General features: G+C 42.8%; 1 protein-coding gene and 1 pseudogene across 1 annotated transcript in view; both read left to right on the forward strand.

Moving 5' to 3' along the window:
• Nucleotides 1–16,752: 16,752 nt before the first annotated feature.
• Nucleotides 16,753–42,827, forward strand: LOC107978373 (annotated as a pseudogene).
• Nucleotides 42,828–68,548: 25,721 nt separating this feature from the next.
• Rapgef2 (Rap guanine nucleotide exchange factor 2) overlaps nt 68,549–72,089 on the forward strand; it is a 277,830-nt gene continuing 274,289 nt past the window's right edge. The window contains exon 1 of the mRNA XM_035450739.1: nt 68,549–68,833. Coding sequence (XP_035306630.1) covers nt 68,765–68,833 — 69 coding nt within the window. The 5' untranslated portion in view covers nt 68,549–68,764. The remainder of the gene's footprint in view (nt 68,834–72,089) is intronic.

Consider the following 72,089-nt stretch of genomic DNA (forward strand, 5'->3'; position numbering starts at 1 on the left):
CACTCGGGAAAGATGGCCTCACCCCTCACCACAGGCATGGACCTCACTGGTTCAGCACACCAGAGTTGACCCTATGTTCAGAGATGCAGGTGACCATACCCTGAGGGCATAAGAGCAGGAGAGCTGACCCTACTACCCCTTGTATTCCCCCTACAGCAATTACCAGAGAGAGAGAGGGCCCTGCACCTTGCCTGGGAAAAATAGTATAGTTGACCCTGGTGATGTGAGAGTTTGGGAGCCAGATCTGAGGACCTGAGAGCCGGAGAACTGACTCTGTTCCTTGCTGCTGGCTGCATCAGGTGAGCTAACTGAGGCAGTGTTCGAGAGCTTGCCTGAGTAGTGACAATGAGGGAAAGCTAGCGAGATGACAACTCAGCTACCACACAGGCCCAAAACCAGGGCTATGAGTTAGCCTATCACAGCACCCACCCCATATACATAAAATACATGAATAAATAAATCTTTTTAAAAATGAAAAATATTATAAGGATAAAAGGTCAAATTATTTTAATAAAAATAATTTATATATAAATATTAAGATGGATATGAGTTACACAACCTAAAAGTAGAAAGCTTTCACAAGTTATAAAGTTTAAGTCAGTTATTTAAGATATATAGAGGGTGAGACTTAAAGATAATATACATGATATTACAGTTTCTAAGGTCTATGATCAGCAATTACAAAAAAACTAGCTAAAATGTATGTCAAAGTTTATTTTAAAATATTTAGCTATTAAGCATATTACATAAGTTAAAAGTATCAGCCTAGTGTAATTGGTCTTCTATGTACCCTGTGCTATCTTTAACTGGGATAGCATTCACCATTCCTATTTGTTGTCAGAGTAGGGCCAGGACAGATATGTCCCTCTAGTCTGAATGACACATGAGGCCTATGACTTCGGGATCTCAGAGTGGTCCGATGTACAGTTTTTCAGCCATCAACAATTCATTTGAGTTTTCCAGTCTCTAATCTTCACATGTTATCCCTTGGATGGACATTTCCCAGTATGTAATGAAATTCCAGCCCCTGTTTTTCAGAATGGAGCACATCCCCCCACCTTGAGTAGTGAAGTTCACAGTTAAAGAACACTGTGTCTCTTTAGGGACAACCTGAGGTGCATGTCAGCTTGTCCTGGAGGCAGCCACCTGGATAAAGAAAATTTCCAAGGATTCCCTCATTGGTCATGTGTTATTACATTGTCTACAGGAGGAAAGGCTCAACCAGATCTTTGGCTGTTAGCCACAGCCCTAGAGAATGTGGTCATCTATGGGACTTTGTCATCCTTCTAGGTTTGGGCTCAGTACCTGTGTTGACCCTCCATATATGCTATTAACTAGAAGTCCCTCAACTCAAGAGAGTGGGGACACTTCTATTACCTGTATCAATTATATCCACTCTAATTGTGTAATAAGAGCGTCTGCTCATCAGACGCTTCTCTTGCTTTGGCAGCCTTCCTTTGTTATGATTCCTGTGCACCTCCAAGGTACATGGCAATGTCATTTTGAACAACTATTTTCCTTAAAACTATATGAGGCTCTTACTAGAAAGCAGAAATTATTCAGGTCTTATTTTAATTACCATTTTTGCAGGACCATCCCCACTTCTTCCATAGTGGTCCTTTCCCAACCAGAGCAAACTGCCCATCGTATTAATCAGTTTAGCAGCAAATAGTCTTAACCACAGAACTCTGACAATACTCCTGGATCTGGTTACAAATTAACAATACATATGTTAAAAGACATGTTCAATGGGATCTGGAGAGAGTTCTTATTTTTATTGGTCTAATATAAAGGACTTTTATCCAAGATACACAGAAAATTCTTAAGACTCAGCCATAAAAAGCCAAAACTACCCCCACTCACTATAAAGTGGATAAACTCAAATCTGTGACACCAACAAAGACAGAGACAGCATATAAGTGTGTGGAAACATGCCCAACATTGCTGACTGGTAGGGGGTTAGTAATTCACTCAGCAACTGCACATCTATTAGGACAGTTAAAAGGGGGGGGGAGTAAAAAAACAGAGAGTCCCATAACAAAAAGGGGCAATTTAATGTATGACAATAAAAAAAAAATTACCTAGGCAGTTTGAGGAGGAAGATCCAGGTAATATTTGGATGACGACAAAAATAAAACATCAAAGCCCTGTATGATGAATGTAGGGGAACACTTCGGAAAAGAGAGTAAAAGGTGCCGACTTTAGTAGCCAGAAATGAGGAGAGTTTTTAAGAACAGAGCCTCAAGGGGCTGCAAGAACAGAACGAGCCACACTCGGTTGGTGAAGCTTTGCCCACAGGACTTTAGGTTAATAACTGATTCTGGATCCTGGGCTTGAATCAAATGGCAGTGGAGACAGAAACCTTACTCATACAGGAGTTGAGACTCAGAGATAAGCAAAAGGAAGAGGCCAGAATGACCCTGGAGAAAGGATTACAGTTTGACACAAGATTAAAACTCATTTTGAGGACTAGAAACAGCTCCCATGTGACTCAAGAAAGGAGAGTGAGGATACAAAAATAGAGACTTCCTTTAGTTTAGGGCTGAGCGCTCCACAATCTAACACTCTTCCATTGAGCAAGTTAATTACCCAGCATAAAGGAAGGACAGTGGGCCTGAAAGCCCTCCACTGACTGAGGCCTGTTGACGTGTGATAGCTGCTGGGAGAGAGTTTTTGTTTTTAAGTGATATGACCCCTGGTAGGTCAACCACATGCCAGGACAGAACCCACTCTCAAAACTAGCTCGGGAACACAAACGACTTGTTGGGGAAAGGAAAACAAAAAGGAAGAAATGTCAAAGTTTGGGTGGGAAGGAATTAGAGGGTGGAGAGAGGAATTGCAGGGGGTGACTGTGTTCAAAATACATTGTATAAAAGTCTCAACGAGTTAATAGGAATAGTGTCAAGAAAAGAAAATACAGCTTTATTAAGAAGAGAGAAAGAAAGGAAGAGCTTCAAAACTTCACAAGGTAATGACAGGGCCATGGGAGGGACAAAGAAGGGAGTTGCAATGGAAGTAAGCCAGCCCACCTCAGCACCTGCCTCTGCTCTGTAGGGGAGGCAGGCAGAAGCCTGAGGAGAAAGGTAAACCTGGTGACCTGATGGAAAGAGACTGAAAGTTCTTCCCACAAGCCCTCACAGGCCTCAAATCCTGTTGCAGGTTTTTGCTAAGACAGTGACTCCTCTCTGTTGTGTCTTCAGTCAGGAGGAGTTCCATTTTGTCCCTTTATAGAACTCAGGGGGCACTGGCTGGGTGCCATGTTGGAAAGGAACATTTAAAATTGAGCCAACATGGTAACCTAAGAACAGAAAACAGTCACAAATCCAAGAGCACAAATGTAGCCAGTCGTGAACCCAGGGTAGGAGACAACCATGGGAAGCAGTTATAGACTACAAGAAGGCAAAACAAGTAAGGATTGTGAATTCAAGGCCAGCCTTGGCTGTATAGTGAGAGCCTGTCTCAAACACACTGACCCACCTTGAGTTTAATATAGACACAGATTGTTAGCTACACAGGACTATCTATAGATGCATGCTTATGCAAGTTAGCATATAGACACATATTTCCTTGTTCTGTTGAAACTGTCTGAAAGAAACTGCCTTCCAACAGCAATGACCAGGCCTGGCACCTAATAAAAGAAACTAAGGTTGCCGGGAGGTGGTGGCGCACGCCTCTAATCCCAGCACTCGGGAAGCAGAGGCAGGTAGATCTCTGTGAGTTCGAGGCCAGCCTGGTCTCCAGAGCGAGTGCCAGGATAGGCTCCAAAGCTACACACAGAAACCCAGTCTTGAAACAACAACAACAACAAAACAAACAAACAAACTCACAAGGGCTAAAAACAAGATGATATTCATAAATTGTCACAATCCGTTGGCTCCTAGGCGGTGAGGCAGCTAAAAGTAATGTGGTAGGCTTCAGGAACAGAAAAGGAGATTAGGTAACACTAGGAAATCTAGTGTCCGTTGTAATACTTTTAGCTAGAGATAATGCATTGTTATTGAACTGTAACGAGTCACCCTGCTAACAGGAAATTCTTAACTGAGGAGAGCTGAGGTGAAAAGCTGATGCTTAGCATTCACAAGGCCCTGGATTCAACCCTCAGCAACATAGAGTAGAATAATTGAGGAAGCTGTGGTGGGGACATGAAAATGTTCGGTGCTTCACAAATTTCCTATAAAACAGACACCACTACTACACACCCCACCCCACCCCCACCCTGCTTTTAAAGACTAAAAAGACTCTAGGGGAGGTTTCAGAAGCAGGAGGGAACACCTAGAACCACTCACTGCTCAACGTGCTTTTCCCCCCAGGGCTTCTGACTTGGGCTCTATAGCCCCCAGTCTCTGTGTGGATTCTTGGCTACTTGAGAGTCAGGTCCACAGCAGCCAAGAGTTTATTTGCACAGGTTGTGCCTTCCAGCTCTATTTGCTGCTCCTGGGCTATTACTGTGTGAGTCTTGAGCTCATCCTGAGCTAGCCAGCTGTTCTAGGGGGTGAAGCACTTGGCAAAGCACTCCTAGCTGAGTCTGGTGGCTGAGCTCCACCCACTGTGAAGCCAGCCAGAAGCGAAAGACAAGTTCTTTTACACAAACTCTGAAACCAGGAAAGGTGGTTCTGTGGGCTCCAAAGACTTACAAGTCAGGTGGATGAGGCAGATGATGGAAAGGCTCACGAGTGCTCACAGTAAACCGGCAGTGAACTGTTTTCTGCGAGGTTGTTAGATACGCTTGCATTTTTAAAAGAATGAAATAAGGTGGAAATTTACTTTATGTTCTAAGGACTTGACCCAATTTGGCATGTTTTTTTTTAAAAAAATAATTTATTTATCATTATTTTATGTACATTGGTGTTTGGCCTGCATACATGTCTGTGTGAAGGTGTTGGATCTTGAAGTTACAGATGCTAGCTGTCATGTGGGTGCTGGGAATTGAACCCAGGCCCTCTTAATCACTGAGCCATCTCTCCAGCCCCATGTTTTATTTTTTAGATTGTAACTGTATACAGACACATACACTGCCCAAGTCACTGAAAGTGTAAGCTGAAAGAATAAAACACAATCCAACTATTTCATGAGGTTTAAACCATATCTTTAAGAAAAAAAAATTGACTTAGTGGGGTGCTGTATGCTTTTACTCCCAGCACACAGGAAGCAGACGAAGGTGTCTATGAGTTCAAGGCCAACCTGGTTTACATATGGAGTTCCAGACTAGCAAGGACTACACAGTGAGACTCAGAAAATAAAACAACAGAACAAGTGGAATAATGCTTAGAATTTTAAGGCATTTGTTTAAAAGGCAGTTGAATTTTGCTCAAATTCTTCCATGAAATAGGTTCAGTTTTAAAAGATGCAAGAAGTCTAGGTCACTATTAATGAAAAGTGTGACCAAGATATTTTTTATTAACAAAGCTGTTTTCCTTAATCTAATCATGAATATTAAGCTAATGAAAACCTTCCTTTGCTAAGTTAGCCTTGGTAGACTGACAGCAGCTATAAAGATCCTGTTGATAGCTAGGCAGTGTCCATGTCGGGCTCAGTGTGTAAGACAACTGTCCTATGATTATTTCACCATCAAACCCTTTATGTGAGGATGAATATGGCTTAGACCCCTGAGAAAGCAAACGAGCCCACACTCTGCTCACCTGTGATGACCATGCGCTTTCCCACCGTCTCAGAGAGTGGCTCCCGGTATGACACAGACATGCTGAGGTTTTTTCAAACCTCTTTGCTGCAATTACTGCCTGAATAGTCCTCAGATCAGTGAGTGCACCAGTAGGTGCCAAGGCCGGGCCTCTGCTCTCCCTGTCTGTGACCTAAGCTGGCTGGTTGCTAAGGCTGCTTTATGACAGGAGGAGCAGATGTTCCTTGTGCCAGAGCTCTGAATTCCAGTGTCCAAGAGCAGAAGACACAGCTGCAGTGTGCTCAAGAGTTGCACTCTACCACTGTCCCTTGTCTGCCCACATCCCACCAGAAGAATCTGAAGGGACCAGCTTCCCTTTTGGCAGCCATAATGGTCGAACATGTGCTCTATGACCTTGTCTTAGTCACTAGAAAGTCAGATGCCTGCCTCGTGACAAGGAACCAATCAGAAGTTAGCTGGTGGCGCTATGCTTTACGACCTTGGGTGTACTTTACGGACAAGCACACAGCAATGACACAAAGCATAGCAACCACCCTGGGAGGGCTTATGGGCCATAACAACCAGTTGACCAATCAACACAGGGCAAGCCCTCCAAGCCTGGAGGCACACCAATCGTGAGCCTCTGCATACCCGTAGACACTCCCCTTACGCTGTCCTATAAGATCTCTCGGGAGGCCCTAGGAGCTGTCTTTTTCAAGCCATCGGCCATGGTGGGTGGGTGAAAGACCCGAGCTAACATGGGGTTAGCTCGTTAAATTACAATAAAGCCTCATGCAGTTGCAGCAAGCTCTCGAGTCCGCCTGGTGATTGGGGTGACTGAAGTCGTGGCCTGGGACCCCGAATACCTGAGTTTTCCAGGGGTCTAACCAATCGTGTCCAGGAAGTCCTAGAATAGCCGAGCAGGCTGTCTCCGGTATCTTTAGGCATTTCTGAAGAATGTTCTACAGGGACAAATTGGGGGTGTTCAGGGGAGAAAGAGAAATGCTAAGTATGGTTAAACACATTTGAAAGACACCAGAAAAGATAGAGGGGTGTCTGCCCTGAGACAGCTAGACTATACAGACATGCATCAGAACTCTTGCATGGGAGAGCTTCCCATTTCACCACCCAGTGCTTCCAAACAGAACTGATTCCATTTCCCAGTGAGGACAACTGGAGTTAAACCATTCTTGTTTTCCTTCCAGTAAACCATCTTGGGGAAGGAAGCTTCCTCACTACCTCAAAGACTTTTGAAAATTTTCTAAGATTTAGGGTTAGCAACTCTCACACCAAAACACTGAAGGGAAGGAAACAAAGGGGAGGATGCACGAATTCTTCTCTTTGGGATTGTACACTAGGACAAATTTAGGTTCGTGTGTTGCTTATTTTAGTTTTTAAGGATTTTTCTAAAAACTTTAGAGTTAAAGGGAAATATTTACGTGGGTCATAAGTAAAACTCTTAAAATAAGGAATATTTTTGAAAATCCTCTACACTGTCCTTGTTAATTCCATAATCTCTTTTTTTTGGAGCATTTCTAAATTACATCCACAAATACATACATATATGGATACAGAGACATACTTAAAATCGTATCCCTCCCCATCTGAAGAAACAGTGATATGCTGAACATACTTTCTTGTCTTACTTCATATTCATAGTGTACCTGTGGCTCATTCTACTTTATACAGCATTAGGTAAAGTTTGTTCTCATTTTGCCAGTACAACCAGGATATATTCAATGAAATGCATTTGCCATAGTTCATTCCACCAGTGCATTATTAATGATCATGCAAAGTATTCCTTTTTTGTTTTGTTTTTCTTTCACACACAGTGCTGTAATGCGGGCATAGTTTTCTGTCCCACCAGCCTGCTCCCAAATAACCACATGGAAATTTCTTATTAATTATAAATGTTCTGTCCGTAGCTTAGGCTTGTTATTAACTAGCTCTTACAACTTAAATTAACCCATAATTCTTATCTACACTCTTCCATGTGGTGGTATCTTTTTTCACTATGACATGTTCATCTCCTGCTTCCTCTGCATCTGGCTGGTGACTCCATTTCACCCTTCTTCTTCCCAGCATCCTCTCTGTACCAAAATCCTGCCTAGCTATTGGCCATTCAGCTTTGTATTAAATCAATCAGAGTGACAAATCTTCACTGCATACAAAAGGACTACTTCACAGTACTATAAAATACAATTCCTGCATACATCTGCAGCTGTTTTGCCAACATCTTTGGGCTAGACTCCTGAAGTGATATTGCTAGTCTAAGAGAAACATAGATAGACTTTACTGCCCCACCCCATGATGGCTGTATCATTTTGAACTCCTACCCACGGCTACTAAGAATATCTGTTTGGCTATTGATATCATCTAGTCACAGAATATGTTGTTCACTTTTGGTTTTGTTCATGTGACAGATAAGACACGGTGACTATAACTCATGTTTCTCTTATTGCTAGTGTAATTGGACATCCTTTCAAATGCAGGCTGAAAATAGAACACAGGGCCTTTCGCAGAGTAGTTAAGTACTCTGCTACAGAACTGTTCCTGTGTCCCATTACTATCTATGAGTCATTTAGTCAGACCTCTTGTTATATTTTCATTCAGGTCAGCATTTTTATAGACTACTTTTTAAAAGAATGAAATAGTATTCTAAAGAGACACACAAGTTTGGGGGAGACAGTGGGGAAGGGAAACAAATGAGAACAAAATATAAGGGCATATATGAAGATGTCATGGCAAAATCCAGTGCTTTGAATGCTAACCTAAAGTCTTAATTTAAAGACTAAATCACTGACAAAAATCAATAATAAAATATTAATGTAATGAAATATTCATGCAAGAATGAGTATAAAATATAATAATGAAGAAGGTGATTACAGTAATACATTTAGTAAACTCCTAATTTTGCTCCCTGAGTCATGGGGACAGGGGTGTATCCTTCCCCAGAGTAGGATGGTACATGAGGCCTAAATATAGAGAGATAGGATTGTTGGAATAGGTGATATCAGAAGTGCGTTGAAGAAAGACTACAAGCCAGGGGAAGGTGTGGTTGGGAGGTCATTTGGGGGACAACCTGAACCAAAGGCTAGAGAAGACAAATGGCCAACAGTACAGTGCACAGCAAAAGTACAAGTTCAGTGTTGCTAGAGTCTTTCTGTCTATACCTGAGGGGATTAACTTATGAGGAGTGTTTTAGAGATTTGGTCCATAGTTTGTAAATTTGGTGGCTTTGGGGATTACAATGAGCTAGCACATCATTACAAGGAGCATGTACACAATGGCACAAAGCTGCTCATCTCATGGCAGCCAGGAAACAAAGCAAGAAGAGGGGTCAGGGCCCGAGGTTCTCTCCAAAGACATGTCTCCAGTGACCTCTCTCCCAATAGGTTCCACTTTCCAAAGATCCCAGTAGCTCCCAGTTTTGTCAAATGAGACTTGAGCACATAGGAAACCATCCTAACTATAGCAGAGAGTGAGCTGGGTGGCGAGGTAGGAGAGACAAACTGGGTGGTGAGTCAGAAGAGACTTTGTAAGCTCCACAACCTGCTGTTCTTAGGAGTACCTAGACACACAGGAGGGCCTAGGCCCTGCCCCAAATGATGTGACAGACTTTGATGATTCTCCCCCCCCCATGGAAGGCCTCACTCTCCCTGGGGAGCAGAAGGGGGATGGGATGGGGAGTCTGTAGGGGACATGGGAGGATGGAAGGGAGAGGAACTGGGATTGATATGTAAAATAAGATTGTTTCTAATTTAAATAAAAAATTTAGAGAAAGAGAGAAAAAAAAGATGGCACCTTTAATCCCAGTATTGGGGAGGCAGAGACAGGTGGGTATCTGTGAGTTCTAGGCCAGCCTGGTCTACAGGACAAGTTCCAGGACAGATTTCAAAGCTACAGAGAAACCCTGTTTCAGGGATGTGTGTCGGGGCGGGGGGTGGGGGGGGGAATAACGGGTCAGGTCTATCTTGGGTTGAAGTTAGAATCACTTGACTTGAGAACAGGCTTGGAGTCCCAGCACCCAGAGGTAGCTGTTGACTTTGAGGAGTACAGGCAGGGCCCCTGAACACAGTTTTGACTCATCCTTGGATAGGAGCTGCAAATATTCTTGGTCTTGTGAACAGCTCTGTCCTTGCCAGAAGCCAGGAATGCCTGACGGGAGTTTATTACTTCTCTTCCCCTAAATGATCACCCTGCCTGGAAACTGTATGTGAGGGACAGGATCAAAACACCTGAACAAACCAGTGCATACTCCACAATTCCTCCAACAAGGTCATACCTGCTTCAACAGGCCATGCCTTTTAATAGTGTCACTCCCTTTGGGGTTATGGGGACCAATTACATTCAAACTACCACAAGGACCAAGAAAACTTTGAACAACAGTCTCCTGACTGCCTGTCTCCTGACATAGGCTGTCATATGATGTGTAATTTTCTGATACCATGTAGAAATCAGAAACTCCCTTTGTTCAGGGATTTGAAGGATCTTTCCTTCAGGCCCTCACCATGGTGTCTTTCCTAATGGAGCTGTTCTTTGGGATCATCAAGGAAGGCTCTTTCTCCATTTGCAGCCCCATTGCACTGTCTGTGATAGGGTGTTGTTTCTTTTAATGCTCTCACTTCAAGATCTGATCACAGATAGCCCCATGTTCATGAATCATACTCTCTTAATAAATCTCATTCTAAAGGTAATTCATGTCAGCTACTTTTTAAAAAAAAAATCTTTTATTTGTTCAAATTAGGAACAAGCTTGCTTCACATAATAATCCCTTCTCCCTCCCCTCTCCCAACCCCCCATCTGCCCCCACCCCATCTGCCCTCCACTCCCCAGGCAGGATAGGGCCCTCAATGGGGCTCCCCAAAGTCCACCACATCATCCTGGGCCGGGCCTAGGCCCTCCCCCATGTGTCCAGGCCGAGAGAGTATCCCTTCACGTGGGATGGGCTCTCAAAGTCCCTTCTTACACCAGGGAAAAATACTAATCCACTACCAGGGGCCCCCTAGAGTGTGGAGGCCTCCTCATTGCATGTCAGCTACTTTTTACCTGCACATAATTTCTAATACATAGTAGAAATGAAACCCAGGGCCTTGAACATATTCTGTAAGTGCTTTAGCACTTAGCCATACATCTGTTGCTTTCCATATAGTCGTTGGGTATTTTGAGACAATGTCGCCTTGTAACCTAGTCTATACTCAGACTCCCTATATAGTAGAGCCTGGCTTTGAAGACCAAATTTTCCTGCCTCTACCTCCCAAGTGCTGGGAGTACAGGCATATACCACTATGCTGGGAATTTCTTTATACTTTTTATTATCAAACATTGTTATGCCTCTTACAAGCATTCCTAATTTAGAAATAATCCAAAAAACAAACTGAATAGTTACAGGCCTGGCTTGAAATTACAAGTCTTTTGTATAGTACTGACAAGGACAATTTTTTTGTATACTGTAGTCTGTAGAATAAATAAGATGTGTGTAAATGGTTATCAATATTCTGGACACACAGTATATACTTAATATATGTGACCATTATTTATATTTCTTCATTTTTTGGTCTGCAAGATTGACACATAAGAGAGTCTGTAGCCATCCCTTTCCTCCCTCATTTGGTTCTAATTTGGGTAAAATGGCACCATTGTGTTGGCTTGCTAATCCCTCTCAGTCTCTGCAGCCCAACTTCCACCTTAAAATACACTTAAATTAAAATCATAAAGCATTTTCACTGTTAACACCCAATTGCTACACTACATGTTAAAAACAATAGTTAAAACAAGTATTATGAAACAAATGAGTCACATGCTACATACCTTACAATGGCATGTTTTCATTGTTAAACTATGACCGAGGTCATGATGGAGACTGAGTACTCATTTTCCCCTTGAGCTGCTGGATCCCAGGAGGCTAATTAAAGCCCTAACAGAAGGCTTCCTGGGAGATGGGAACCAAGCTGGAACCAAGAGCTCAGTGCTGCTCTTCTTAGGCCAGGTTACTTTCCTCTCTGTTCCTCCTTTCAAAGCAATCTGGAAGGTCTTTCGCATTCATGGTGCTGTGATATCAAGGACCTTGGCGTTTGCTATGGGGTTTAATATGTCTTTCTACTGATACCAGTTACATTTTCTGGTGAGGCCTTTTCACTGATCCATAAAGAAATATGACTGCCACTGCTATGTGCCAGACATGGTAGCTGGTAGCTATCCCAGTTGCTTTACTAGAAGTCTCTCAGTATCTGTACACAACAGTGTGATGTAGCCTTATTACTCTGGCTTACTGATGAGGGGAGCCCCAAGGTTTAGTGTCAGCATTTTGTCTTTTATATATTCTTGACAGAGAAGATTGATCCCCAAACTGGACTGTTTCTGGCTTTGGGTGATTGAAATATAATTTTAATCTTCAACAAATGCTGCTTTTCTCCAAAAACAAAACAAAAAAACCAACCAAACAAAAATGCTGCTTTTTATGATGGAAATTGTTCTAGGGAATTTCCTCTACCAAGAGAGGATCATTGGATACTGTTCCTCCTGATACTATTGCAACTCCCCAGCTTGTGAGCTTCAGTGGGGTACCAGTAGCATTCCATCTTAACCCCTTCTGGGTTAACATCCCTCTTACAACTGGACAATCAACTCCCTACCATACTGTTTCTCTGTCTCCATCTATCAACATGAATCTCTGAGGGTCTCAAGTGTCATACTTCTTTCCCCACACTATTGTAAGCCATTGTCCCCTACATTCTTTTGTTTTCTTGTGTAAATTCAAGGCCTTACCCAGGATAGGTTCACACTCTGCCACTGAGATATACCCAACCTCTGTGTTTCAATTTTAGCTTGGCTGCGCTGATGGTGTTCTTCCGTAAATATGTTTCCCTTATTGGTTGATGAATAAAACACTGGCTGGCCAGTAGGCAGGCAGGTAGAATAGGCAGGGCTACCAGACAAGGAGAATTCTGGGGAGAGGACGCAGAAAGAAGAGACACCATGTAGCCACTGGGAAGATAGGAATCACCAGGTGTTCTTTGGTAAGATAAGGCCATGTAGAAATACATAGATTAATAATTATGGGTTAATAATTGAGAGAACTAGCCAATAAGAAGCTTGAGCAATTGACCAAACAGTTTATAATTAATGTAAGTCTTTGTGTGTTTATTTGGTGTTGAAGGGCAGCGGGAACAGGCAAGCAGGAAACTCCATCTACAGGCTGATGTTTAAACTAGCCTTGCTTATGCCAGTCGGGCATCTCTGCACATTGACCACTGGGTAGAGGAAAATTCTGCTAATTCCTGGACGCCAGCTCTCTCAGCTGCTGCCAGGACCCTGGCTACTCTGCTACCTTGCAGACTCCCATTTCAATTCAGACTTTGTCACAGGAAGAAGGGACACATGTCTTTTCCTCTATGAGACATTTTCTTACAGGGCTTCCAGAAGGTATTGCAAGCCAAAATTGTAATAATGGCTCCAGGTCGGAGAGGAGACATTCTAGAAAGAGACATTTGTAACCTTACCCTTCAGCTATCAGATTACTGAAATCAGACTGCCAAGAACTAATATCTCCCAGGAATTCTGTTCTGGGGAAGGAAAAGGGTTAAACCCTGGCACCAATTAGAGAAGGAACTTAGCTCCCTGGGGGAACTTGTGAGATTCTAAGAGCTTATCTCACAGTTAACATATGCACATTTCTTGGCTTTTGTTTCCTTTTGTTCTATAATATTATCACACTTAGGTATTAAAGGACAGGGGGAAACAAGGGAGACTTACTCTCCACAGCTTTCGTAGTTTAAATAGGTCCATTTTCCTGTATCAGTTTTTGTTTCCTAAGTTCTGCCAGAATGTGATGCTAACTAAAGGGGACCCACAGGTGACACTCTTTAAGACATTGAACAGGCTCCTTGCTGACTGGGCAGGGTCAGGAGAGGAACTGGGTGGGTGGGGGGAGTGAAGTACTCCTTCTGATCCACAGCTCTTCCGCTGAATCCGGAAAGCACCACTCCTGTGTCGCTGTAATCTTTGCAGCAATGGAGATACTCTCTAAAGACACCGTGCCTCCCCCTTTGCTATCAGTCTATTGAAACAATGGTTCCCAAGGAACTGGAATTTCCCAGAAATCTTATGGTGGGAGGAAAAGGCTGAAGCCTGGTGCCAATCAGAGGAGGAACTGGAATTTCCCCGAAGTCTTATGGTGGGAGGAGAAAAAGGCTAAAGCCTGGTGCCAATCAGAGGAGGAACTTGTCTCCCGGAAAGAGATTTCACATAGTTTTGACTACTTGTCCGACTATCTGGAAGGAGAGATTGGAGTCAGTGATAGATGGGACCACACCTTGACTGCTTACTATGCATACCTCTTGCCCTCTGTTAAAACCTAAATCTCATGTTAAGACATCAAATATGGACTTGGGGACAGTCACTGGACCTCTACGTTCCTCTTCTCACACGTTTACTGTTGTGGAATAATCTTGTACACTGTAAATATGTGTCTTTGTCAAGGCACCTTCTGATTGGTTGAATAAAGAGCTGAATAAATAGCTAGGCAGGAAGAGGTTAGGCAGGATTTTTGGATAAAGAAAGAGAAGAGTCTAGAGGACACGAAGAGAAAACAGAGTAAAAGATGGAAGAGAGGAAAAAGGCACGAGGCAAAATGCAGATTAATATAATGGGGTTGATTTAAGTTATAAGAGCTAGTGGGACAATCCTAAGCGATAGGGCAAACTTTCATAATTAATAATGAGTTTCCGTGGGGTTATTTGGGAGCTGGAGGTACAGAGAAAGACTTGCTACATTTTACTGTTTTGCATTGCTACTTAGTTATTTCATTAATTAGAGGGTTAGTGCCCTAGCCTAACTTGTTAGAGCAGCTGCCAGGGCCCAGACACTGATTTCAACAACTCAATTCTGGCAAATCAGCCAAGAGAAAAACCAAAAACACATTTTGGGTGTCAGACAGACATTGTTCGAGTTGGTCCTGGATGCAGAGGAAAGACTGAACAGTCCCGTGTAGCTGATGGAATCTTTTTATTCCAGGCACATTTTCCCCTTCCGCCTCCATCAGCTGCTTATCGTCACTGTTTGGTGAAGCAGAGACATGAGTAGCTGGACTTTGTTTTAGACTTGATGACAGTCTTTGATTCCTGTACATTTTCCCCAATCATTGGACCTTGGGCTTCTCAGTCAAGTTGGTCTAGAGGCTCCTTTCAACTGTTGGAACTATTGGGGGGGGGGGGCTGCCATCTGGTGATTGACTGTCTTTCAGAGTTTTTCTAAATTGTTTTGGTTTGTTGAACTATTTGAGCTGTTGAACCATTTGTCTGACAAGCCTTATCATTTGGAAGCTCTTATGAACAAATTTAGAGTTCTGTTGGAATATTTGGGCATCTGCTGGGTGGCAGGGAGGATTGAAATGTGTTGCTCTTTGGGGGCTCTGTTGAACTGATTGAGTCAGAGAAACAATGATATTAAGACCTGTATGGTAATTTATATGATCATGGAAAATATTAAGCATGTACCATCTTGGTCCCCCTAGGGAGACCCAATCTGGCTAGTCATCTGTAAACTTAACATAGTCTCTAAGGCAGCATGGGGGCATGACTTATCTTCCCCCAGAGTTAGGCTAGGCAGTGGCACACACCTTTAATCCCAGCACTCGGGAGGCAGAGGCAGGTGGATCTCTGTGAGTTTGAAACCAGTCTGGTCTACAAGAGCTAGTTCCAGGACAGCCTCCAAAGCCACCGAGAAACCCTGTCTTGAAAAACAAAAACAAAAACAAAAACAAAAAAATGGGGTCTAACCCCAGAGTTCCTGAAAACAATTCATGGCAAACCTCTGGGTGCTTCCTTCTTGAGCTTATTGCAAAGTAAAATTATGCTTCTTGACATGGCTGCTTTGAGGTTTATGTGTGTTCATTGATGGATAGATATAGATATTGGGGCATAATTTCTGTACTAATTTAGTATATGTTGCCTGGTTTTTTTTTTTTTTTTCTTTCTCGCTCTCTTGAAAAAAATCTAGCTAAAATGTGACAATTTATTTTTATACTATAGAATTTGAGACTGAAAGAAAAAAAAAAACACCTCAGCCACTTAAAATCTTAACTAGTTAATTGAAAGTTAATTGTGAACTCCTTTCCTGGTGGAATGATTTGTGTCTGGGACAACCATGACTTTATTTGGGGGGAGGAGTCTCAGGGGGGAAGTCTGGATCTCATTACATAGCTGTAGGGAGCCGGTTCCTGCATTATCCATTACAATAATGGTGCCTGAAGACACCAAGATGTAAATTACTTCACAGGCGCTGGGTAATCTCCATTCCTTTGATCTCTGCCTATCCCATGGCTCATTTGGCCTGAGGAGCTGAAGCCATTCATAGGGTAACACGTCCCAGGCGGCTTGTCAGCCTTTTTAAGGGATGGGTTTCTTAGTTCAGTGTCTCCGCTCTAGTCTCCGCTCTGGTAAGATGCATTAAAGCTTGTCTGCAGAAGGATCCGAGTGTCCTGCGTGTATTTCTTGCCGGCCGAGAAAATACAGCGCGCGGGACATATGGTGCCGAAACCCGGGAACATATGAACATCTCTGGCACCGCGGAGACCCCTCTAACGGGGCGGATTCAGAACTGCAGGGTGGTAAATTCGGAGAGGTATGTTTTTTCTGGACTTTGGCTTGGGAATGTTGCTATTTTGGGAGGTTAATATAGAGGCTTCTATGCTTTTACTAGGAGCTATTTTGACTTTTCTCACTGTTGTAGCAATCTTAAAGAAGTCCAGAATTACATATCAGAAACCGAATGTAGTGAGAGATGGGGCGCGCCTAACAATAAAATATAAGAAAAAAGGACCTCCCGGGATGTCTAGTGACAAGGGAGTGAATAATTTGTTAAGAGAAACAACAATAAATAAGAAAAAAGGACCTCCTGGAATGTCTACTGACAAGGGAGTGAATAATTTGTTAGATGATTCTGTAAGTAAGTTTAAAGCTTTAAATCTTGATAGCTCTAATGACTCTAAAAGCTCAAGAGATAAAGTTTTAGAGGAAACAGCTCAGCTAGGTAAAAAGGAAACAAAAAAGGAGGGAGAAATAATAGGAGATAACCGGTCACACCCCGGTAAATTTAAGAGAAATAAAGACTCAAAACCTAGCCTCTGCCCTACAATGAAACTAGAGGCCTTGGAGCTGAGCAGCTCAGACTCTGAGATTTCAGACTCTAGCAAGGAAGCAGAGCTAGAGGAGGAGACAGCACGATACCACCCCGATAGATATCGGCTGCCAAAAACGAAAGCAAATATGAGGCCATCGCCTATTAATCCAGCGGGTGTGCTTCCATCAGCACCCCCATTATTTGGTACCGACTCCTTTTTACCATCAGAGGAGCGGAAAAAATTACAGATGGCTTTCCCAGTCTTTGATAGGGGAAAAGGCCATGCCTGCTATTCAACACTTCTTAAAGGCCTGGAATGCCTGGGGCTTTAAAGCCTCATAAACATTGACGCTCGGGCCAAGCGTCTCACCTCAAAACCTAAAAGGCCAAAAGGAAATGGTAAAATGGAAAGATATCTTAACTGATCTTTGGAGAGGCCCGGATCCTATTCTCATAAGATCCAGGGGAGCGATATTGTGTTTTCTCACAGGATGAAGAAAATCCCCTGTGGATCCCAGAAAGACTCAACCCGAAGAGCCCCTTCAGACCTTCAAAAGTCGAAACTCCACCCTCCCCCCGGGAGTTGAGAGCCGCTATTGTTATCCAGATTAACTCCTGTCCTTGGCGGAGAGATTGTATCGCTAAAGGGGTGGGGGTGGGATTGTTTGATGCAGCCGTTTGCGGATTGGTGTTACTCCTCTGGCTGGTCTGTAAGCTCCAGGGCTCAAACCAAGAGATCGCCCAAGCGCTTCCACTGATATTTGGCTAACAATGCTTAAGCAATAGGCCGCCGGCCAGACAGCTCTTGCACACCCGGAGCCTAGGCTCATTGCACAGGGTAGAGTGTCTGGTTTGAGCAGCCCCAATGAGGGATGCTGAGCAAAGGCATCGCACAGAGTTGCCTAATATACAGGCTTCTCTGAGAGGTACGTTGACCTGCATAAGGGTTACCTGCCCCGAGACTCCCTTTCCCAGAAAAACGGCAGAGGACAGGTCGAGAGTACTTCGGGTCAAGCTAACAGCCTGATGGCGACTCTCGTACACAGTCTTAATGTTTGATTTGGGAAGGTTCAACCTCTGCCTCTATCCCTCAACATATGGGTGACCTATTTGCTTGTAAAAATATAAAGCCTTTTCATTAATTAATAAAAAAGGGGGATATGTAGGGAGCCGGTTCCTGCATTATCCATTACAATAATGGTGCCTGAAGACACCAAGATGTAAATTACTTCACAGGCGCTGGGTAATCTCCATTCCTTTGATCTCTGCCTATCCCGTGGCTCATTTGGCCTGAGGAGCTGAAGCCATTCATAGGGTAACATGTCCCAGGCGGCTTGTCAGCCTTTTTAAGGGATGGGTTTCTTAGTTCAGTGTCTCCGCTCTAGTCTCCGCTCTGGTAAGATGCATTAAAGCTTGTCTGCAGAAGGATCCGAGTGTCCTGCGTGTATTTCTTGCTGGCGAGAAAATATAGCGGGCTCGGGACATACAAGAGACGGGGTCTCGCTATGTTGCCCAGGCTGGAGTGCAGTGGCTATTCACAGTCGCGATCCCACTACTGATCAGCACGGGAGTTTTGACCTGCTCCGTTTCCGACCTGGGCCGTAATGGATAATGCAGGAACCGGCTCCCTACACATAGCTCTGCCTGGCCAAGAACTTCCTATATAGACCAGGCTGGCCCTAAACTCACAGAGCTCCACCTTCCTCTGCCACTGATCAAGATTTTATATTTCAGGAAGACAATTGCTTGTTTTCTGCTGATTTGGTTGAGATTTTGAGTAGTTAAAAAACTATCTTGCCAAAGTCAAGGTTAAATTAAATATATATTTAAGTCTTTAAAATTTCCATGTTATAAGCAACTAGTTAAAAAGATCTGATTCCCTGTACATCTGTGATTGGACACACATGGAACTGTGTGTCCAAATTCTGTGTTTTATGCACAAGATTACAGAGTTAAGCATGTATAAGTTCTACACACGAAACATGGCCAATAAGTGCTGTTTCATGCAATACACACTGTATATGGACTGTCAACATAGAAGAGGAACAGTAAAGTTTCTTTGACATTTCTGCTTTTTTGAATCAATACCATTGAGTAAAAGCCTGCCAATAGGAGTCATGGTCTATGTCTATTTGCCTGACCAGGTAAACATTTGTTATTATACATAAGGGGGTGTACTTACCCATCAGAAAATGAGTCTGTTTGTGGTGTTTTTACTTTTGTCTCTGCTGTAGATGCATTATCCTACTGAGGCATAAATTCTAAATTTTGTCTCAGAAATAGAAGCTGAGTTAATACATAAAAAAAAACCTCTGTTCGATTGTTCCGTGTAATGATGCTAACTGTCACTGGCTCCTTTACATGTGGATGTATGCTTGTCCCTGCTGTCCCATAGTGAATCACTAGACCCTTGTCTGAGAAGCTTCTTTTTGCAGTAGATGATGATTAACAAGGGACTCACAACTGGTTAAGGTGCCCAGAGGCTCAGCCTCAAATGAGGCACCTACCTCACACCCCTTTCTCCCAAGGCTCAGGTATCATAGTAGAATTGGAGGTGTAAAGACTGTATGTAGGAGCCAGAGGTTGTGTGGATGACTAAACTCCAGGAAAATAACGCTTCCAGACACAGGAGGGGAGTTGCACATATGAACTCACAGCCTGCATAAGACCTGTGCAAGCTCAAGCCAACCCAAATTCCAGCATTGAAAGGAGATATGGGTTTCAAGTTCCACTGCTAGCTGAAGAACTATTGGCAACTGATGGCTGCTGGGGCAGGAAAGTCCCTTTTCTTTCAGTGTATGACCCTGCTAGGTTGACCATGCTCTAGTGGATGGCCTCATACCCAAGAGTACTTGGGCAGCACAAATTGGACACAACTAGTTTTCAAAGAGGGAAAAAAGTGGTGGGTGACCATGAAGTTGGTTGGGTAAGTAAATGGGGAGGGATCTGGGAGGAGTTGGGGGAAGGGAGGTTAATATAATCCAAATACTTTTAATAAAATTTGCCAAGAATTAATAAAACTTATTTTTTAGAGAAGAAGGAAAAAATTTACTTGATCCTAATAAGAGAAAATTACTTCTGTACACACATAGATTTGCTTATGTCTACATCCATCCACCATTTCAAAAATCCATTTTTTAAAAACAGCCCTAGGGATGGAACCCAGGACCTCACATGGCTAGGCAAATGCTCTGCCCATCACCTCCATCTCCAGGGAACTAAACAACACTCCATTTCGAGGTTTTAAATTTCATCAGACTCTTCTCTGATTTTTTTCTTAAGGGCGAATTTACACTAGACTTTGAATTAGAAGTACTCCTCCAGTTCTTGCCGGGTCCCGATTGGTTATATTTTTATCTACTAATGCTTATTAACCATATCAGGAAAACAGTCTGGGGGAGCAATCTGTCCTGATCTCCTTACTCACTGTGTCGCCATCACATTGCAGTAGGTTCTCGATAATCTGAAAAATGCCAAGATGCTCTTAGATAAATGAAACCCCAGAGAGGAAGAATTCCCAGCATGCTTTTGAAAATGGTCTGAAGAAAAACAAGCAGGCGACAGTGGGTTCTCTGTGGCTAGGGGGCCATTCCTGAGCTCTGGCCCAGGGCTCCACTGCCCAGTGTGGGGAGACTTGCTGTTCTGAAGCTCACGAAGCAATACACGACACAGAACAAGCTTGTCCTCCAGAAAAAGCACATAGAAGAAGACGCACAGCTCCAGCCACTGGCATTTAGAGAAAGCAACTCTGTCTGCGACAGGACGGTCACTCTTTTTGAGAGATGGGGGCTCATTACGGTGATGCCTAATGTCTTCAGAGTCGCTGCTTCTCCTTTCTCTGGATGGCCTGTGTTTATGGCAATAGAAGATATTCTTACGACTGCTCCAAAACACCTCATCAGAAAGCAGCCAAAAAAAGACTGACATTTTATCTCTACAGAGAGGTCTCAGAAACGCGTTCCTGAGTAGGCTTCCTTCTTTACTGTCTGGCACCCCCACCGGAATGCTGGGACTTTACAGTGAAAGCTCATCATCTCGGCCTGGGCCAGAGCTTGCATTCCCACTAGACTGTTCAAAATGCTCAGTTACCTGGAAGTGTTCTCCGAAGGTTCTCCGTCTGCAGCTTTGTCTTTTCATCTTGCACAATGCAGCCAGCATGTTCGCAAGGGCTTTCCTTTCTTTAGGAATCTCTGTTGGTCCCGAGCCATGTGGATGGGAGCCCAGGGTAGTAAAGCCAGGCCACTGACACTGCTTGGCTTATAAAGATACTGCCAAAGAAACATGCTTACAATAATAACGAACATCATTTTTTACTTGAGATAATTTACCAAATAATGGGGTTTTAAAAGTTGTTTTAAATCAGAATAGGAGATATATCTCAGTAGTAGTTTTTGTCTAGCTTGTCCCAGGTCCTGGGTTCAAAAACCACATTGAAAAAAAATACTATAAACAATATAGGCTTTTAGTTGGCAAAATATGTTTAACAAGTACAGACGTTGTGCTGGGGCGCATAGCTTAGTGATAGAATCCTTTTCCAGCATACACCGGGTAAGGTGGATAGCATGGATTAATAAAATGAATGAATGCATGTGGAATGCTATCTTGGATAAAAAAATTAAATCATCCTCATTGATATAAGGGAGGGAAAAATCCACTATTATAACCAATGGGCTGAAAGCTCGATGCATAGGAATAGCTGCAGCTCACACAACTGTTTGCATTCAGTAGACATAAATAGGAGCAGAGGTTTGTGCATAAACAAGCTAGTAATTACACGCTTAGGCTCTCAACCAGAGTCTTTTCCCTGAAGACCTGCGTGCGATTGCGTCATAGCTCAGGTTCAAGTTCTTTCATCAAGAGTCATGGGACGGAAGACACTTTCAAGCATCCGGTGCTGCTGGGTTTCCATCAGAATCCTGTCCTGCAATGCCGCCATTTAAGTTCACTTTGTGTGCCAGTGAACAGATTCTACGCCCCAAGCCACACCTTCCAAACTCCTCCCGGGGTCACTCATGGAGCTGTTTGATTCGTTTCAGTCTCTGATTTAGATATGTTTTTGTTTTTTCTTTTTTTATTATTAAAAAAAACTATTAGATGCTGCCACCAAAATAATTTTCTACTGTACATTTATTACAAGCTAATACAAACTTCTGAAAAGTTACTTGAGAAGAGATTCAAGGAAGACGGAGGCACTGTCACATTTCAATGGGCTGCATACATGCAACACTGATTAGTCCCTTTTTTAAAAAATGTAAGTAATCAAGTAAAGTTAGCTGGGCCAATTGAGCTCTTTCCATTTTTCTATTCTTTCACGACACTCAAAACTCTAAGACATTTTTATTGACTACTTAATATTACTACAATAGCTTCAGATTATTTCCTTTTTTACTATTATTTATATGCAACTTGTAAGAGTCAGTTCTCTCCTTCTGTCATGTGAGTGCCAGGAACTTAACTCAAGTTGTCAGGCTTGGTAGCAAATGCCTTTCCCTGCTGGGCAGCGCTGTCCCTCTTGTGTAGCTTTAGAAATGTTTGGAAGGATGTGGATAAAAAGTTTAAAGCATGGATATCAAGGTTTAACAGTGTTGAACAGGATGGGAACCACATGGTTTTAAAACCCAATTTCATTTTATTAATTATATAATTTCATTTTATTATTTTTCAGTCTGGGGGACAAAACCCAGAGCCTCGCTCATACTAAAAAGCACTCCATTCAGGAACTTGGCCCCTGTCCTTACCCAAATGATTTTAAGCACAGCCAGTTACTTGGTCTGGGCATGGGCTTTTCAGTTAACTTTCCCTGAAGGCATTTCTTCTTTAAAATGCCCTGAATTTTTATCATTCTTTGGGAAATGTTGGTCACCTGTTCTCAATTTTGTATACTAGGTCAGGATCTACTTAAAAATAAATTAAAAACCACATGAATGTTATTTCTGTCTGGAAAATGGGATCCAACTTCCATAGATGTCACAGGGTCCAAGTACACTGCTCCACAGCACTGAGGTTGTAGCTGCTGCAGGAGACACAGTGATGAATCACACTGTCCATTATTGGTAGGAAATGAGCACCTAAGGATTGAAGGCAATCTCTAGGTAACGTGCCAAATAAAAGTGACTTGACTAAAGAAATACTTTTTATAATAAGTACCTTCATTGTTAACTAATGTCCTCGGGGTCTACACTGTTCTCTGGTCCTAAGGGGCTTCTCTTGACCCTGCTGGAGAAGCATCAAAATAAAATGAATGATGACTCTAGTCAAACCTGTTTTATTTTGGCAGCGTCTGGAATTCATTCTTCTTACTGGGTGACAGGCCCACCAGGCTGCTCCATTTTATTTCATTGCCTGTGTGTGTTTAGTGATAATTATTATCAACCTTTAGAATAGAAAGCTAGGTGTGATTTCCCAGCTTTAGTGCTAGGTAGGGAGAAAGTGGGGAGAGAACAGTGACAGAGTTTTTTTTGTTTTTTGTTTTTTTTTTTCTTCTTCACAAATGGACATGAAATTCCTTATGGTGTAAGGAGAAAACACAATATGGAGGCTGGGAAAGGAATGAGGCTAAACAGAAAATCACTGTATATAGTAATTGAAACCTCCAGCTTGACTCGATTGGCTCAAGATTAAATATTAACACCACTTACTGTTTAAGGTTTTAAAGGAGCTCCTAAGAACGTGCAATTTTGCTCTTTTCTTTAGAGAAACGAAAACCAAGTGGCTGCAGTGAAGTAAATGTGTTTTGAATTATGGCCCCATGAATGTGAAGGGATGTTTCTGGGCACGGTGTCTGGCGTGCAGTGTTCTCATTGCTTGGAGCTGTTTAAGATTTGACATGGGCTGTATGGGGACCTTCGTCCCCCTTGAAAATCTACCACTGAGCTGCTCAGAAGAGATTCCAGCCACTGTTTGCCTTTCCTTTCCCAACAGTGCCTGGCACCTTGTGCTCAGCAGGAACTAAGAAATGGTGTGTCCAGGGTCAGTGAGGTGGCTCAGTGGGTAAAGGCACCTGCTGTCAAACCTAATGACTTTAATTTGTTCCTCAGGATCAACATTGTGGAAGGAACAGAGTTGTCTTCTGCTCACTGTGAGTGCCCCCCCCCCCGACAAATATTTTTAATTTAATTTTTTTAATTTAATAGTGTGTCTGAATTACTTAAGCATCACATTCAAAGCACTTTCATCTCCAAATGTAGAGAAAGGTCCATTTGTACTATGCTTATTTTCAAAATTACTGTCAATAAATGAGATCCTGTTTACCAAGAGTTAAAATATCTATTTAGAAAAATAAAAATAAATTTCCTTTCTTTTCTCTGTCATCCTATTCCTGTGACTTATTTGTTTCTTTAAGAGCAAACACAGTTGTCTTTTATGTTACTCTTGGTTTGGGTTGTTTTGTTTTTTGTTTTTCTCTGAGCACAGTATAGCTGTCTGCAGTGTCAGAGGAACACAGTAAGTTCAAGAGCCTGTGTGGGGACTGAAAGGCAGTCAAGGCCTGGCATTGACTTGGTAGATTATTTCTCTCCAATCACTACAGTGGGCTCAGTCCTTTTACTTCCTCATCTTCCTATGAAGTTCCTGGGCGTGAAGCCTTTCAACCCAGTTGGCTCCAGAATATAGCTCAGCCTAGTACTGAATGAAAAACAACAAACAACAACCACAAAAAAGAAACTAAGTTTCAGGGTTGAAGAGATGTCTCAGTGGTTAAGAGCATTGGCTGCTCTTCCAGTGGTCCAAAGTTCAATTCCCAGCAACCATATGGTGGCTCATAGCCATCTACCATGAGATCCAATGCATAAGGTACATGTGGATAGAGCACTCATACATTAAATAAATCTTTTTTAAAAAAAAAGAAAGAAAGAAAAGTAAAGGAAAAGATAGAAAACTAAGTTTCCCCGCCACAACATCATTTCCAAATCCCCCACCACCCCCAAGAAGTAAAACTGAATCACTGGAAAGAAACTGACAAAGAGTTAAGAAACTGAGTGGCTGCACTTGAGATCAAGTAGGATCCTGGGGCAGAGGAATGGGGAGTCTAGAGTGTAGACATCAGGGACATCAGTTCTGTGCTCTTTCTGGAGGGAGCCAAATACACAGGGGCAAAGCAGAAGTCTCCCCCTCGAGGCTGGTCATGTGTGCTCAAATCACATGAGGTTTGTTTATTTCCATTTTCAAATGCATCAACATTAAAACATCAGACTTGCCATATAAATGTCCAACTTCCCTGGAAAAATCAGAAGATCTGGGTCCGTATTTGCACATGAATTACCATCAACAGGGCTGAATAGAGGGTTCCACAGCATGTAGTCTGAGAGCCCTGCTGCACACAACTCGACCTGTCCACCTCTCTGCCACAGGCTTCCACTAGCCTGTTGTATAGGGTAAAGAGGTCTGAGGAAGGTTGCAAGTTTGTGACTTGAAACTTGCCTCTTCCTTTTAGAAACACACTTTCCCATCTAGATGTGAGCCAGTGCCTTCCCTTCTGCAGATGGTTTAGGATCGCTTACTGACACTGCCGTCTTCATGGGATGATCATGATGGATGCAAATATTTTTTAATGATTGGAGCAAAAGCACACTAAATGGAATAGCTGTTCACTTTCCCTGGTCATTTGGGTTAAGTATTATCGACTGGATGTGCTTTCTTTTAAAATACGACCAGGTACAGGTAGTTAATATATTGAGCAATATGTGGTGTGGAGTGCTGTCCTCTGGACCCGGCTTGACTACTACAGTTTTGAAATCAGAGAACCTGTGATTATCTTCATGAGGCCCACATGATACCAGATCTATTAACGTCCCTCATAGAACAAGGGAATGAGGAAGGTCATTAGACCCACACCCGGGATTCCAGTCTCTCCTCCTCCATCTGTCACTGTGCAGGGGTTGGACTTTTCCACATAAAACTGTTATGGGATCACACATACTCTCTTTGTAACCCTTTGCCTAGGCTCTTCTAAGTGAGCCAAATAAACTTCACCAAGTTATTCTTTGAAGGAATGCTTACTTTGGTCTGTCACTGGTGTCCTATTTGGGACAAGGAGATGTTTTCTCACATGTCCCAGGAAAAGTGACCTAAAAGTAATGTCTTTGAGAATCAAAAGATGGTTGCTGATCAGTTAGGGGCACCATAGCCAGAGAACTTAGCATTTCACAGTCTGGAGATCCCTCTGAGCCACTCATTCATGTTCTAGTCACTCCAAGTGTGTTCTATTTCTGACTTCTACTGTACTCACCCACCCCATCATTTAATGCTACTTCTCATGTACATGGAGTCTCTGCTCTCTCCCCAGGATCTGTGCTGAGCAGATGGGACCCACGGATGGCACTGCAATAGACCCCCGGTAGTTCTTCCCTCACCCCTTTCCTTCGCTTCCTTCTCTTTCTTTCTTTGCTCCAATTAGAAGTCCATTCGTACTTCTGTGATTCTTATTCCAAGTGTCAGAGGAGCACTGAAGGCCTTTAAGGGAAAACTCCTTCTAGTCAAGACAATAGAATCGATGGGTGGACCTGATGTTCCAGTTGGGCCAGTTCAATCACCTGGCCTAAGGACCACCTCAGGAAGTTGGGCCCACCTTCTGCCACACTAAAGAGATAGTGTGGGAAAATTATTTCCTTGATGAGATACTACAGGTTTCCCTCTCAGAATTCCCTATCACCCTCATTCCCCGGCAAATCCTTACAAGACAGCAGCCATGGGACCCTTTGGCTGGGTCTGACTACTTTTCTGGAAGGGGTAACTCTTCCTTTTTCTTTCTTTGTTTCTGTGTCTTGCTTTCAAATGCTGACCAGAACACTTTTTTCTCTTTGATCTTCCTTATTCTTTCTTTAATGTTCCCCTTGCGTCATGTGGCTGTTTATCTGCCATGTGTCTGACCTCGTCTCGCTCTTCTTCCAGGCAGCTGTTGGAATTCACTTTGCCTGCCATGAGGTGCTTTTCCTCTAAACTCTGATGAACTGTCCTCAAGCTCTTTAAGTCTGGGGTGGGGGGAGTTCGAGTCAGGGTTTCTCTGTGGCTTTGGAGGCTGTCCTGGAACTAGCTCTTGCAGACCAGGGTGGTCTCGGACTCACAGAGATCTGCCTGACTCAGCCTCCTGAGTGCTGGGATTAAAGGCATACACCACCACCGCCCAGCTTAAGTCTGTTCTTAACTTCTCTTATTAACAAGACTGAGAAACCCAAGAATGGGCTCCAATTTCCCCAGTGTCATCTAGCAACCATGAAGGGGGTTCCCCTGAGCCCCACTAACACAAACAGCCTATCATTTGAACTCAACCCTTCCTTTAGAATTCATACCATCATAACTTTCCCACCATTCCTAACTTGTCCTGTTTTATTTGTGTGCAGCAAACACAGCCTAAATCCTGGTGCTTCTTCGAGTGTTCTGCAAACACTATAAAACATGCTGCTTCAGGCTTTTCCTGGGTCACCTTTGTCCCCACATTTGCCTCTATTTCACCCCCAGAATAGGCTTATGCTTCTGCTGGCTCCTTTCCCACACCACTAAGAGACATGTCTGTACTTAACATTTTTTTTAATGTTGTTTACGTACGTATTTAGAGACAAGGTCTCCTTGTGTAATCCAGGTTGACCTGGAAGCTGTGAACTTCCTGCCTCAGCCTTCTGAACAGCTGAGATTACAGGCCTTATCCACCACACCCGTCTGATGTTTAACATACCTTACTGAAGAGTAGATAGTTCACGGGACACTTAAGTTTTTAAATTATGACTCCTGAGCCACGTCACACCTTTAATCTCTGACTTGGGAGGCTGTAAATTATCACAAGTCTGAGGCCGTCCTGGACTACAGAGTGAGATCCTGTCTCAACAAAAGAAAAGAAGCAAGCCAAAGCTGTCTAGGGTGGCGGTCATCTTGAGGCAGGCAGCTCCATACGAAAGGTGACATCTTTCCTGTTCTTTTCCTCCCCACCCCCCATCCCTCCTCCAGAAAATGGTTCAGAATATAATAATCTCTGCAGTGTGGGCTCCGCTCCCACTGGAGTCAGCCTTTTTAATCATTGAAGATAATATTGAACACTGCAGGCTAAAGCAGCTGTATTTAACTTATTCATTGGTACAAGAAGAATTTCTGGAAAGAAATTTCCATGACTTTTTGTGTCTTATGGAAATACCTGCTTACCCAAGAAAAGGACCATTTGCTGAAGGATCACCTTTGATGCCATCACATACCTGGTGTCAAAGCACACAGATGCCTTTTGTATTTTCAGAGGGATCCTGGGCTTCTGGGATGTCCTTAAGGAGGGATAATTTCCTCAGGAGAGGTGTGGAGAACTACCCGAAGAAAAGCATGTATTGAACCCCTACTGCACACACTGATGGGGCTGCAGAAGTGTTCTGACGTCATCACCCGATTCTCCTTTCCTTCCCCTGATGAGAATTTCCAAATGTTATCCATATGAGCAAAACTTAGATTCCAGAACTTGCTCACTCAGTTACCACAGGAACCAAAACTAAATGAAAACACACACACACACACACACACACACACACACACACACACACACACACACACAAACACCAAAACTTGAAAGGTGAGGATATACTGTGGGTTTGGGTAACGCTTATGTTCCAAACAGGTTTTAAATTTCGGGGTGGATACAAGAGAACTATTTCTCCCCCCCACCCACTCTGTGCAGGACTGTGAGAACTTTGATTAGAGGAGAAAAACCCTGTGTACAAAGCTTGGCTTCCAGCTTGCAATGCTTCTGCTGCTGATACTGAACAATGCATTATTCACACCTGTGTCAGACAGGGGAGGCGCCTCCTGGCTCAGTCAAGGCTCCAGCATCTCACATGATAACCAGCCTGCAGCAAGCACCTCCCCCCTTCCCCATTCCTCATTTCCTTCTTTGCTCCCAAAGGTATGTTGTATTTCACTGGAAAGCACTCTGTGACTACAGCAATAAGCACTATATAAATAATAAATGGAATGCAATAGAATCGGAATAGTCCTGGACCCCTGACTTTGGCTTACTTCCCAAAGCAGGCAGATTTAGACACGTAAAAGCTGCTCTGTTGACAAGCCAGTTTCCCCTCCTCCTCTCCCTAAAACTCATTTCTCTTGCTTACTGGAACTTTTGTGCGCCTGTTTGGAAGTAAAGGGATATTGACAGCCTTCCATCTCCAGTGTTCATGACGGCTGTGTTCAGTGTCAAGTGTCCCTGTGTATGAAGTATGAAGAATAAAGGCAGAGGAGGGAGTATAAAAGAAGTGATAACGAATACCAACACAAAGCTAAAAAGCAATAACCAATTGCTCTCTTTGAGCCACGTATCATGCTGGGGTGATACAGGAATACTTTGAATCTTGAGACACAGGCTCCATGTCCAAATGAATGGCTGCTGTATATTATAAACTGTGATCCTTCCAGGAATGTGTGACAGCCAAGACAAAAAGTCTGTTGCTGTTGTGGAGTTCACACCAGACAAGCTTCTCCTTCGCTCTTGGATGGGCTTTGGGGGCTATTAAGGAAAGGATTTTGATGGAGAAAACAGCTGTAGAGATTCAGAACACAAGGGCATCTAATAGGCAAGTGGATCCATTGCTGACAGATAACAAGAGTTGAGTCCAGATTACAGAAACAGGAATTCACACTAAGGCTGCTTCTCACTGTGTGTGGGGAGGCCTTACAAACAAATCCTCAACCGATCATAGAGCCTTGTAAATTTCACAATACAAGAGAAGTGAGTTGGGAGATAAACTTTTACTACTGAGAGAGGCTTGAACCCAGGTCCTCTACATATGAGGCAGGCACCCTTCTTGGGTACAGCCCTTTTCATTGTCTCTGAACCAGGACTTAGGGTTTGTAAGTATATGGACCATGAGAACCATGGAAACTTGATCTGTTTATTATGATCTGATATAGGATCTTAGAGCATTCTCTTATTATCTGAAAGTTATTGGAGGTTTTTGTAATCTAATGTCTGCAGCAGCTAAAGGGATTTTATTTACTTCCAAAACAACTAATTATATCAAAGACAACCATTCTATAGTTAGTACACTGGGGGTAGGGGTATAGCTCAGTGGCAGAGTGCATGCTTAGCCTATCTATGGGAGGCACTGGGTTCAATAACCAGTACACACGGTCACTCAAATATTCAAGAGCTGAAGTCCTTGTGTCTGATGCTGATGGAAAATGAGAACTGGAAGAATAATTTGACCTATACTTTCAACTCTAACTTTTGTAAAGTTAGATTAAGACCCTCCCTGCCTGGGGGCTGGAGAGATGGCTTAGAGGTCCTCTGCTCTTCCAGAGGACCTGAGTTCAACTCCCAACAACCAAATAGTGGCTCACAACCATCTGTTATGAGATCTGGTGCCCTCTTCTGGTGTGCAGATATACATGGAAGCAGAATGTTGTATACATAATAAATAAATAACATCTTAAAAAAAAAACAAAAGACCCCCCCTGCCTTAAGAAGCAGCAACAGGATTAAGAACACTTGCTACTCTTGCAGAGATTTGGTTTCTGGCACCCACAGACAGGCTCATGGCCAGCTGTAACTCCAGTTACAAGGAATCCAATCCTCTCTTCTGTCCTCTTCTAGCTCCAGCACACATGTGATGCTCACAAACTCACTCAAGCTCACACACATACACATAGCTTTTTCCTAAGGAGAGATATTACTTTAGTTGGGGAAAACTGTTTTCCAAGATGTTTATTGTTTCATCTCTTAATGATGAAAAGCAAATCCCAATGGTGTATTTACCTGTTACCACCTAAGGCTGTGAGGATGCCAAAGGTCTGTGCCTCCACACAAGGCCATATTGTTGCCCAAGGGCCATGCTACCACATGTGGCCATCTAAATCTGAATAGCTTGCACTGCCATCTGAGGGCATGGAGGAATCTGGCCTCAAGCTGAGGCTGAGGACTATATCTGAGCCTGTGACCTCACTGCAGCCAGGGTCTAAGTTGATGTCCATGGTTTCTAGTATCATCAAATGCTGAGCAGATGCCCAGGATCTGGGACACTACCTGTGGCCATGATGGAATCCTGGGACTGTGGTACTGCTGGTCCCATTCTAATCTGTGTGGCTTGACTGAGCTGCCACCAGGGCAATAGTGACAGCCCGGCCCAAACTGATGCTGATAGCCATGTCTGGGTCCATGGTCCTGATGCAGCTCGTGTCTCTGTTGATTTCTGTTGCCTGTGTTACTACAGTGACCCATCTGAACCATTTCTTGAACCATGTGTTGAAGTAGGGGGCTGTGCTGAGCTGGCCCCACACTTCACTGGCCTGGAGAGAGCCAGCCTCCCCTCATTGGAGAGCTGACAACCCCCTGCTCCCACCCCTAATATGAGGGCTTCTTCCTCCACTTGGAAAAGCTGGTTCCACCCCTCACCACGGGTGTGGGAGAACTGGCTCTGCCCCTCAGCTGAGGGAGGGGAGTGGTCCCAGCAACCTGGCACACATCCAAGGCTTTGAGTTGGCACTCCCCAACATCTACCCTATCTATGACCTGCTGGAAAGCGGGAAGGGACTGGCCCTGCACCATAGCTACAGAATCTTCATGACTGGGGCAACAGCGGGATATCTAAGAGGAGATATGGTGAGGGTACAGCATTGATGAGGTACCAGTGAAGGGACCAACCCCGTTTTGGCAGCCATGACAGTCTAACACGTGTTTCCCTGACCTTGCCTTGGTCACTAGGAGGTCAGATGCCCGCCTCATGGCAAGGAACCAATCAGAAGTGAGCTAGTGGGGCTATGTTTTACAGTTCTGGGTGTGCTTTACAGCCAAGTCCACAGCAGTGGCTTACAGAGCATAACAACCACCCTGGGAGGACCTATGGACCACAACAACCAGTTGACCAATCAACACAGGGCAGGGCATCCAAGCCTGGAAGTGCACCAATCCTGAGCCTGTACATACCCCTAGACACTCCCCTTACTGTCCTATAAGATCTCTGTCCCGTGGTTTCTTGGGGTCTTTCCCCAGCCATCCTCTGTGATGGATGGATGAAAGGCAGAAGCTAATGGTGTTAGCTCGTTAAACAACTGCAATAAAAGACTCATTGCTTTTGCATCGAAATGGGCCTCTTGGTGATTTGGGGGTTCAGAATTTGGGCACAACACCAGAAGCTAGAGGCCTTGAACCAGACCAAAGACTCACTGCAATGAACATTTACAAGTAAAGCTGTGAGGACAAAAGGGCATGCTGCAGGATACACAACAGCTCCCAATGCTACTGAGACTGATGAAGAAGCACAGGAGAGATGGGAAAGATGGACGAGCAAGGTGGGGGGTTTTGTTTGTTTGTTCTGGTTTTTGTTTTTTCTTTAGTTTGCTTTTTAAATATTCTTATTGTTTAGGTGGAAGCTCAACCTCAGCCACTCACTCTCCCCCATTCCAGATCACACCCCTCAGAAATCCCACCAAGAGTCAGCTCCTCCCCTGGAGCTGTTCAAGACAATCCAATCACTACGCCAATTGCTAGGCCTGCCACGTGATTTCTCTCCTGCCTTTCCGAGAGTCACCCGGGAGTTGCTTTGCTCTGTTTATTAAATCTGGTCTTATTTATTTGGTTTGATTTGGCTTATTGCATCAGCGGAGAAACCCACAGCTGAAGATTTTAAAAATACTTGTCAATTATTTGCATTATTACTTCTTTTTCCTTTGGAGAGGGACACTACAATGGTGAAGGGACTGGGAAATGAGTGGGATTGATGTTCGTGATGTGAAACTCCCAAAAGAATCAATATAAATGTGTATTTAAATAAAAAGAAAAGAAATGGGTTAATTGTGTAATGTTTAGATCCAGTTAGCTATGTGTGTCCTCTTGTCTCTTCATGGTGGTCACTGTTAGAATCTTTTATCCCCTCCTTTTCAAATGCACAGTGCTCTACTGTCCTTTGCAGTCGCCCTACAGGGGCACACTAGAACTTCTCATTCTTACCTGTTACATTTGTTTTTGTGTAGAAGAAATTCTTGTTAATGAGTTTGAATATTTCTTGTGTGAGCATATTTACATTTGCACCTGTGTCAGTGTGTATGGAGGCCAGAGGAAAACCCAGGGCCACTCCTCAGATTTTATGTGTTAGCCAGGATCTCTCCCAGGCCAGGGACTGGCTGAGTACACCTGGCTGACTGGCTAGTGAGTCCCAGGGCTCCTCCTGCTTCCACATCCCTGATGCACTGGCCTTGTGAACTGCAGATCACCATACCCAGCTTTTCTCACAGGGTTCTGGGGAGGGAATGCCCCCACATTCTCTTGCTTGCAAGACAAGTACTTTATAGGATAGACCTACTTCCTCAGCCCAGGCTCTGAACGTTTCTGTGGCTATTATTTTCTAAATGTAGTTATTAGGCAGAAGCAAATAGGGCAAAGGGGGTCAGAAAACTCAGCCTAAGAACAGTTCTGTCCAGTCACATTAAGCATTTATAAAAGCATAGCCTTTGTTTGGTACTGCCTCGCTTTGCCCTTGATCACCGAGCATTGTGTTGTCAAACCAGCTGAGAGAAGCATGGGTCTTCTGGTTTATTTGTTGTTGTTTTTTTTTTTAATTTTGTTTTGTTCTTTTAATGTGTGAATCTTATTTATAATCAGGAACTGTTTGCTTTGTGCTTCTTCATGAAGTATGGCTATCTGTTTGAAAGTGTTTAAGAGCAGCTCCATGTAATGGCAAAGAAACTGATCAACGCTTAAGCCTTTTTTTTTTTTTTCTTGGTGTGTGGTTCTATCATTTTAAAAATGCATAGCTATTGCAGGACAAAGAAAGTAAATAGCAACAGAGGGAATAATGGAAGCATGGCTAAGAGCCTATTTCCAGTTAAAGCATAATTATAGTATAGAGAACAATATGCCTTCCTTATTTTCATGGCACATTTAGAAAAATGCAGTAACACATGAATGACTAAAATAATAACTTGAATAATATTTTACAAAGCCCTTTCTTACCCATTATCTCTATAGTCTTACCCAAAGTAAAATACTGATCTACAAATGGCTAATAATACCTTTAATTTGCTTTTCCACTTTTATTTTAAGATAATCATTACTACAAAGATTTAGAGTTTTAAAAAACATCTAAGTACAAATGTCACCAGGGGAACTACTTTACAGAATAATATACCTTAAGGGGGGACCAGTTTGTGAGTGCTTATTCTCTAAAACCAGTAGAATTCAGGACTGAACTCAAGTCTTTGTCACAGATGTCAGAAAGCAAATTTCCTGAGGTTTTGTAGCCTAAAATACCAATGGAAATCTAGGTGTGATAAAACACAGGATCTAAATTTTTCATATACTGCAGCCACCATTAGGAGTTTGTTTTAAAATGGAGATAAATTTTGTGACACCATCCAACTGGTACTGGGAGGGATGCTGTCTGAGCAGGGGAGGGAGATTGTCATTGTCAGAGGATGGGGCCCGGCAGGCTGATTCCTAACTGATGGAATGAGAGCTAGATTCACATGGTCCCTTTTTGGTTGGTCATAGATGTTCAAGGGATGGTGCTTGGCTCCAGAGGCTGACTTTAGGCGCTCTCTCGGGTCAGAGAATGTACAGAGACATGCTTGACAGTGGTTTCAGTCACAGCAAGGCCTGTGGAGACCCAAGGTGAGGCAGCATGGATCCATCCAGGGGCCCAGGGCGTCTCACAGTCCCACGCCAGGTGGTGTCCAGATTCCTGTAGTCCTGACTATGGGGAAGAAAGCAGGCTATTTATTTTATTTTAGAAATCTAGTGATGTTTACATTTTCCAGAAGAGGGACCAAGACAGATTTCCAGTTTTATCAGCTAGGTCAGATAAGAGAATAGACTCAGGGTGGAGCATAGTGATGTCTATCTCTCAGCCCCTCAGCAGGCTTGTGAGAATCAAAGTCGGCCTGAGGTATACAGCAATATCCATACCCAACCCACCCCCAAAACAGAAAAAAAAAAGAAAGAAAGAAAAAGGTGAGGCAAAGAAAGAAAAGGTATTCAGGAATTGCAACTTGAGTGCGGGACTTAACTGCCAGGATGGGACAAAGCAGGGCATAAAGTCAGAGACCCTAGTACACTGTAGAGGGATGCTGTTCCTCACTTGGTATAGGAGTATAGCTGACACTGAAGTCTAGTGGAAAGCTTGAGGACAGCTGAGCTCAGAGTCCTTCTGTAGACTCAATTGGTCCAGCAGTGTAGTGTTATGAAATAAACTTTTCCTACGCTGTTAAGATGTGTCTTTGCCAAAGCATCTTCTGATTGCTTTAATAAAAGAGCTGACTGGCTAGTAGTAGCCTGGCAGGAGGTATAGGCAAGACAGCCAGACAGAAGATGCTCAGAGGAAGAAGAGCAGAGTCTAGGGAGTCACAAGAGAGGCAGAGAGAAGCAATGCCATGTTGAAAGAAGGTACAGCCATGTGACAGAGGGTAATTAAGAAATAAGGGTTCTGTGGTGGTGCATGCCTTTAAGCCCAGCACTGTGGAGGCAGAGTCAGGCAGATCTCTATGAGTTCAAGGACAGCCTGGTCTACAGAGTTAGTTCCAGGACAGACTCCAAGGCTCCAAAGCTACACAGAGAAATCCTGTCTTGAAAAAAAAGGGGGGGTGTAATTTAAAATGTAAGAGTTAGCTAGTAACTATCTAGCCTGAGCTATTGGCTGAGCATTTATTTTTAACAAAAAGTCTCTGAATGGTTATTTGGGAGTGGCTGCTAAGACACAGAGAAACTCTGCCTACAGTATAGTTCACTTTCAAGAGAACCTGATCCAGAAGCTGGATGGTTAGAACTAGGAAGCAAAGGTCTAAGTAGCTCAGTAGTAGAGCACTTGTACACCAAGTGCTTGGTGTACAAGTGCTCTACTTGTACACTAGTACAATACCTGCTCTACTAGCAGGTATTAGGCCCTGGGTTCTCTATTCAGTACTGGATGGTGAGGGGTCTTGTGGAACAAATAGGAAAAACTATTATTTTCCCAGAAAATGGAATGAAGTCAGTGCTATAATTTGAAACCTTAGAGGTCCACGTCAGTTAAATCCTTGTTCTCTAGTATGGCCCTATCAGTTGGTTTAAATGAGACTTAACCTGCTTTGGCTCACATATTTGAATGCTTGGTAGTCAGTTGATGTAACTGTTTAGGAAGGATTAGGAGATATGGCCTTGTAGGGGAAGGTTTGTTGTTGGGTGGGCTTTGAGGTTTCAAAATGTCAGCCATTCCCAGTTAGCTCTCTCTCTCTCTTGTGTTTGTGGGTCAAGATGCAAGCTCTCTTCTACTGCACCATCACCATGCCCGCCTGCCTGCTGCCATGCTCCCTGCCATAATGATCATGGACTCACCCTCTGCAACTGTAAGCCTCAATAAACTCTTCCCTCTGTAAGTTTCCTTGGTCATGGTATCTTTACAGCAACAGAAAAGCAACTAAGGCAGGGAGCTATGAACACTTCCTGAGGCAAGGCTTACCAGGAGGTGTTGCCTCCTCTGGGAAGCTAAGATTCTTTATTCCTGGGTGCCATGATACTCCCACGATAGTGAGCAGCTTTGGTAGATACCCAACTAAGCAGGGACCAAAACCTCCACAGCTAAGAGCCAAACTTAAGCTTTCCTCTTCGCTAGTTGATTCTGTCAGCTACAGTATATGGGATACGTAAACCAGAAACATACTGTGTGTGTGTGTGTGTGTGTGTGTGTGTGTGTGTGTATGTATGTATGTGTGTAGTATCATTACCAAATGCTCTGTGTTATACATCATTGTGTATGCTCTACTCTTATCTAAGCAGTAAGCACTGTAGATTTGTTCGCATCTACATCATCCTAAGCATGTAATACTTTGAGGTAAGACAGCATTATGGCACAACTATGATATCATGGGTGATAGGAATTTTTCAACTCCTTACAGCTTTAGGTAACCACCACAGTACGTACAGGTCATCACTGATGGAGAAGCCACTAATATGTGCATCACTCGTTACCTCTTCCCTTGGTGCTGGGGATAGTATCCAGAACCTTGTGTATGCTAAGTATACACCTTTCCAGGGACCAGCCCCAGCCCCAGCCCCATAGTTGCTATTGCTCTGTCAGAATCCTATGGCCTAGAAAGCAGCACTGACATAGATTTCAATCTAAGATAATTGGCTTTAGTTCCCATATCAATTATCTCAGTGTTTTTCCTTTCTTAGTTCTTGGAGCCACTATTTTAAGATTTCCATCATATGATAGCCATTATGATGGGAGGGAAGCTTGATATATAGGGTCTAGATAGCCACCTCCCTTGGTCAGTTAATGAATTTGGCCATCAGCATGATTTTCCAAGAGACTCATCCAGGTTTGGTTCCTGATTTCAAAGCCCAAGCTTTCCCCACATTCTGCATGTTCGTTTTACTGATTACCAAGTCGAGTCAAGTGGAGTCTCTCAACTCCTACCCACCCAATCATGACTAGTTTCAGAGACTGCTCCTGACGTGGTGTTTCTATGTCTCTCCATTTGTTCTTAGTTCATTCAAGACAATTGAATTTTTAAGTGGTTTGTATCCTTAAAAAGTTGGTAAAAAATGTATCAAGACATTACCATTTGGTTTAAGTTTAGCTCGCTCTGTGACTCAGCCCACAAAGATAATTACAGAATAAGATGTTAGGGTGGCTTTGCAATGCAAGTTTCAGTGCTTTCTTTAGAGACCAACAAAAGGATGATACAGAGTAAAAATAGGAGGCTTACAAGATGCAATGAAAACTTTCCTGACTCAGGAGATTATTTAGCTTCATTGTGATCTAAAAATAAACAAACTGTCTTTACGAGTGGTGTTTTCCTTGTCTTTTGCCATTTAAGTTTGCTCCTTAAGCCTTAGTTTTCATCTATTTATTAAAGTATAGCCAGAGTGTTAACTTTGACTGCTGTGATTCATCATAATGTGTTATTAATGAGTTGATAAATAAGAAATGAATAGCAAGATGAACGGTGAATAAGTTTTGAATCAGCAAATTATTTTGAGCAGTGGGTTAGAACAATGGCTGATGCTGAGAGCATCAATGGTTTGTACTTTTGTATATTGTTTGTGCAAAAGGACCATATGGGACTAAACCACTCTACCAGGAAGCTTTAACCCAGGTCATATAAATTAGTCACAACATATAAATATTTGTAAGAAAAAAACTCATAAGGAGTCTGGCATGGTGGGACATGACTTGTAACCCCAGCATTCAAGAGGCTGAGTCAGGGGCATGCAAGTTCCAGGTCAACACAGGCTACAAAACAAGATTTTATATCAAGGGAAAACAAAAACAAAACAAAACAAAACAAAAAATCCTGACACCACCAGCAAGAAACTCATAAGGGAATTTCAAGTTTCACTGTGTTTCTGTCTCAATGACCATTTCAGGGTTTTAAAGAAGTGTGTCAATTTCTTCCATGTCTATTTTCATTAGAGAAATAGCAGGCCAAGTAGGCTAGACAAAAAATTACTTAGGAGAATCACATTGTTGTGTTAGTGATTTGAGAAAAACGGCCCCCAAAGGAAATGGCACTATTAGTGGAAAGGGCCTTGTTGGAGTACGTGTGCCACTGTGGAAGCAGGATTTGAGGTCTCATATATGCTTAAGCCATACTTAGTGTCTCAGACCACTTCCTGTTGATTGCAAGTGAAATTATAGGACTTGTTCTCAGCTCCTTCTCCAGCACCATGTCTGTCTGCATACTACCATGTCCCACCATGATGATAATGGACTGAACCTCTGAAAATTTAAGCTACCCAAATTAAATGTTTTCCTTTATAAGAGCTGTGGTCATGGTGTTTCTTCACAGCAATAGAAACCCTAACTAAGTGATTTTCTTGGAATTCTTCACTGTGTCCTGTTTGAAATATTTTTCTTCTTATTTTACTATGAGTGTTGAAGTGTTTTTTTTTTTAAAAAAAAACATTACTTGCTTTTTGTGTTAATGTTTCCCTAACATTAACATGATATATAACATTTTTTCTAAATTCTGCTATTTTAATGTTTGAAAAATATTAAATAACCCCAAATTTATAAAAATTGCAGTAGATCAGGGGAGAAAGGGAGGGAGAGGGAACTTGGATTGACACATAAAACAAGTTTGTTTCTAATTTAAATAAATAAAACAATCACAGTAGATAGTTATATATTATGTATACATATGAAGCATATTCATATATCATATATTTTCATGGAAATATCTTAGTCTAATTGTCTTTTACCTTTGAGTTTGTATAGATTTTTTTAAGTTTCTGGAGAAGATACAATGTGCATTGAAATGATAAAAGGTGGCATTGATTAGCTCTCCAGTCGCATTAATGTAACACAACCCTGGGGTTCTACTTGCTTCCATGCCTTTGCATTAATAATGCATGAACATATTTGCAAACAAAAGTTTGCATTTCTGGGCCAAAGGGTTCTTGGGAGAGGCATTTTGTTCAGAGATCTTTCACAGTGTTACACATAAATTTGGACTTTTATTTTGGGGAGTCTTGCCAGGTCCTTTCTAAATAAATTTCCTAATAGAACTCATAGCTGGGTAGTGTGTGTGTATGTATGTATGTATGTATGTATGCATGTATATGTGTGTGCTTGCATGTGGGTGCATTGCACACTGAGGCCAGAGGTCAACAGCTGGTGTCCTCCTCTATCATTGCTTGCCATGATTTGATTTTATTTTTTGTGTAGGGGGATACACTTTCCATGGTGTGTGTGTGTCTGGAGGTCAGAAGACAGCTTTTGTGAGTTTGTTCTCTTCTTCCACATTTATTTATTTTATGTAGTTTCTCCAGTCCTCTTGCTTGTACAGTGGCTTTACTGACTAGGCCATTCTCCTAACCCCATAGCTGTTTGATAAGTGATCTGAGCTAATTTGGTAATGACAGCATCTGTTTTGGAAACAAGCATCCTGGATATCTCTTGAAAATTTTTCATGACTCATACAATGAGGAAAAGTGTTTCTCTTATCATCAGTCTGTTTATTAAGTAAAATCAAGATGTTGTGGTCTTTCTTCATTTAGCTGACTTTTAAAAGACAATTTCTCTGTACAGAATGGGAACTCTTGCTCTGCTTGCTGATCCGTAGAGACTCAGGCAAGCAGCCTAGCCCCTCCATCTCCAGCCTCTTGCCTTCTCCATCATGAGCTGAAACAGATCCTTCTTCCCCTAAAAGAAAAGCTTTATAATGAGAGTTTTATATGAGAGATTTGTCCTTTAGAGACACAAAGTATTCAAGCACTATACTGTTTCTCTTTTTCTTTTCATCTGCTTGAAGTGAATTATAACACATTGATATATGTTTAAAAATAATGTGAATTCTTAGCCAAAGGAGCTTATATTTGTATATTCATTGTAATTCTGTGTTTCAACTGAAAACAGATCCAGAAGTCTACATTTTAAACAAATAGGTGTTCAAAGCACTGTTAAACACTTAAAAACTTGTTGGGGACTTGTGCTGTCTTCTGTCTTTCACATCAGATGATGAAAAACTCTATCAGAAAAAGTTGTTTGAACTAGCCTGGTGACACTAGCCTTTAATCCCAGCACTGAGGAGGCAGAGGCATATAGACTTCTGTGAGTTTAAGGCCAGTCTTGTCTACATAGTGACTTAGTTCCAGAACAGCCAGAGCTACATATTGACACTCTGTTAAAAAAAATTGCTTGTGGGGCTGGAGAGATGGCTCAGAGGTTAAGAGCACTGACTGCTCTTCCAGAGGTCCTGAGTTCAATTCCCAGCAACCACATGGTGGCTTACAACCATCCGTTATGAGATCTGGTGCCCTCTTCTGGTGTACAGATATACATGGAAGCAGAATGTTGTATACATAATAAATAAATAAAATCTTTAAAAAAATCGCTTGCAAATACTGGTTTTAGAGATTTATATAATCAGAGGATCACTGCTTATATGGCTTACACAAAGCCCTACATGCCTAGGAGAGGGGAGTGTGCCTGTGCTATGCATGTGTCAGAACACAAAGAACCATCTGAAGTAGGGTCTCTCCTTCCACCATGTGGGGGCTGTGGATCAAATTCAGGCTGTTGGGTCTGGTGACAAGTGCCTTTACTCCCTGGGCCATCTCTCTGACCCAAGTGGTTCTTTCTTCATCATGGAGAAAATGTTCCTTCTGAGTGGCTAAGATGTCAATGAGGTCTAACAGGTAGCATTTACCTGCATCATGCTATGGCAGTTATTCTCTGAGCTGCACCAGCATGTTGCTTCCTTGAGGCTGCACAGACCCCAGAACACAACCAACAGCATCCTGCCTGCCTACCTACTTCTCCCAACTAGAACCTCTTACATCCTACTTCCTAGCTTTTTTTTTTTTTTGGCTAATGTCTCCCTGATGAGCATCCTCAGATCAACTCCTTGCAGCAGTCTGATAGGCTATGAAGGATAATTGTGCTTGAAAATGAGGCCAGATTGTTAAACAATTAAAAATTGCTTTCCCAAATAAGATGGTGCATAAAGAGTTCATGTTTTACTCCCCTGGCTTGGACAAACTCCTTTCCTCATAACCCCAACAGTTACCCAGACTGTCTCAAACAAGTGACCAGAAATCACATACAGAATCTCTTTATGTTTCCGCCCTTTTTTTCAGAGCAAGCAGTTGCCATGGAAACAAAGACTGGCTAAATTTGGCTAGAAATATTTGCTGTTACTTGTGCCTCATATTAAACACAGTGTTTTCCTTCCTTCAAAGTAGGAGAGGTGACCTAAAGAGCAACACTCTTGGGCATATATTTACTGTTTGTTTCTTCTGCCCTCCCTCTCTTCCTCCATCCCTTTCTTTTTCTCTCCCTCTCTTTGTCTCTTCCTTACTTACATTTTAATAGCCCCAGCTGGGCTCTAACTCATGGTCTTCCTGTCTCAATCTCTGAAGTGCAGAGATTGCAATGTGCCATCACGGTTGGCTCATTCTTAAAACATTATTTTATGTTTGCAGTAATTACTTTTAACATAATTTTATAAACTTTATTGTAAAAAATACTTGCAGATAAACAAAAACATCACTCACCCCAAATAACCAGACCTGAAGTCTATACAATGCCATGAACTTCTATACAGTTTGAACAGGCATTTGGAACAGAAGCTGTGGAGGTTCCTATTAAATTTTATATTTTCAATATCAAATGTATCTTATGTACTCTCCACCACCTAAAACAAAATAAAGAAATTATGACAGATTAAAACTAGAAAAAAAATAGCTTTATCTCTCTTTCATAACCAGTGTCCATCACTTGCATCTGTCTACAACAATTACAAGTCCTAGATTGAGATTTACTCTGTATGTCAGCTGTTGTTCCATCTGAGAGATAAGGAGATCGGCTGTAAGAAGTTAAATGATGCTTCAAGACCGCTGATGCTGTTTGGACATGACTTGAACTTATCCCGCTATGGTGTATGTGTGGAATTTTGATTTTTTGAGATGGGGTACTACTACCCTGTTTAGGGGCACTGAAATTCTTGCACTCAAGACATTCTTCCAGTAAGTTTTCCAAGTGACTGGGGCAAATGACTTTATGCATTGAAATTTAATTCTCATTAAGAGACATTTAGAAGGCAAACTCTGAAGATGATGGTTAGAGGTGGCTTTTAGGGACGAGTAGGACTGAATGAGGTCATTGATGTGGAGTTCCCTAACATAAGAAGAGACACCGGTTTTCTCTTCTGGTCCCAGGCGCTTCTGGAACTACTGGATACCATTCAGACATAGCCAAGTCCAATAATTGCACCACACACAACCAGTCCCAGAAATGGCATCAAGAAACCCCGGTCACAAAGATACGAATCTCTTAAGGGGGTCGACCCCAAGTTCCTGAGGAACATCCACCTTGACAAGAAGCACAACAAGAAAGGCCTGAAGAAGATGCAAGCAAACAATGTGAAGGCCATGAGCATGTGTGCAGAGGCCATCAAGTCCCTTGTGAAGCCCAAGCTGGTTAAGCCCAAGATGCCAAAGGGCCCCAGTCACAAACTCAGCCATCTTGCTTTCATCGCTCACCTCAAGCTTGGGAGGTAGATTAGAAGCTACATGGCCAAAGGTGGTAGGCTCTGCCAACCAAAGCCCAAGGTTCACACCAAGGCAGAGGCCTCAACCCCAGCTAAGGCTCAGGCTTCGGCTCCAGCTCAGGCTCCCAAAGGTGCACAGGCCCCTGAGAAGGTCCCATAGAAAAGGTTTCTGTCTGCCTCTGTGAAGACAGATGGAGGGGCGGGGCGGGGGGGGGGGAGGGGGGGATGACTCATGCAGACACCTTGGACTTTGCCAGCCGGAAGGCCACCACCAGATGCAGTCTCTTGCCCTTCATCCTGCAATATATATATTGAATATATATATATAGAATATACAAAACTCTTTTCTCTAAGACTTGCCTGGTCGCTGGAAGCTATTAGCAAGAGACTCAGACAAACACAGTTACTGAGTGAGGATTCAGACAGAGGTAAGACTGATACCAGAATATTCTGCATTCTGAGGCTGTGCACATGTCTTCACTACCTTCCATCTCCATTTTTCTAGATAGCTTATAGTTCCACAGAAATTGACTTATTCAAAATTCTAAAATTGTTTTTGCAAAATTGAAAACTTTTCAGTCTTCCAAACCTGTGGTTATATTTTACGTAACTTTCAATTCCCAGAAATATGGCATATTACATAACTTGAAAAATATTTTGCTACAAAATACCTGTAAATGCAGGGGAAATAATTGATGCCTAACTGATTTTATAAGTGTCATCTGCAGGAGACAGGAATGCAGGCATGTGCATGTAGGGGTCTTGGGGATGGAGTCCTGTGCAGAAGGGGCTGGTGCAGCAGGAAGTCCAGAAGGCAGGAGGATGATTTTAAGGGTCTCCAGGATGTGAAGCTTTGTACAAGACAATGAGCTCAATTCAATCCCTGTGCATGAATTAGGAATTTTCAAAAGGGAATGGGTATGCTGGACACAGCAGCATATGCCAGGGCTGGGTAGTGGAGGCAGAAGAATGAGAAATATGGCTGGCTACATTGTGAGTTTGAGGCCAGGCTGGGTTAGTAAGACATTGTCTCAACCAAACAAAACACAAAAATACCAATGGCCTTAGTGAAATTGTAGACTAGTAAATGCAAACTCTCTTCCACAAGCTACACCCCCAGCCTCAGGAGCAAGCGCAAAGGTATCTTTTGACTAGCCCACACTAGCCTGGAACATGCTACGTGGCCCACTCTGGCCCCATGCTCACTACTCTGCGCAAATCTCACATGCTGGAGCGAGTCACTCATACATACTAAGCTCCCTAAGAAGGCTCCAGAGCTCAAATACTTACTGACTGACTTCTTTTACAACAGTTCCAGGCCTGGCCCATTCTCCATACTGTCAGTCAGGGAGAAGGTGTGCTTGTGGTTTGTCAATCTCAAAATTTGTCAGCATTGCCAGGCGGTGGTGGCACACAGCACCTTTAATCCCAGTACTCCAAAGGCAGAATCAGGTGGTTCTCTTTGAGTTGAGTCCAGCTTGTTCTACAGAGCTAGTTTTAGGACAGACTCCAAGCTATGAGAAACCTTATCTCAACAAACAAACAAACAAACCAACAAATTTGCCAGTACTCTGTTTGCCTCTCTCCCACATTCGATGTGAGATTATTCTGCTTGTCTCCCAACTTTCACTCTCATTTTATGTTTGGTCTTTTATTAACATAGAACTATGTCTTAGATTACAGTAAAGCCAAGATATGACATTTTATAATCATATGGCCACTTTTAAACACTAAGAACTTTCTAAGAATTGTGTGTGTGTCAGGTGTGTCACACACCTGACACACACACATACACAATGCACCTTTACATAAATATAAAACCTGTCCTTGATGAATGGATTCACCAAGGAAGATAAAGGAAAAATTGGCAGATCAAAGCAAGGAAAGAAAAAATGGTGTCAAATCACAACACTGATAGTAGAATTTTTTTTTTTTCTAATCTGGCCTCTTTTACTTTCTCTTGAAATGCTTTTGATTTTAGCATTGTATTGGTGAAATGAACACTGAAATGCTTTTGAAGTTGTGATGGCAGAAGTCTTTAGGGAATATGAATTATGCTTTTAACTAATTCCCTATCAGACTAAAAGCAATATACCTGGTTGAAATATCAGGTATTTCCCTCACACATTAGAAAGTTGTAATCAGTGGAAATGTGATATGTTGGTTTTTCATGAGTTTTTTTTTTCTTCATTCCTTTCGATGCAGACATCTGAGAAGCATAATGCAAAGTGAAGCACTCTTGACTAGCCACTTAAGTGACAACTACATTCTATTGGGCTTAGACCTGAACAAGAATGTCTTCCACCTGTCATAAAACCTAAAGCCCAAGAGCAGAGATGGTGTACTTAGTGCTACAGAGAACTCAGCATGTAATGTGCTAATCATGTCAGCTTTTTATAGCTCTCATAAAGCAGCAGCAAAAAAAGGGGGAGACTTTGTGTGAGTGTGTCTCTCTCTCTCTCTCTCTCTGTGTGTGTGTGTGTGTGTGTGTGTGTGTGTGTGTGTGTGAGAGAGAGAGAGAGAGAGAGAGAGAGAGAGAGAGAGAGAGAGAACAATTAATCACAACAGAAGGACTCAGAGGCAGAAAAGGACAGATGGCTGGCTCTTGGTACATTCTACTCCTAACTATAATTCCCATTCCTTACCAGAAACTGAATATGGTACCAAACGTGAGTGAGACAAAAAGACATAAGATAAAAATCCATACCATTTTATGCCATCAAATTGTTTCAAATCACAATGTAATGATGAGTATGGTGAGAATACAGGGGACCAAATTAGAAAGTGCCATAATAAAATCAGTAGTCACTAGGGAGCTACGCAGAGTGTTCCCAGCAGAAGTACAGACTGCTAAGAAATATTTTAAAAAGTGTTCACCATCTTTAGGCATCAGGGAAATGCAAATTAAAGCTATTTTGAGATTGTATCTTACCCCAATTAGGATGGGTAAGATTGAGAAAACAAAAGATAACAAATGCTGGTGAGGATGCTGGGAACTTGGTGGGAGTACAAACTGGTGCGGTCACTAGAGAAATCAGTATGGTTCTCATTCATATATGGATCTTAGCATCAAATCTCTAGATTTGTGTGTTTAACCTGGAATACCTGTAGATTTGGGTAACTAGAAAGAGATAGTTGGTGAGGAGGAGAAGAAAGATTAAGGGAGTGGGGATAAAAATACAGGTAATGCGGAGGGGAAGGGGGAATAATAGCAAGGAAGGAGGACATAGGGAGGTAGAGGGGAGATACAGGTAGGGGTGGGGATGAAGAAGGGAATAATTCACCCTAAGGGTGTTTGAAAAAACTATATATGGAAATTTAGTACTTCATAAGTATACACACACAAGGGGAGGGAGAGCTAGTTTTCTTTAAGAGTAAGTAAGGTCATTGGTAGGTCAACCAGACTCCAGTGGATATCCTCACACCCAGGAGTATATGCAGCACAAATTGGACTCTGTGGGATCAAACAAAAAAGGGGGTGGGGTGGGGTGGTGATGGGGATGGTACTAGAAAGCTGACTAATAAGTTAGAGTGGATAGGAATCTGGGGGTGAATCTAGGAGAAGGAATGGGGGTGAAAATGTTTGAAATAAATTGCATAAAATTCTCAAAAATTGCTAAAGTATTTTAAATAAAAAACAATAGCCACCAAGTAAGTGATTCACAAGTGATGAAGAGATTGGAAAATGACTGCCATGGAATATAGCTAGTATTCCTACCACATTGTTTAGTATCACCTTGACAGTTCCACTGCAAATTTTAACGGTTGCTTTAAAGTTCACTAAACTTTGACCTATATATGGCAAACTTTTCTTAATGATTAAACTTTAATGTTTCTCTTTTAAATCTCTCCCCCAGAGATTTCTAAATCACCGTGGTTTAGAAAACCCTAAATTGCCAGGCAATGGTGGCAGATCTTTGTGAGTTCAAGACCAGCCTGGTCTACTGAGACAGTTCCAGGACAGCCTGTTTTGAAAAAAAAAGAAAAAGAGAGAGAGAGAGAGAGAGAGAGAGAGAGAGAGAGAGAGAGAAAGAGAAAGAGAAAGAGAGAGAGAGAGAGAGAAGAAAAAAATCCTAAATCATCAATATCACCAGGCATAGATACAGGGAAGACTTTGGCATTTTGCAGATATTTCTCAACTTCTTCATGTGTACATTCTCTAAATTTGACTGGTAAATAAAAACATAAAAGTTATAAATAGTAAGAGGGGAACACACATATTATGTAACATTTGAGCATACGTCGTATCTTCTCAAGTCTTACCATTTCTTTATAGTAAAGACAAAATCCTTTCTTGTAGCTTTTTTGAATGTATAATGAATTACTGCTATTTATAGCTACTTCTTGCTCTTATCTAACTGTAAATATACAGATTGCACTAGATTATATTTAGGCATTATATAACTCATTTGGCATATATGGAATGGTGTTTTAAAATCTAAACAGAAGGTGGAGAGATGACTCAGCTGATAGAGACATCTGTCACCAAGCCTGGTGACCTAAGTTCGATCCCCAGGCCTAACTTCTGAAAGTTATCTTCTGACCTCCACACATGCACTGTGACATGTGCATGCCCCCCAAAAATAAGACATAATAAAAATAAAACTTCAATGAAGCAATTTTTAAAAATCTGAACAGAATGTTTACCTTATTTGTGTGTCTGCCGATACACTCAGAATTTCCAGAACACGGAAAGATAAGAATGGTAACTGTGTCAGGGAACATATACTTAGAAGGCAAATATTGGTTTTTAAGAATGTTTTAGGTGGGGAAGATTGCTAAGAAAAGTCCCATCTTCTGAAAGGTCTTGGCTTGCTGGTCAACCTTGATGATAATAAATTCTATCAATTCTGTGGTTTTTCAGGAAGAACAATCTAAACAGACTTCATTTGTTATCCTGTGGATTGATTCCAGAGGACATTTTCATCTTTGGATGATCAAAGCATAGTTTGATAGTCAAAGAATGCAATAATTGGGATAATTAGCTAATAATTTTGCAGCAAAAAAGTCATTAGTTACTATTAACTCCTCTGCATGCAAATGATTTGGAGGGTGGAGAAACTTCAGAAGCTTAACTTGTTTAAAAATGCATGTCAGTGTTTTCTACAGCTTTGGTTGTTGGAAATTGTATGTTAGTTACATCTTTCAAGTCCTGGGACTCTGCAGCTGCTGGTTGCTGAAGGGTCAAGATCTCCTGAGCAAACTGGGAGCAAGGGAAGAAGGGGGAGGGAGCTAGGAGAATGAGAAGGGGAGAAGAGGAGGGGTGCGGAGGACATGAGGGAGCAGAAAGGTTGAGTCAGGGGAAGAATAGAAGATAACAAGAATGGAGATACCATAATAGAGGGAGACATTTTAGGTTTACAGAGAAATCAGGCACTAGGGAAATGTCTGGAGATCTACAAAGATGACACCAGCTAACAATCTAAGCAACAGAGGAGAGGCTACCTTAAATGCCCTCTCCTGATAATGAGATTGATGACTGACTTATATGCCACCTGAAAGCCCTCATTCAGCAACTGGTAAAAGTAGAAGCCAACACCCACAACTAATCACTGAACTGAACTGGAATCTAGTTGAAGAGAAGGATGAGTGAAGCCCAAAGGGGTCCAGACCAGGCTGGTGGAACCCATAGAAACAGCTGACCTGAACATCGGGGAACTCTTGCTCCCCAGACTGATAGCTGGGAAACCAGCATGGGTCTGATCCAGACTCCAGGAACATGGGTTTCATTGAGGAAACCTCGGAAATCTATGGGACCTCCTGTAGTAGTTCAGTACTTATGCCTAACATAGGTGTGGACTTTGGGAGCCCATTCCACATAGAGGAATACTCCCTGAGCCAAGACACACAGGGGTGGGCCTAGGCCCTATCCCAAAGGATATGATAGACTCTGATGACACCCTATGGAAGGCCTCACCACCCAGGGGGAGCAGAAAGGATATGTGATAGGTAGGGTTTTAGTTGGGGCGGGGGTGGTAGGAGAGGAGGGGAGGGAGAGGGAACTGGGGTTATAATTTAAAACAATCTTGTTTCTAATTCAAATAAAAAAAATCTGCAGAAAAAAAAAAGAAAAGAGGAAGTTCATTTCTCACAGTGCTGAGGCTGGGGAGTCTAGGACCTTAGGATAAGGGCCTGGACACAGGGATTTCAGTGTCCTCTCTTTGATATTGTGGGAGGTACAGAGGTCCTTGTGCTCACAGGTAAGCACTAGGGGAACCAGGAAGCTTGAGCACACAGTGTTGTCTATTCAGTGGGTGAAATGTTATAACCTGTTTTCTACCCAGAAGGCTGGGAGGGATGTGATTAGTAGCCTAGTAACCTTTGCAGGATCTGTGTGGCCACACTGGATCCTCCCCCCCAGGCCCTTATCATGAGCTTGTCAATCTATAAAACCTATCTTATGGAAGGTGTCACATGTGTTCAGAGATGTCACATGTACTTTACAAAAAGTTTCAATGTAGTCACATCTTAAGCTTTATTGTGCACACGGGACTTAATTATTTATTGCCAGAAAAATTTTCACCAAATCGTACTGTGCTTGCATATGCCTAAAATAAACTCCTTGGGGTCCGACTGTCTAATTTTTTACCACCACTGGACACTAAGTTGGGTTGAACGAAATTTCCTTCCTGACTCCCTCAAATGTTTTCTCTGCTGGTTGTGGCAGATGCAGAGACCCCAATAGAGTTCATCCTTCCTTCCTAGCTATCTGCTGAGCCACAATGTAAAGAATGTTCTATGAGAGAAAGGGAGCATGTCTTCCTCAGTAGCTGGGACTTCAGGTCAGACAGTTCTTCATTTTTTTCTTGTTTTTTCTTTCCTTACCTCCCTTCCTTCTTTCTTTCCCTTCCTTCCTTCCTCTCTTTCTTCTCTTTTTTTTTCTCTCAAATGCTGGGATGGAACCCAGGGCCCCATACATGCTAGACAATCCCTATCCCTGAGCTATACCTCCAGCTCTACCTTTTGACTTTAGTGATGAAAAAAAAATCCAGTAATCAAGTTTTTGTTCACCATCAGCAGTGAAACACATTAGTTATTATTAGCCAATGCCCAGGGCTGCTTCAAAGTAGAAAGAAACCCAGAGCACTGTCTATGAAGTACTGAATGGCTTCCAGAAGTTTAAAAGCATGAGTCAAATTATATTGTTTAATACTTTGTTCAAGCAGGGCTTGGTGATTTAATCATTGAACAAGACAGAAAATTACTCCATAGACATGTTTACATATATTTGTGTTGACTATCCAATTGCAGTTTTGTTCTCTCTCTCTCTCTCTCTCTCTCTCTCTCTCTCTCTCTCTCTGTCTGTCTCTCTCTCTTTCTCTCTGTCTGTCTCGTGTGTGTGTGTGTGTGTGTGTGTGTGTGTGTGTGTGTGTGTGTGTGTACACATGCTCGTACATACACAAATGCTTGGTACTCTGGGGATGAAACTCAGAGCTGTGGATATTCTGCTGCAAAGCCCTTCCACTTACACAGTTGCTTCTAGCACATTGAGTGTGTGTATTTTTGTCTGTCGGTCTGCATGCATACAAGGCTAGATAGATTGCCACATTATTCCACTTGCCCGCTGGCTTCTACAGTGGTCCAGACTAAAGGTACTCACTATGGAGCTGAGGATGAACTCGAATTTCTGGTCCTACTGCCTCTAAATCTTTACTACTGGGATTACAAATGTGTGCCATCAAACCCACTTCATGTGAGCTAAGAATCAAGCAAGGTTTTGTACATGCTAGGCAAACACTCTGCCAATGACTATATACCCAGCCTAGAAAATTTACCAATTTCTTTCTCCCAGTAAATAACTTATTATAGATAGTTCAGACAACTAGAGTCTGCTAAATTCATTGAGGGCTTTATGATCAAACATGATATGAAGAGATCTCAAATTATCTAGGAAGAATGTCTCGAATGATAGTGTGGGGACAAATATAACAAAACAGAACAAAATGACAGGCAAGTGACTTCTCACTGAGTGTAACATAGTCACTTCCTGATAGACAAAGGCTGAACATGGACATGAAAGCCTGCCTTCTGTGGGAGCAAGCAGGTGTTCGATCCCTTCATTTTCCAGGGTGGGGGTGATGAAGACTCTCAAATTCATCCAGGAATAACAAAGAAAATAAATCAAGATGTCTCCAAAAATCCACTGTAAGTGTGGAGGAAAGCAGAGGCGTGCTGAGACAGATAGTTTACAAGTTGAACCACCTCTGCTTTTTAATTTTGTTTTTTATTTTAAAATTAAACAGAAATTAGGAGGGAGAGAAAAAAGACCTTGAACCAAATATGAACTGTTTCTCTTAAGCGAAGTTTTCCATTTATTCCATGGTTTATTTCACAATTCCTGTGGAGTCCGGAGCAGGAGGAAAGGCTGAAATCTGAGAGCAGTGACTAGCCTTGTGGTAGGTCGCCAAGAAATATCCACAGAATAAATGAATTCCTGAGCTGCCAGAGGGAACCCAGAATGAGAAGAGATGGCACGGATTTCACACCAGTGTGATCCAGAGGCATTCTTAGCAGCTTTGGCGGGGTGCCCCAGGTGCAAGTACCTCAACTGGAGAACTACTGGGAGCTTCAGGACTCAGTCTTTGGAATAAGCAAAGGCTCTCCAGAGAAATACATCTTTACGTTGGTCAGCACTTGTTTCGATTGAATGAATTCATGAGACCTCTAAGCCCAACACATATTGGGGGTTGGAAATAGGAGATCCCAGAGTAAGACCATGTCAATGAGCTCTGGGTATAAGTGAGAGACATTGCCTCAGTATATATTGTGGAGTGATTGGGCTAGACGTCCAGTGGCAACCTCTAGCCCCCACATCCATGTGTGCACATGCACCTGCACACATATGCATGCCCACACACCAGGAACATGCATAGATACATGCATATCACAGGCACACACACACACACACACACACACACACACACACACACACACACACACACAGGTATTTTTTTTTAAAAAAAATTAGATACTTGCTCTTCAAGGAGACTTTGGATTTTTTTCCTGCCATAGCAATGCAAATATGGAGGTCAGAGTTTGATGTTTGGTGTTTTCTTTAATCATTCTCTACTGTATTTTGTTGAGTCAGGGTCTCTCAGTATACCCAGAACTCAACATAACCAGCTCCATTGGGGTTGTGGGTACATGCTGCCATACCTGCCTATTTATAGGGGTGCTAGGGATCCAAATTGTGGATCCTGTGCTTCAAGGACTGTCCCCACTGAGCCTTCTCCCCAGCCCTTCTTTTTGGGGAGTGATGGGAATTGGATTTCAGACCTTCTCATGTATATACATGCCTAGGCTGACCTGGAATTGGCTATGTAGTCCAAATCTGCCTTGAACTCCTGATCCTCCTGTCTACCTCCCAAATACTTAGAAAACAGGTGCTTCCCGTCATGCTTGAGATGTGGGGTTTCCATGGCTATACTGAGCTGGGGATGAGCTATATAATTAAGTAGGGATTTGAAAACACTGTCTCATTTGAGATTCTGCTTTGATGGGTGTGCTAGGCTCTGTCTATATTGGTGGTATAAAAATTGTTACTAATAATAGTCACGTTTTAAAAGAAACTTTTGTTTTTGGTTTGGTTTCCATCCCTCTTGTTTTTAGAGAGTTAGACATGATTTGGAGGACACCATTTTAAATATAGCTCTTCTCTAGCATATAAATTCCTCCTACACTCTCAAAAATAATCATTTGTTCATAACACCATGTCTCATAATTATCAAGGTAGCAACTCTCAGGTTTTTATTACTATATCTCGATATGTGAAGGGCTTGAGTAGAGTTCCCTCTGACTGCTAGACATACAGTCCAAAAAAAAAAAAACCACACAAGGCTGGCAATATCAGGCACAGAGACTGAACTGACTCTCAGACCAATTCACAAAGGGCAGTAGACTATTCCAACATACAGATTGACCATAACTAGAGACTGGGGTAGGAAAAAACAGCAGATTAAAAGAGGACAAGAATGTCCTGCAGATCTGAAAGCTGTTCTTAGACCCTTTTGCGGCAGGATTGTATTAACATCAGCTCAAACAGCCATAAACACACGAACACACAACACACACACACACACACACACACACACACACACACACACACCAGAGAGAGAGAGAGAGAGAGAGAGAGAGAGAGAGAGAGAGAGAGAGTTAAATATGTGCATACAAACTTCAAAAAAGGTCAATAAAGCAAAGGCAGTCACTTCCTGTTAATACTTGGATGTTTCCTTATTTTAAGTGCCCTTTACTGGCTCCCTCCTATTTCTCTCCCTCTCATTAGTCCCTCTCCCTCCCCTCCCTCTTTCTTTTCTTCCCTTCCCCCATCCATCCCTCCTACCTCATTCTGTGTTTGTCCCAGTTTAGGGCTAAACTCTAGCACTCACAAATGCTAGGCAAATCTACACCCCTTGAGTATGTTTATCACTATAAATTCAGGTTTGGACCTCCCCCTTTATACTAAATACAATGCAAGCAGGTAGAGTTTTTATTAAATTATTTTATTTATTTATTTATTTATTTATTTATTTATTTATTTATGGTCTTTGTTTTCCAAGACAGGGTTTCTCTATGGCTTCGGAGGCTGTCCTGGAACTAGCTCTTGTAAGCCAGATTGGTCCACCTGACTCTGCCTCCCAAGTACTGGGATTAAAGGCGTGTACCACCACTGCCCAGCCTATTAAATGATCTTAAAATGTGATTTTGATAGTTGCATAGTATTCTATTTTTTTATAATTATTTATTTATCTATTTATTTTGTTGTTTTGGAAACAGGGTCTCACTATGTAGTTCTGACTGTCCTGAAACTCACTATGTAAACCAGGCTGGCCTTGAACTCACAGAGATCTGCCTGCCTCTGCTTCCCAAGTGCTAGGATTAATGGCATGTATCACATTGGCAGTATCACTTATTTAATTAAGGCTTTTATTGTTGATTGTTTAAATTGTTGTCACTTTTGTACTTCTGTAAATAGTGTTATGGTTAGCTCTTATTTGTAATCAGTGTATAGAAGTATATGGTGTATAGAAGTGTATAGTAAGTCAAGAAAGGCTTAGAATTCCATCTTCTCTCATCCAGTCTCAGTAGAAGATAAAGACATTAACTGAACCAGGTCCACAGAGCACTCTCTAAAAGTTGTGTTTGTGGTTCAATTAAGAGACAAGACAAGAGAAAAAGTAGAGCAGAACAAATCTAGAATTTGTGTTCTAGAGCTGAGGATGAGGACTGACCAAACTGGAGCTTAGCAAAGATGGACTTAAGGCTGAGGGTAGGCAGAGGTATATACCCATTAGAAAAGTCATTGGTGACCAGCTGAGAGTACTGAAATAGTAGCTTCACATAAGTTTGGACAAATTTTAAAATGACTTCATCATATTTTCTTTCTTTCTTAAATTATGAGACAGGGTCTCCTGCATCCCAGATTGGCCTCAAATCTACCAAGTAGCTGAGGATGAACTTGGCCTTGTGGTTCTCCTGTCTCTGCCTCCCAAATGGTGGGTATGCAGTTGTGCATCATCACACCCTGCATGTAGTGCAGGGGACTCAACACAGGACTTCCTGCACACCAGGCAAACATGCTTGCAGTGCAGGGGACTCAACACAGGACTTTCTGCATGCCAGGCAAACACACTCCTAACTTTGCTACATCTCCATCCCCAGTCTAGTTTCATTTTCAAAATGTAATTAATCTGACAATAATTGGGAACAAAGTTACAGAGACTTTCCTGGCTACATATTCAAAGATAAAAGAATTGATTCAACAAGCAAAGTACTTATTACATATGAAGCTAAACTTTTGGCTTTCCTCACTCTCCTGCAGTTTGTTTGACTGCCTGACAGCATAATTGGAACCTAATTTTTTTTTTTTTTTGGCTCCTGGTAGTTTAAGTTAGATTTCTATTTAAATGCAGCTTTTGATGTTTATTAATCATTTGGGAGATGGATTCACAATGGTGTAATTTTCTCCTTAAATTGTGTGCTTAGCAGTCATCATGGCTAACACACCCTATGTGTGCACATCAAAGTCAAACTACAGATAGGCCTCATCTTGGGGGATGAGATGCTGCTGATTTCTCTCTGGCAGAAACTGCCTGTTACTTTCATATTTCAGTAATGCAGCAGAGTCCCTTGTGTATCCTACGTATAAATTACCGTGTAATTTTTGAGATAAAAAATTGTCTTTTCTCAATATTCATTAGACTCCAAAACCGTAGGAGAGCAGTCATATTTTGAAAATATGTCAATTTTGCGGTACTTACCATCTCTTCTCAGCTCTGGAGAAACTATGGAAAGTAGGACAAGCTGACTTTAATTAAATCCTCATAACTCTCTCCAGAGTACATTGTAATTTCCATTACTTTAAAGGTGCTTCTGAAGTCACAGGGGATTCTCCAGTTTAACTGCAGAGATCCAAAGGGGTACAGTAAATATTGTGTGATGCTGTGATTTAGAATATTGTTGAAATCATTTAAAGCTGCTTGTTGAAAACATAGGCACTGGGCCCTTTGCAATTGCATTGGATAGTTTTATGTCAACTGAACACAAGTTAAAGTCATCTGTGAGAAGGGAACCTCAATTAAGAAAATGCTTCCATAAGATGGGGCCAGAGGCAAGCCTGTAGAGCATTTTCTGAATTAGTGATTGAGGAGAGAGGGCCTAGACAATTGTGGGTTGTGCCATCCCTGGACAGTGATCCTAGGTTCTATAAGAAAGCAGGTTGAGCAAGCCATGGGAAGCATGCCAGTAAGTAGCACCCCCTCCATGGCCTCTGCATCAGCTCCTGCCTCCAGGTTCCTGCCCTGTTTTAATTCCTGTCATGACTTCAGCCATTGATAGCCCTTCCCTCTCCAACATGTTTTTGGTCATGTTGTTTCATAGAAGCAACACAAACTGTAAATAAGACAGAAATACTATGTTTATGAATTTATTACCTATCTTCATGTTTTAAGAACACAAATGAAAATAAATTCTTTTGTATGAAATAAGGAAGCATAGCAAATTTAGAGGAGAGATGTAATTATAAAAGTTAGTGGGTTGCATATGTACAATCATTTGGTTTTGATAACATGAGACAGAGATAACAAGAATTCAGTCTTAAATTTCCTGCATCATAGAACCAGAACATGGCTTAACACTTGGTGACATGGTTTGCAGTCACCATGGATGTGCTAGACACAATCCACCAGTCATTCTATTGTACTAGGACGGAAGGCTTTCCCTTTTTTAAAGCACACATTTAACCTTACATACTGTTCTGGGTGCTAATTCTCTCCCAACATGACTCCAATCACTGTGGATAGCAAACAGCCGTGTCCACATCTATGGTTATCTCTGGCAAGTTTTCTCTCCATAGGTTCTTACCACAGCCAGCCAGTGTTAACTGCTAGCTCAGAAATCTTAAACTCCAAAAGAATTAAAGTACTACACTCCACACTTAATTCTTATTGAGACAGTACTACTAAGAGTCCAACAACTGCTGATTACTTTTTCTTTGTGTGTGTATTTTTCCAAGCCTGGGTGTTTTATGATTTCTGTTGCTTCAATGAAACACCAAGTTGGGGAGGAAAGGCTTTATTAGGCTTACACTTCAGCAGTGCTGTTTATCACTGAAGGAAGTCAGGACAGGAACTCAAAAAGGGCAAGATCTCGGAGGCAGGAGCTGATGCAGAGGCCATGGCTTGCTTCCATGGCTTGCACAGCTCATTTCCTTATAGAACCCAGGACTATCAGCTCAGAGATGGCACCACATGTTATGGGCTGGGCCCTCCCCCATCCATCACTAAATGAGAAGATGTCTTACAGCTGGATTTAATGGAGGCATTTCCTCAGCTGAGACTTGTAGGTAGGGTTTTCTGTCCTCTAGCCATCTCTGTCCTGCCAGCTGGCTAGTTCCCAAATAACCATGCAGAGACTTATTATTAATGATAAATACTCACTGCTAGCTTAGGCTTGTTACTAACTAGCTCTTACAACTTAAGTTAACCCATAATTCTTATCTATACTCTACCACATGGCAGTACCTTTTTCAGCAGGGCATTTTCATCTCCTGTGACTCCGTCTGTCTTCTTTCCCAGCTTCCTCTCAGTTTGGCTCTCCTGCCTAACCTCTCCCTGCCTAGCTATTGGCCAGTTATGTCTTTTATTAAACCAATCAGAAGGTGCCTTGGCAAAGACACATCTTCACAGTGTACAAAATGATTATTCTACAACTGAGGCTCCTTCTTCTGATGACTCTAGTTTGTATCAAGTTGACACACAAAACCAGCCAGTACACAGTGTTTCTTTATGTAGCCTTGGCTGTCCTAGACCTACCTCTGTAGACCAGGCTGGTTTTGAACTCTTAGAGATCCGCCTGCCTCTGCCTCCTGAGTGCTGGGATTAAAGGCATGTGCCACCAATGCCTGGCTTTAATATATTTTTTTAAACAATCATTGTCTATCATGGTGGCTCATAACCCTGTAATCTCAGCACTTGGGAAACAGGGCTCCTGCCAGTTCAAGGCCAGTCTGGGCTATACAGCCAGCCCCTGGCTGAACCCACCCTTCTTCCTCCAACACTTGGCCCAGAGGCTCCCAGGAAGGTATGTAATTTGCCTCTGGACAAGCAGCTGCTGTGTGGGAAAAGATCTAGGTGAGAGGGCTCTCCTTGCAGCCATGGTAAGAGAGCAGAAGAGAGTCACAACAGGGCAGGCATGTAGAAAGTTGCTTTTGTTGTTCAACAAAATATCAGTGGAGAAGAATGCCCCTAAAACTGTAACCAAAGGTGGCATAATGCTACCAGAAAACTCTCAAGGAACAGTATTGTAAGCACCAGTTGTACTCTGGGACTGGACTCTAAAGGAATGGGAGGGGAGATTCAGCCAGTGACTGTGAAAATTGGAGACAGTTTTTCTTTCAAAATGTAGAGGCACTCAAGTAATTCTAGGCAACAATAAGATTAGTTCTTATTGGCTGTGTGGTGGTGGCAAACACCTTTGATCCCAGCACTTGGGAGGCAGAGGCCAGAGGATCTTTGTGAGTTCGAGATCAGCCTGGTTTACAAGAGCTAGTTTCAGGACAGCCTCCAAAGCCACAGAGAAACCCTGTCTCGAAAAACAAACAAACAAACAAAAACAACAAACAAAAAGATTAGTTCTTATTTAGAGATGGAGCCATTGGGAAGCTCATGATTGAGATCACTTCATGGTGTCACATGAAGCTTCCCATTCTGCCGAAGTTCTAAAGTTTCATCATGTAAATACTTTCCATGCCTCTGTTTTACAACAAATGATGATATCTAAACTAATGATCAAAATCAACCAAACAAATAGAAAGCCCTCTTAGGAGACCCTTTTGATTAGGAGAGTCTTGCACCCAGGAGAAAATCATAGCCAGGAAGTGCATCAGCAAGGCATTAAGGAATTAGAGAACTTGGCAGATCCTCAGAGGCCCAATTATATGGAATAATTGGAGTAGAAAATTATGTGGGTGGGAAATGCTGGGAGAGAAACCTAGATAGGGGTCCCTGCAGCATATTATGGAAAGGGGCTGGGCTTTGGTTTTTTTTTTTTTTTTTTTTTTTACCGGAGTCCATGTTGGGAAGCCACTGAAGGGCTTTCAGTCTTACAAGTATGCAATCATAACTGCCTTTTAGAAGGAGGCCTCTTTACAAAGAGAGATGCAAACAAGATTGCATGCACCAAAGCAGATGCTGACTATAGCAGAGCTACATACAGCCAAGGGCCTGGGGGGCAGGGGGAGGTGTCTGCATTTGGGCAGGGGGCAGCTGGTGGGATAAAAGGTCTTTCCTTTTATTTGTGCTCTCTAAACAAATTAGGGGTCTCCTTTTGACAGGGTAAATGTAACCACATCCCCCGATGATAAACGCAAAACCCATCAAACCAAGATGCTGTAAAGAATGTTGAAAACGTACCAGCTTTACAAGTGGTACACAGACAAACGGTTTTCTCTGATACTTCTGGTCATACTTATCAGGTGTTACTTTGGATGGACTGAATACAGGAAATGAAACTCCAGAAAGAGGGTTGAACTAGGTCAATGGTAAGAGAGGCGGTGCTGGAGGAGGACTGGCCACATGAATCAACACAAACGTAGCTGATTGAACTCAAGAACTGAAAGTGAGAAAATGAGTCAGAGATGACGTCTGGTTTGGCTTGAGTAAACAAGTGGGTGGCAGTGTCACTCTCCTGGAGTGGGAATATTTGGAAAGAAGACTTGGAAGAAAAATGTGATATTTAAATTTGATCATAGCCATTTTAAAATTGGGTGTCAGATTCTCTCTCTCTCTCTCTCTCTCTCTCTCTCTCTCTCTCTCTCTTTCTCTCTCTCTTTCTCTTTCTCTCTCTCCTCTCTCTTCTCTCTTTTGCCTCCCACCCTCCCTCTGGTTTCACAGAGATCTGCCTGCCTCTGTCTCAGGAGTGCTGAGATTAAACACCTGCATTACCAGGTGTGCATCAGGAGTGTATCGCTTACCTGGGTAGTTCCAGGATAGCCTCCAAAGCCACAGAGAAACTCTGTCTTGAAAATAAAAAAAAAAAAAAAATTCTTATGGCAACACTTATTGAAAAGATTGTTCTTGTCCAATAACACCTGTTGTTTTCCCCCTACAGTCTGGGCCTTATACTTCTTTTGGGACATCTGTTGAGCCATGAATTCATAGGGACTGGGCTCCAGCAGCTCAGGCTCCTTTCCCTGGTTCTCAATGTGCTTCTCTAGAGGTCCCCTCAGTTCTTAGGGTGCTTAACATGCTGGTATGCTCGGGCGTGTTGGTGACGCACTCCTTTAATCCCAGTACTCGGGAGGTAGAGGCAGGAGGATCTCTGTGAGTTCAAGGCCAGCCTGGTCTCCAGAGCGAGTGCCAGGATAGGCTCCAAAGCTACACAGAGAAACCCTGTCTGGAAAAAACAAACAAACAACAACAACAACAACAACAAAAAACAAAAAACAAAACAATGCTGGTACGATGTTAGTTCTTGGGAAGAACTTTGCCCTTGACCTGCTTGTTGTCAACTATGCCAACAGCATGCTGAGTGACACTGGAATCTTCCATTTTTGTCATGGTACCATTCATTTATGGGGCACTTCTTTTGGAAGAGAATCCATTGCCTTTATTTCTTTGGTATCGTATATGCATAGGTTTGCATGTATGTGGCCAAGGGAACACACTATGTTTCCTAAAAGACCTAGAGAACATCTATCTACTGCCTTTGTTGTTTGTCAGTTTGACCAACTTTGGAAGACAGCAGCTCTGGCCAATATGACAGATAGAGCTGAACATATTTTTATGGCCTTTCTATTCTGTCTGCTTTTTTTTTTTTTTGCCAATATCAAACTGTTTTGATGAGTGTAGCTTTATAGAAAGTTATGAAAAAGGGTAATGTGAGTCCTTTAATTTTGAAGAAATGGGCTTCATTCATATTCTCACTGAGTATTTTGCCCTTTTCTATGAACTCAACCAAATTTTTAGTTCTGTCAACAAAGGCAGAGATGCCTTCAGATGAGCACTCCTTCCTCATCTGGCTTGTGAAACATTTGTGACTTTGAAGATGGTCAGCTCTGTCCCGCTATGAAAGCATTCAGAGTTTGAAATACAAATCACCCAAGCTTGGAACTACTGATCCAGACAGAAAATTATTTACACTTGAGAGTGAGTCATTTACAATAAATGAACTCCAGTTTGCTTTGGTTCACTAAATTCAATGTTCTGTAAGGCTACTTAGATAGGCTGATAATATTTTTAGCCTAAAATCTTTCCTAGAAACTTTCAGGGCTGGGTTGATTCTCCATGACTAATGCAACTCCTGTCTAGGGAAAAAGGACGGTTCCAGTCATCACATAGTAATCTAGCAACAAAGATACTGTCAATCACATTTACAAAGGTTTGGAAATGAAGGCTCAGAGTATTTAGTTCTTTGCTCAGGGTAACAGAGATAATAATGGTGTCTTCATTCAAATCTGTCTGGTGCCCCAGTCCAAGAGACCTCCAGTTTATCAGCATGTGTTTGACTATGCTCATGGAAAGATGAGTTAACCCCACTGATAAAACAGATTTGCCCTCCAGTAGCAGCGTGATAGAACTCTGTAACTATAGTCACTATTGCCTTTGTGTCAATAGAACCATCAGTGGGCAAGTGGCCAGGCTGGGTGTGGAGTGCTATGAGTTTTTATTGGTCTGTAATTTGGTTTAATTATCTCTGGATTCTTATAGAAAGGCTGTGATGACACAGGCTCATTCCTTGTAGGTGAGATAAGCATCAGGTGAAACTGAACTCTGCTTTAAATGTCTTACCAGCACTTACCATATTAATTTAGGTGATAATTACTATGCCAGCCTGTGAAAAATCCCAAAGAGAGCCAGTACCCATCATGTCTCCTCTGACAGGCTGGGACAACTGTTTCCTTTTGATGCCAGTTTAGAGTGTTGTCTTTACTTACTGTATTGTCTCTTGCTCTTGGGGGATGAAGGGTTAGTTGTCAACTTGACACAATGTAGAATTGCCTGGGAAGTGTCACAAAGAGGGACTATGAAGATCAGATTGGCACATGAGCAGGCTTGTGGGGGTTTGTCTTGACTGCCTTAATGGTTGTGAAATTAACTTGGAAGTGTGTGGTACCATTCCTGAGTTTGGGACCTAGGCTGTACAAGAGTAGAGGATGACTGGGCACCAAGCATGGATGCATTCATTTTGCCTTGCTCTTAGTTGTAATGTGACTAGTTGCTTCAAGTTCCTGCCTTGACTCCTCTGCAGTGACAGACTATAAGCTGGAATTTTACCCCCTTTTTCTCTTAAAGATGCTTTTGTCAAGTATTTTATCACAGCAACAGAAATGAAGCTAGGAAGTCTGTCCATTATTTAGCTCTCCTCTTTTGGCCACTTGCTCCTGCTTTCCTCCCTTTATCTAGTGACGTTTAAGGTTTTCTCTCTCAATCTCCAAAAAGGCAAAGTTCTTTTCTCCTTTGACCATCTTCTTCTAAGTTTTTGTGTTGCAACATAATGGATCTTCTGTTAGTTAAGACTAAAATAGCAATGCAAATAAAATAGCCTCATTTTCTAAGCAGGCCCTCAGTGCTGTTTCCCATGCCCTTGTTTGCCCTCCACTTCCTTTGCCTAACTTAGATTTGTAAGCTCAACGCATAGACACTTTGTCTGTTTATGTACATATGGTGCCTTGCACTAGTCCCGGATTTAACAAATATTAAATAAGCATAACTTCAGGATGATTATTAGGCTTGCCAGTTGAAACTTCACAGCTGGCGAAGAATACCATTTTTTGCTGTTGTTGTTGCTGTTCCAATGACTTTGATTTTGAACCACTTCTGGTAGACAGCTGTACTACAGTGCATTGCATTTACCCTTGAACACCACCTGGAGACCAGAGCTGGCAATAAATGCAGCTGATTTTCTTTGGAACTCATGCAGATCCTTTCCCTGCATTGCCCTGTTTGCACAATTTCAGTTGTGTCTGCTCACTTTCACATAACTTGTAAGCCTAGGCATGCTCTTATACTGTGAAATTATTGCTTCTAAGTTTGCATGCTACAAATGGAAGGGTTATTTTTCCTTTTTGAATAACTAATTTGTACATTCACATGATCCATCATGGACTTAAAAATACATTTATAGGGCTGTAAAGATGGCTCAATGGATAAAAGTACCCACGGCCGACACTGATGTGAGTTCACCCTGAGTCCCATGTGGTGAAAGGTGAGAACAGCTCCTGTAAGCTCTAACCTCTACATACAAAATATAAATAAATAAACAAGTAATGAAATGCATTTTTAATGTACTCATTCATTGCTTGGATTTATTGTTCTGTGGCATTAGTGTTAGTTTTTTTTTTGTTTGTTTGTTTTGTTTTGTTTTTTGCTTTGGTTTTTCGAGACAGGGTTTCTCTGTATAGGTTTGGAGCCTATCCTGGCACTCACTCTGGAGACCAGGTTGGCCTCAAACTCACAGAGATCTGCCTGCCTTTGCCTCCTGAGTTAGTGTTAGGTTTTAATACTGTCCCAACTTAACTTATTTTCAGACTTAAAAAGACTTCCGTTTATTTATTTATTTATTTATTTATTTATTTATTTATTTATTTTGTTTGAGTGAGGGTTTCTCTGTGTAACAGTTCTGGCTGTCCTGGAACTTTCTTTACAGGCTAGGCTGGCCTTGAATTCATAGAGATCTGCCTGCCTCTGCCTCCTGAGTGCTGGGATTAAAGGTGTGTGTCAACCACTGCCTGGCCAGTTTGTATATCTCAACTAAAGTATTTAGAAGATCCCTTAAAATTGGCAATGATTTTATTAAACATTGTGTGTGTGTGCAGGTGTAAGTATCATATGGAGAGTGGGTGAAGGTTAGAGGACTGATCTAAGGAGTCAGTTCTTTCCTTTCGTTGTAGATTCCAGGATGGGAACTTCCTTTCCATTTTTGAGGCAGGGTTTTATATAGGCAAGGCTGGCCTCAAAGGTTCTATGTAGTCAAGAATTACTCTGGATTTCTGATCTCCCTGTTTCTGACTCCCATGTGCTGATATCACAGTCAGGCTCTATGGTGTCCAGTTGGTTTATACAGCCTGAGGACCAAACCCCCGGCTTAATGCATATTAGGCAAATACTACCGAATAAGCCATGTCCTATGCCCAGCAGACTGATCTGGAACCAAAATTCCGTGGGCACTTTATAAAAATCGATGCTAAATACTTGGTCAACAATAGAAGGTATTGCTGGTCATCAGAAATATAACTGTTTCCCCTGCAGCTCTCCTGCAGTGTCTTTCCTTCTCAATGCTCCAATATTTCAAATACAAAGAAAGCTAGGAAGGAAAGTGGTTGTGGTTGTGTGAGGGATTTAACAGTGTCTGAGCAGAGCAGTTTTGCTAGTTTGTATATTGTTTGATTTATATTTTTAATTAATTTTATGTGCAGGTCGAACCAGGATGAAACATTGACGACTCAGGGGGGAAATGGTATCAACATGACATGTCATTCTGATCCATGTGACAGCCATCCTCAACTCTGAACTGATGACACCTCTAAAATGAAACCCAAGATTCTGATTATGAATTGTGCTTTGATAGACAGTGCCCAGGCTCTTTAAAGGCCTTTGGCCTGAACCAGCCTTGCTTCCCTGTCTGTCACTGTGCTCCCCATGGAGACTCTCTGGGATGCAGTTTGCAATTGAATTCAGCGTTTGCTGGTACAGCATGCTGAGAACGACTCAGGGTCTAAATTAGCTTCAGCTCTCTTGAGACTCTTACTCACTTTACTTTGACGGTAAAGGAACTGGAAAAATAAGTGTTTCTGAGGAAGGAGAAAGTTCGAGGAATTTCAAGCTCTTGGGTAGAAACTTGGCCTTGAGACTGTTATACAGCTGGGAAAAGTGGAGGGCAGGAGCTCTGTTTCAGCAGTGCAGGCGGCTTTCTGGATCTTTCCATCACCCTCATCTCCATGGAAAGGCAGGTTGTTTAAAATAGTGCCTGGCATATGACACAAGCACCCACATATCCGTCTGTCTATTTGAAGGAATGAGTCAGCGCCCAGCCTGTAACAAATAGGCAATAAATATTGGACTGATACTAGGTACTGAGTAGGTTTAAATGACTATCTCTCCAAAATCTTCTGTTGTATGTAGCCAGACTCACAGGAGTTTAAAAAACCAAACCAAACCAAACAAACAAAATGACTCAGAACACCTAATCTATACAACTCGCCTAGGGATGTATTAGAAAAAAGGCCTTTAAAGCTATAAGTAGAAACTATCTTAAGGCCAGATCTTGAAATATATCTCTGGACCTGTCTTTCTATGTATTATCAAATTTTCTAGATGGATGAACGCAGGACCAAAAGCCTCATTTTTCTACTTGCCATTCTGAGGCACCATGAGAGATGACTTACTTTGATTTGGGGTTGTTTGGTGTAGGAGTACCAGCTGGCACGTTGTCAGACCTGTGCTTGATTCTGTCTAGTTACAATCAGTACATCGTTGATGCTCAAATGTTAAAACAGCATTGCATGGCAAGTATCCGGTGTCCTGGATTGTGAGTGGCAATAGCTTTGTTGACATATGTAGATAAGTAGATTATAAATAGTGAGGATATTAGCTTTAATTGATGTTAAATGATAGCTTAGAAGTTGAACCTGAGTTAGTCATTTTGTTGGTGCACAAGGCATACTATTAGGCCGTACCTAAGGTCATTGGTACAGTTCAGTATCACAGTGGGGCATTGAGAGAAGAGGGGGAGGGGAAAAGAGGGGAGGAAAAGAGGGAGGAGAGAGAGAGAGAGAGAGAGAGAGAGAGAGAGAGAGAGAGAGAGAGAGAGAGAAGAGGGGAGCGGAGGAGAGGAGAGGGTTTTGAAGCTAGAATTCACAATTTTCTGGCTGAGATAAGGCTCAGGATGTTTCTGCCCCGTGCCCATGCTTTGCAGGTCCCTCTGCAAATTTCATCCTTTTCCACAGACAAAAAATTTCACAAAATCTGAACCCCACAACCCCAGACCTTCCTGCTTTACTACTTTCGGGACTTACAAAACATAACTACAAAGTATCTTGGGGAGTAGCTGTGGGTGACTTTTGTGAGGGGTGTGGTATGGTTTAACTACACACTTGGTTGATCTCAAATGTGTGAATCTTTGTGTGGGATGGGATGCAGCAGAGGCAGATAGAAGAGGAATAGAGTGTGCAGGCCAGCAGTCGATATTCTCCCTATACCAGACTACCTGGTTCAGTTGTAACTTCCAGTATTTATGATAGGATCTAAGGGTCTCCTCCTGTTTGCTTGTTCCAGATTACTCCAAGGCTAAAGGCAGGCCAGGAACTGGGGCAAATCACACAGCCCATTTTATTGCCAGTTTCCCCATCTGTAAACAGGATGATAATAACTGTCCACAAACCTCAAAGGGTGGAGATGATGAGAATGATCTTAAAAATAACAACTGTCTGTTGAGTTCATACTGTGGCTCAAACACTATGCAAGATGCTTTTTGCATGCGTTGTATTTGATACTCGTAAATCTTCAGGGTGTGCAAATGTTTTCTTTTTGTAGAACAGAAAACAGTCTCAGGGGGCTTGTTTCCTCTTGCAGCCTCCACTTCCTATCATACAGGTGAGATTTTATATATTATATATATATATATATATATATATATATATATATAATACAAATATAAGGTGCTTGAATTACTAATTAATGAATTAATGTACCCATCCAATAATATTAGTTGATATAGTAAGGATATAGCAATCAACAAAATAAATAAAAAATATTGACTTTCACAGCTGACATTACAGTGGAGGGAGTCAAAAATAAAATAAATAAAACATAATATGTAGGTCTTGAGGTGGTAAATAAAGCCAGGAAGATAGGCTATCCAACTCTGAGGAAAACGAGATTTGATTAAAGATATTTGAGAGAGGATGAAGGAGGTGAGAAGCGACATTCCAACTGTCCCGGGTGTTTTCTTTTTCTCTGGTGGTGTGGGTGGAATGGAAAGGCAGAGAGAACAGAGCAGTAGAAGGAACGGCAGATGAAAGGCCAGGAGACCAGAATTTGTTTATTTCTCTAGAAATAGCATGGAAGCTAATGTGACTGAGGAAATGACTGGGGACATAGATGTTGGACGAGGTCAGAGAGAAGTCAGGATAGTGGACTAGGATCAGGGGTCATTCAGTCTCACAGAGACCTAGGTTTTTGGGGTGAATGTCACAGAAGCTAAGAATTGAATCAAGTGGTATGAGGAGAATCACTCTGGCTGCTGTATTGTAAATGGGCTCCTCAGAGGAAAGAAAAGAAAACAAAACAGGTACAAGGGATGTGAGACTATTGCAAAGTGCAGTCAGAGGACAATATTGCTTTGGACCAGTATCATGGTAGGGAAAACGGTAGAGACTGGGATACACACCCATTAGCACTTTGAAAGTCGAGCTTGCAGGTGTAGCTGAACTTTGTTGCATAGAGGAGGAAGAAATTAAGAAGATCCTGGGGTGTCCCAGACTTAGATGTGTTATTAATTGGGATGGTGGAAGCTATGAATGGAGTATGTTTGGGGAAAGAGAAATGGAACCAGTTTTGCCCACTCTGAAATGGCAACTAGACTGGGGATGTCGGGTATATATATTTTTTTCACATCATTGGGTTTGAATTCTCTTTTTCTGTTTCCTTGCTTTTGAAGTGGCTGTCTATGCTGGAGAAGGCATGTTGAAGCTTTACTACTGCTGACAAAGTAGGAAGCAGTTGCAGCAAAAGCAACATAAAAACATCTATCAGATACACTTTGTAACTTAGACTCTGCTTTCTAAGTTTGGGTTGGGCAGGTCCATTCTTTTGGGAGCTATGAAACTTGTTTAGGGCAGTGTATGTAGGTGACTTAAGGAGCCCCCAATAGTAGCTGACAGCCTGTCCTAGTTGGTTACAATAAACTGGATGTTGATAAAACATGCTTGATTTTTTTTTTTTTAAGTTCAGTGTGGTAGCTCCCAAGTAAAAATAACAATCGTCTTTAGTCTTCATGTAGATTTCAAAATACAGTAATCTGCTTTGAGGCTGACTTTGCACACCTCAGGCCTGGTCAGGGAGGGATGAATCCGTAAGAACAGGGGCATCGTAACACACTAATAGGGGCTTTGTACCGGGCCAGTCCGAATTGGAAACTCACGATCCTGAAAAGGTGCTCTGCCCAGTGGGAGGCAAAGTCCAATCTCGTAATAGACGTTCCTGATTATGTCAGAGAACTTGGTCTCTCGCTCACGACTGACTAACCTGGTGTTTGTCTGTCCGAGGTGGTACCAGGGCTGAGGTTGGAAAGCGGCATTCCCATCTACCTACCGCAGGGGTCATTTAAGGGCTTAGGTGTCAGTGAGCGCGGAAGGCGGGAGGGCAACCTTGTCCTTGCAGTCATACCAAATAAACACAATCCAAGGATGGCTTATCGCCCCCGAAGCAAAAACCCGATCAGTCTTAGACTTCGGAACACCCGCCACTGCAGCAGAGTCGCCACAGGAACCTCTCCCGGGTGGGGTCAGCTTCCAGCCCGGGCGGGGCGGGAGAGGGGCCGCGATGAGGGTGGGCAGGGCGCGGCGGGACCAGGACTGCGGGTTCCAGGCCAGAGAGGCGGGATGCAGCTGCTCAGCGACGGGATCGGCGGTCGCAGCAGCCTCCACTGCCCCGGAGCCCGTCGCACCTGGTCCCGACAGAGCGCGGCTTGTAGCGAGGGCGCGGCCCCGCCAGGCCAGCGAGAGGGCGGGCCGGCGCCACGGGGCGCTCCGCCCCCGATGATGCGGCGGCCTCCGACTGGCCTCCGGCCCGTCACTCACTCCTCACCATGGTTGCAGCACAAAGCAACAAGCCCCGGAGGCCGCTTCCTCCCTGAAGAGCCGCTCGGGCGGCCGCTGAGGCGCAGGAGAAGGAAGAGGCGGGGAAGAAGAGGCGGTCGCGGCTCGGCAGACGCTCGGCGGGGCTGCGCGCTCCGCTCTCGGCCTCGCGCCCGCCGGGGACCCGCCTGGCCCGCCCGTGCCCGCCGTGCCCGCCCGCCAGCTGCACGGACGACGCACAAAGTTGCCAAGAGCGTGGGGGCCGCGCGGGGAGAAGCCGCGCTCGGGCGCCGATGGGGGCGGCCGGCCGGAGCTGCGCGGCCCGCGGGGATGCAGCAGCAGTCGGGAGGCGCGGCAGGCAGTAGACGGAGGCGCGGCGCGGCCACGGTGGCCGAGATCAGCCGGCTCGGTGGCGCCCAGACCTGAGCCGGGCTCTCCAGGCTCAGCGCGCGGCCCTCTGGAGCGGCGCGCGAGACCCGGGACGCGTCAGAGCGAGCGCGGCCGGAGCGCGTCGAGCTAGGGCCCCGCCGGAGAGGCCCCGCCCGCCGTCGCTTGCACCTCCCTAAAAATAACTCGGCCCGCCGGGGCCAGCGCGAACGGCGACGGTTCCCCAGCACAGCTGGGCAGTCGCCGAGTCCGGGTCCACGGACAGCGAGCCGCCAGGAGGAGAGCAGCTCGGGGCTGCACGGACCCTCGTGCTGTCTGCGCCCCGGCCCCGCGCCCGGGCTGCTTTACCTCGGGCAGTGGCGCTGGGCCGGGAGGCCGGCGAGTGTGTGGAGAGGTCCCGGTGCGCCCCGCAGGGGGAGATGGCGTCCTACGTGGATAATAGCTTCCGCCAAGCGGTGATGAAGAACCCCGCCGAGAGGACCCCCCAGGTGAGACGCGCCGCTAGCAGCCGGGGGTTGGTGTCTGCTGACTGCGCCCTTCCAGTGCCCCGGCACTCCTGTGCCGAGGAAGCAGCCCAAGCCTCCATCCAGGACTTCCCCTGCCCCAACTTCCAAGGGCATTCTTTTCAGACCGTTCTGCGATTGTTGCCCTCTCCTTTGCTGTCCTTTACGCTGCACTCCCTGTGGCTGACCTTGCTCGTGGGTCTGCGGGACAAGGTGCTGTCTGTAGGGCTTGTCTCTCTCCGGCCCCACTCCCCCGGGACTCGGAATCTTGGGGTCAGGTCTCACCTCGGCCAGGTACTGTTGTCACCCTGACTGCAGGCTCAGTTGTTCCCTTGCATCTATCCCATCTTTAGAGTTTAGGGGTGTTTCATGAGCTGTAAGAAGAAGCTGTTGAGCAAAAGACTGATCCAGGTGGGCCTTATAAAGGGAAACACAGAGGCGCCTGTTTTTATTTACCGCTTTACTTTCTTGAAAGAGGGATGTTGCTTTCCACCGAAGGAAAAAGTTGACAGCTAGGCTAGCGCTTTTAATTCCAATTGTAGACATAACTGCAGAACAGGAGTATTGAATTCCCTCTTCCTCTCAGGGCAGATTCTTTGGGTTTGCACAACCTTGTCAAAATGAGATAAGTGGTTAACCTTTATACATTTGTTTATCCTCACGTTTCTTTTGTTTTTAAATGGAGGGATTGCTGGTGGGTTGGATTTGATTTGGTTTTCTTAGTTTGCATTAGCGAGGGTGGAGTGCTATAAAATGTGGTTTGATTTCTTTTGCTTACTGGATAATGACGTATATTTCTAAATGTTGGGGTGGTGACTACAGGGGATCCTGCTTGCCAACCCTGTAGGCAAATAAGGTCTACATATCCTTGGGACCAGCAGTAAATACAGGGAGGATGCAATACTTGAAAAAGTTGCTTTGCTTCTGAGGTGTTGGATACCATCTGTCCAAACCCAAATGCTGTCTGTCTCTGATGATGATTATTTAATGGGTGAGGGAATAGAATAAAATAGAATCTTCCATTGGCTGCCTTTGGACAAGCCCCAAGGATGGCACCTGGCACTATTTTTGATGGTTTTCTTTTTGCTGGATGGAGGTGTTGTATGTGGGAAATGTGTATAGATTACATATTTGCCAAACCCGTGGAAGATGGGCTGTAATTTTACAAGAACCTTCATTTAAGTGTCTCCATAAGTACCTTCTATTCTAAAGGGCAGTTTTTATCCTTCGATCTTGTCCCTTTTCTGGTGTTGGTGCAGCTGCCCATCATGTGCCTTCATCATCAGTATTTGTCAAAACTGTCAGCTGTACCCATGTTCTGCTCTAGAGAAGGCACTACCAGTTTATTGTGTAGGCAAAGCAACTTTTATGAGATCTCCCAGTTCCTTTCAAGAACAGAGTTTGAAGTGCCAAGTGAAATTACACATGCAGAGGACATTAGAGCCTAGCAAGGCTGGTCAGAAAGTGATGTCACAGGCCTGTAGTAGAAATTAGAGAGGGGGAAATGGTGTGCTGGGTTGATTTAGTTAGAAGGATAACAATGAAACCTCTTATCGTGTGTGTGTGTGTGTGGGGGGGGGTAGGGAGGTAGGGGAGGGTGGGGGTCACCAAACTAGTCTGGAAGAGACAAACGGTCTACTTTGACAGCCTGTGGTTTGGCCAAGTAAATGGACTGTTAGGTTTCCCTGTTCCTGTGCCAATGGTGTGGAATATAGAAACCAACCAACCAGAGGACTCTTGGCCCACTGAGAAAGTGGGCGGTTGCTACTAACCCTATAAGCTGAAAGCTCTATTTGAAAATCTGGAAGCTCCACATGTCTTTTCCCCACCTGACCTCAGGAGAAGCAGAGAGAGAAATCTGCCAAACAGCGGCGAACACTCTCAAGTGTCAGCCTGTTAACTTTGGTGTTTAGTTTTACTAGTGTAGTAGTTTTACTTTGTTTATCGTTTTAAAGAGAGATACGTTAGAAATAGGAATGTTTTCTCATCCTTACCGAAGTTGTTTAGAAATAATTCATCTGGAAGTTGGAGATCTCCTTGAGTAGAAAACATGCTCTGTTGATCTACCTGTGAAAGGTTTTCCATGCAGTATATTCTCATAGATGCTTGGTTTGTAATATAATTAAAACAACCTTGTTGCATAGCTTGATCCGATTGGAAGAACAGGACTTGGGGAAGCTTAGCTGTGGAGTATCGTGTATCTGAGGACTGACTTGATAGAGTGAAGTGTGACAGGCAAAACCAGAAGGTGCTTGAAAAGAATGAAAGAAAACATTTGTTGACTGATTTATTCTTGTTGGGTTCAGCTCCTCCTTCCCTTCCCTAGCCATCCTTAGCAATTTACCAGACTCTTTGAAACAAGTTCTGTATTTAGGCCAGTCAGTTGCTTCCATGTCATTTTGATAACTACACCAGTGTAGTTAAGCAATTGGTGAATAGCGCATCTGGGGCTGGAGAGTTTCAAGGATTTTGACACTTAAGAACTATTCGTATGTATCGGGGAGTGGCAAGCCACGCCTAGGCATGCCACTAAGAAGTGGGGAATGGTAAGGAGAAATACAAGGAAAGCTTATCACCTGAGATTTTAGCCAAGAGGCTTCCACTATTTCACCTGATATTTTAGGAGAGGAAATGTCTCTAATCCAGTGTTTATTCTGTATTGTGTGTCTGGAAACTTGTCCTCCTTCTACTCAATGGGGCACTGTATTCTAAAATAATGTACTCCCTGGAAAAGAATGGGCAGTAAACATTGTATTGATACTTTTCAATGCATCTCTGTTGAAAAACAGGATTGCCAAGTAACTGTTTTATTCAACGATTTGGGTTTATGTGTTTAATCACTTAAATAATTGTGGTCACCAAGGCAATTTAGTGAAGTTTAGAGATGTAAATAAATTACAAGCAGCATTATACCCTAAGGCTTCATACAATGAATTTTTTTCTTTTTTCTTTTGTTAAACTACTTTATTAACCTGTTGAGTTCAGGCCCTTTGAAATTGCTTCTGTGGTATGTTTAAATATTTACTTTCAAATAGTATGTGTAAAATAATTCTAATCCCATCTCTTTCTAGTTAGTAATATTTGGTTTTCAGTATTAAACTTTTTTGAGGGGTGTGGGGCTAACTTTTTTGGCTGAGTTGCCAATGCTCAGGAATGCATAGGTCAGAGTTCCTAAGAGTACAGGACAGGGTTTTTTTTTTTTTTTTTTTTTTTTTTTTTTTTTTTTTTTTCAGAGTCAGTC

This window comes from Cricetulus griseus, assembly GCF_003668045.3.
Source record: "Cricetulus griseus strain 17A/GY chromosome 1 unlocalized genomic scaffold, alternate assembly CriGri-PICRH-1.0 chr1_0, whole genome shotgun sequence".
In the NCBI taxonomy this organism is placed as follows: domain Eukaryota; kingdom Metazoa; phylum Chordata; class Mammalia; order Rodentia; family Cricetidae; genus Cricetulus; species Cricetulus griseus.